At 44.0% G+C, this 72,089-nt stretch overlaps 1 protein-coding gene across 1 annotated transcript; it reads left to right on the forward strand.

The window, feature by feature from the left end:
• Positions 1 to 2,660: 2,660 nt before the first annotated feature.
• On the forward strand, positions 2,661 to 59,319 carry PROM2 (prominin 2; the record flags this gene model as incomplete). The annotated part of the gene is made up of 23 exons (XM_083368703.1): positions 2,661 to 2,889; positions 11,688 to 11,737; positions 12,726 to 12,928; positions 15,271 to 15,391; positions 18,229 to 18,292; positions 25,547 to 25,636; positions 27,685 to 27,884; positions 29,725 to 29,799; positions 29,896 to 29,959; positions 31,109 to 31,268; positions 33,165 to 33,317; positions 33,536 to 33,659; positions 37,901 to 37,992; positions 40,266 to 40,350; positions 41,719 to 41,865; positions 43,081 to 43,152; positions 43,272 to 43,364; positions 44,338 to 44,391; positions 49,378 to 49,458; positions 51,274 to 51,342; positions 52,898 to 52,987; positions 57,300 to 57,406; positions 58,945 to 59,319. The coding sequence occupies 23 exons, from the start codon at positions 2,661 to 2,663 to the stop codon at positions 59,006 to 59,008; spliced, it is 2,487 nt and encodes an 828-aa protein (XP_083224829.1). The 3' UTR covers positions 59,009 to 59,319.
• Positions 59,320 to 72,089: the final 12,770 nt, after the last annotated feature.

The raw sequence follows: 72,089 nt of genomic DNA on the forward strand, positions 1-72,089 counted from the left end.
CTCACCCACATTTCTTGTTTAGCTGCAGCAACATCTGGTTTCCGTTCCTAGGATGTGGTTGATGCATATTGCATAAGCGGAAGCTGAGATCGGAATCATGCAACCAGAGTATTCCCTGGGATAACCCACGGATGTTAAAGTTGGACTTTGAAGAAGCCCAAGAGGGAGAGTATTGACACCTTTGAACAGACTCCTGAGAAGATATCAGCATGGGGGACAGTCAAGAAAACAAATGGATGGATCATTGAATAAATCAACCCAGAGTTCTCCATCGAGGCCCAGATGGTCAGGCTCACATTATCCTACTTTGGATGCCTTGTGTGAAGACCCAGCTCTCTGGAGAAGGCTCTGATGCTGGGAAAGATGGAAGGAAAGAGAAGAAGAGGATGATGAGCAGCAAGGTAGATTATCTCAATTTCAGTGGCAATGAATGGAAGACCTAAAGGACCAGATGAGGGACAGATGTCTTCGAGAAGATCTATGTGATGATTGAGAGTCATGTGCTTCTTGATGAGAGATCATTAATTGCTTCAGCAACCAAAGAACATCCAACCTGGAGCCCTAATTTAGAAACAACAACATTCTAATTAAGATGTATTTTTAGGGTTACACTTCCAACAATGTGAGCATATGTTTTGGGTAAAATTGCCTGCCTGTTTTGATTTCACTCTTTAATGTATGACATTTAATTCTTTCAATATATGGAAATAGGGTTAAGAACAAAAGATTTTTTAGAAGAGTGTGAGCTTTTTACTGAGTGCTTGAGGTGAATAATGTATTTGATTTAGCCACTAATTTTTTAGGAGGAAAACTGTCAGGGCCCACTTCAAAAACTCATCCTAAGAAAGCAAAACTTGTGAAAGCAGTTTCTTCCAAAAGGAACTTTTATTAGGAGAAGCTGATAGCAGGCATAATAGACAGGATCTGAGGGTTTCCAGCTCAGATCAATAGGTTAAAAGTGTTCCAAGCAAACCCCACCCCAAAGTTCATCCAGTCAGTTCGAATGGGCCAATCCCCTGGTGTTAAGTCCGTTGTGGGAAAGAGCAGATAAGGCCAGACTGTCTCAGAGTGGCAGCAATGTTTTGCCGGCTCTTCACACCTTCCCTTCCAAAAGCAGAGATAAACCAGTTGCCAGAGGCGCATTCCTTTCTTCTCTCCCCCCCCCCCGCCCCCGCTTCTAGCTGACATCAAGGGGAAAGATAGTTCACAGAGGAAGTATGCAGAAACAGCAAGTGTAACAGTGCAGCGATAGAGGAAAACAGAGCAATAGCCTGCAGTGCTCCAGGAGCATGGGAGAACCCAGAAGTATAGAAAGAGTAGAGTTACAATTAAAGGTATAAAAGAGTCCCCTTAGAATATGGGTTCTGATATAAACACCATGATAGGTTCTGACAGATTTCCAGAAAAATGCTGTTATTAATTTATTCATGGAAATCCGTAAGTTATTCTATTTTTCGTTTCCAATCCTAAACCAATTTTACACTGAGTACAGGAGGAGTAGTGCCACCTTGAATCAGCTATTGTTAGTTAAACCTAGTCTGGAAACTCTTAAAACTGACTTTTTTAGTCTTAGCTCCAAGGGCTGCTGGCCCAGGGTCCCATGTGGCTCCTAAGTCTTCCTGGGGTGTAAAAACGGACAGAACCATAAAATTCCATTCCATCTTGAAGTAGAAAAGGTGAAAGCTGTAGAGGTGAATAAGTAGGCCTACAGATGTTAAAAAGTAGGGATGAGGGAGGGAGGGAGGAAGGAAGGAAGGAAGGATGGAGGGAGGGGAGGGAAGGAAGGAAGGAAGATCTATCTGTTTGGCAGTTTTCTTTAGACATGCCATTCCCTATTTCCTCCGTGTCCTCTTGGTACAGTTTGGGGAGAGAAATGAATTGTAGTGCACAACCAGAGAGTACCAATTTGGCATTTGGCGAGACGTATGGAAGCCCCGGAGACTGGGACCCCAACCCTTTTTCCTCCACGGCCCCAGCACTGCTGGGTGAGAGATGCGAGCCGGCTCAACTCATCTCTACCACCACAGGCCCGAACCAACATCTGGATGCCTCTCCTTTCTCCGTCTGACCAGCCTCTTTTCTTTTCCAACCCAGTCAGCTGCTGCTGTGGGAACCACCCCCCCTAAGAATAAAGCGCAGCAGAGGGGCAGAGAAACAAATTGGGGATAAGCCCTTGAAGGGCTCCTGGAGGAAAAACTCGGCTTCACGCTTTTCTCCCTTCCACCCAGTGCAGTGGCCCCACCCTGCCCCATCCCACGAGCTGGAAAGCAGCATGAAGGGCCTTGTCATCAGGAGGCATCAAACCTGTCCGGCTGGTTTTTGTGTCTTCCACCCCCCCCCACTCCCCACACACACACACACACCTTCCCCACACTTCTTTGGAAGTGGAAGTGGTTCGGCAAGAGGTAGACTTGCTTAGCTGAAGGTGGAGAAGCACCCATCAGAAGTGGTCCTAAGTGCTCTTCTTCTGGCTGTCTTCTCCTGGGCCAGCTGGACTTGGGACCTGGAAGAAGATCTACAGGGCTAGAAAAGGTGGCTCCTCTGGTTGGCAGGAAGGAAGGAAAGGCCTTGCGGTCCCCAGGGTCCTCTCTTGCTAGAGTATCTGGGGACAAGGCCCACTTGTGAAACAAAGCTAGTCTTGGACCCTGCTGGAGTCTGGAATGGGACATGTGGTCCTCATCCTCCTGGCCTTTGCCTTTGCCCACCGAGATTCGGTCCACTCCCAGCAGTGCTCTGCAGGAGGAAACCCTCTCTTGACCCTCCACTTTGCCAATGTGGGTGCTGATCAGCATATTCCTGCTCAACACCAAGCTCCAGGACCTCTGGATCCCCTCTATCACCTTGTCCACAATTACCTGGATGTGGTCCAACAGAACCCTTTCCCCACAGGTAAGTCACTCTTCTTCGTGTTGACAAGTCTGGTGCGAGTGCTCTGAATTGGGGGAAAAATGAACATGGTTGTGTGCTCTCAGGAGCAGTTTAACGAGCAGAATTGGGTCAGTGAAGCATTTCATGGCAGGAGAAAAGCATTTGCCACTTGCTAGAACTTGGGGATTGCAGATCTAAAAGGCACAAGTTCACTGTTCCTTCGCTGCTGGGGAGGTGACAGGGACCGGAGTGCAGAGAAGAGCAACCAAAGTGATCAGGGCTCTGCAGACCAAATCTTACGATGAGTGCTTAAGGGAACTAGGTATGTCCAGCCTATGGAAGAGAAGGACTAGGGGGGACTCGATGGCTGTCTTCCAGTACTTGAGGGGCTGCCACAGAGAAGAGGGGGTTGACTTATTCTCCAGAGCACCTGAGGGCAGGAGAAGAAGCAGTGGGTGGAAGCTCATTAAAGACAGCTCCCACCTGGAAGTAAGGAGAGATTTCCTGGCAGTGAGGACAATTAATCATTGGAACGGCTTCCTTCCAGAAATTGTGGGTGCTTCACCACTGGAGGTTTTCACGAAGAGATTGGACAGCAATTTGACTGGAATGGTAAAGGGTCTCCTGCCGTAGGTGGGGGTTGTTGGACTAGAAGACCTCCAAAGTCCCTTCCATGATTCTAATAATGTATCCGCAAAGCTTTTGAGAAGCAATTTCTGTGGGCACCTTTTTGATTAATTCCAGTTCATTAACCAATTCCTCCCATGCCTTGGAGAAGAGCATTCTAGACCTATCTCTTCTCCAACTGGTTTTTACATTGCATTATCTTGCTAACTTATAATTTACCAACTAAGCCACATATTCCTGAGTTCATCTGTTGTGCTGAGCTAAAATCTTATGCATCATATTAAGACTTGGTGCAATGTGTGAATTCAACCTGAGAATTCTTTATCGGGGTTGTTTCCAAGATTTCCCTCCAAACCCCCAAACTGATATTTGTATTCCCTCAAAATACAAGCATACTGTAGACTTTCATTAGGGGATTTCCCCCCCCAGGATTCAGTGGGAAGGCTTTAACTCATTTAAATGTAGTTAAACTGCCTTCGATCCTACTTCCTAGTGCTTATTAACCAACTTTCACTCCTTGGTTTTGAGACAGGACAGAGTTATGTGTGCAATTATATTCAAGTATATATTACAAATTAACATTGCAAGTACAGTATTTAATGATATATATTTTTTGTCATATGTAAGCTAGCCGTTTCTAATGATAGACTTGGCAAGATAGAAACATGTTATTTAATGAAACATTTTAGAATATTTAAAAATAACATTATGTTCCCAAACAATTTGGGAAATATGTTATACTTGCACATCTAAAAGTTTTGCAACATTTTGTTATGAGGACAGAGTATAAGTTGTTAAATGATTCAGTTTGATTTTTTTTTTAAGAATTGCGGGAAAGAAAAGTTGTACCTGTATTGTACATTAATATCCATATTATATAAAAACAAATTAGCTAATTACTGTATTTCATTCTCTTTCAATATACCCAACAATATGGGACTGAGGGACCTTGAAAATGGATAGCTTGGAAGCACCACCATAATAAATGATCTAAGGTATTCATTTAACAGGGGTTTTCACTGGCTTTTCAGGATAAAATAAAACCTAGCCAAAGATGCTTTTAAATGCAAATAATTGGCATATGAAAGCAATGAAGTGGGCATGGGTAATCTTTAGAAACTAGAAGGTGTGCCAATCACTGCAATGATGCCACATTGAGGGGTCAAGATTTCTGGGCTCTTCCTAAAGCAATGCTGGTCTCTTACCCCAAGTTTCCAGGGGTGCTGCTATGGTACCCCCCCTCCGCCGCATAACTTCTGGAAGGCTTTCTGCAGCCGGAGGAGACCCCAGAAGTGAACTGACCCTGGGATGAGCTGAAGGCAGTCCTTGCTCTCCCTCCACGAGGCAAACAGCATTGCCTCCACAGAGGAAACACCCCTGGAGGTGAAGGAGAGCAACCTATGAGTAAGGTCTCAGTTGGAGGGACCTCTGAGGTCCTCAAAGACGGTAATCTGAGGAGCTGGGCAAGCTGCTCAGGTTGCCCAGCTGTGATAAGTATCTTAGGTAATTAACTGGCAATAATTGCCTTCTGCCACTCCGTCTGATCCTGCTCATTTCCTTATTGCAGCTTTACTTAAGAGTAGAACTTGCACAAGGCCTCCAAACTCCATTGCCTCTTCCACTCACAGTTACAAGAGAAGAGGGTCCTCTCTTTGCTTTTAAAATAGTCTTGTCCCAAAAGAGGGAGCTATCAAGCTTGCTCTTGGGGACTTGCTCTTGGGGACTCCTCAGAGATCGCCCTCGCCTCGTCGGATGCTATTTTTGGGGGGATGGGAGGGCAGGGCTGCAAGGGACAGGAGAGTAAGGCAAAAGGGATGGGTTTGTATCCTAGATATGGACTGTGTTGTGTACTGGGCTTCTTGCAAGCAGGAGGCGAGACGAGAGAGTTCAAACAGGAACATTGCTTTATTGGATAACAGGAACTGAACTGAAAACCAAGGCTTCTACGCAGCTACTTATACAGCTGGCCACTAGGCGGCAGCCAATAGGTTTGAAGGAACCTATTCCCGCCCCAGAGCCAACCAATGGTCGTCCTGGAGACTGTATGTCTGGGCCACCTGTGACCGTTACACAGACTCCCTGACTAAGCAATCTCAAGCAGCATTCAAAGACACATGGAAACAGTTCAAGTAAAGAGGCCCAATACATTACAGACAGGACCCACTCACACTGGAGTAGAAAATATGAAGATGGCAGCCGCACCTATGCAACCAAAGCCCTGACCCTTCATTGTTGCAAACGCCATTGCTACAGAGCAGTAGTTCTCAATCTCAGCATCTTTAAGATGCGTTGGCTTCAATTCCCAGAATTCCCCAGCCAGAAAGCTGACTGAGGAATTTAGGGAGTTGATTTCCTTAGACCTGAAAGCTGCTGAAGTTTGAGAAAGGCTGCTGTAGAGTCATAGATATGAGATGGCAGCCAGGTGAATCATTTAATTAGAAAAAAAATGCTATAGTACAGTACATTCATTGTGATGCACATAAAAATGGGAGGGCTTCAGCTGCGTAGTGCAGATGTCACATTGGCTTGTTGTTCACCTCTCTGTCTATTGTGGATGCTTTGCCAATTGTTGTGGGGGGAGGACAATGTCATCACCTGCCCCTGTCCAGAGAACCTGAGATGTAATCTCAACAGGTGAAGCGGGCTTGCACGCAAACATAAAAATGGATAGGGCTTGTATACTGCTCAAAAAAATAAAGGGAACACTTAAACAACACAATGTACTGTATTTAATAGTAGGATGTCTTATCTTGTGTTCCCTTTATTTTTTTGAGCAGTATATTTCACGCTGTGGTCACCATCTTGATTTTGTTTGACCGCCTCTCTCCAGACACAAGCAGAGACTCTACCATTCAGCATGGAAATGAACCTCTAGGATCCTTTGCCACATGGAAGCTTTCTTTTTCATTGGATTTCTTTTCTTGTTTGAAAAGTTACTTGAAAAGAGAGCCAAATAAACACCAAAGAAGATCTCCAGAGGCGTGTCGGGACTGGTTGCTCACCCTTCCCTGCTCGTTCTTTCCTCTCCACCTGGAAACCTCTGCAAATATTTAATGCCATCTCTGGTGCCGAAAAGAGAGCATTACTGCACTAGGAGGCAGAGTTACATTCTGACTTTTGCGGCTCCTGGGCACTTCTGTGACCATGGGGCCTCCTTTCCTAAAAATAATAGCATTAAAAGTTATATTTGATAGGATTTTCAATGCAGTGTTTGTATTTTGCAAAGACAAGCAAAGAGGGAATAGGACAATAAACAGCAGATTATATGTACTATGCTGCAACAGTGATCAGTTGTGGCCAATTCCTTATGATTCCTGTAACATATCCTCAAAGTTACTACATTTTAGAATGTAGGCTGCACTTTACAGATTACAAATAAGATCACACGTTGGATGTTCAGATTTTGTATATTTCCTGCTTTTTTCCTGTAATAAAAAGGCATGGTAATAAAATGAAGACTTTTCAAAAGGCATGGAAATAAGGATTCCTTAAATCTATATACTACTACAAATCTGTTTGAGTCTGCTTGATTCAGTGACTGGTAAAATTGGCAGGTAAAATTGATTGAAAGAAGGCACTCAAATGGGCTAACTTTTTTTTATAAGTGTTTTATTCATTTTCTATTATTACAAGTCATAAGTGCTTAGTAAACAATGTGATGTCCGGGTCCATTTGTTATTCAATATTGCATCTTAACTTCTTCAATATAAATCTCTTCAATACTACACAATTCAGTGCTTTTTTCCTGATCCTCTCTTCTTCCCATAGTGTTTTCATTTTCCCAACACTAAGCAAATGCAGTTTTTATTACTATTAATACATACAAAATTAAATACACACATCCTCACCATATTTTTCTAGTGTTATACAAATAACAATAGTATCACTTTATAACCTCTTTTCTGACCAATTTATACTTCAGTTGTATTTTCAATTAAAGTCTCCTTATTAAATTAATATCCTGTTTTTCGAGCTCTTATTTAAATTCCCATCAGTATTCAACATATCTTTGTCAGCAATGATTTTCTCAAAATTGGTTACATTTGTGTAGCTAAAAATTTCATTTATACAAGCCATTCTAATATTTTCATATTTCCCATATCAAAAAAGAGGTGCTATCCTAATTATACATTGTATCGTTCTTATTGTAAAAATCTATTTATATCTAAGGGTTATCTATTCTTTTAACCATATTCAAACAGATATTTGATCATATAATGCCCCATCTGGTAAGCCAGATCTTCTGCTTTTTGAGTCTAACTCTAGCTTTCTTCCTTTGCCGAATAGCTTTCCAGGCCAAGGTAATTAAATTGCCAAAGAATTCTTCCTCTGTTTTTGTGGATATTGCTTGGAATGGGGAAAACAATTTAAGTAGGGTATTTTTGAGGGGGAATTCTGCCCATTTATATTCACTAAACAAGTCTCACTTTCCTTCTCCTTCAGCTTCTCTTTTCACTTTTTGTCTTCCAATTTCTGGCATTTCCCTTAACAGCTCTATAATCTGTTTTTTTAGAATCTTCCTTATCCTCAGGTATATTTTGAAGACCTAAGGGAGAGGGTGCCTTTTCCCTTTCCATTATTGTAACTAAGTCTTGCAGATTTTTATTTGTCTGTGCCAATTTATGTTTCCCTTCTTTTATGTCTTCATCTTTGGATCAATTTCCTCTGATTCATCTTCTTTTTGTTCATTCTTTGTGGTCATTTTCTGGGAACTTTCTAGTTGTAAGTTTAAATTAGAGATTTGCTCATTTATGTTATCTAAATTGTTTTTAATCTCATCATAGGTTCTTCTTGCATCTTCTTTAAATGAAATAATTGTCTCCTGAACTAATTGTAGCATAGAATACATTTCCTTCTGAAAAATATTTGCTTTTTCTTGAAGCGTCATTCCTGCAGATCCCTGATAAACCTGGCTAGGGGCTTCATATGGGAGTATTGGGTATGTTTTCCTACCACTTTTGGCTAGATATGAAGCATCCATCCCCCCACCAGATATTCTGTCAAAATTGTTGTGATCCCCAAGTATTAGTCTTGTCTAATACCACCAATTGTAATGTCAATAGAACAAAGTCTCATCTAGTTCTTCTGGTCTTTATATACAGCCTTTATAATCCAATAGGTTCCAGGATATAAGTCCACCACTAAAAGCAAAGTTTTATTAACAGTCCTTCTCCTCAGGCATCCAAAAGTTGTCAGTCAGCCAAAGTTTGCAATCCAAAATGTTCAAAGTGTTCAAAATATTCAACCACCCTAAGAACAATCCAAAAGACTTCCCTAGACAAACTTAGCCAGAAGTCAAATTTTTCTTTCTCTCCAAATAGTTCTTAAGATTAAAAGTTAGAGCTCAGTAGATGTTTATAGTCCAAGAAGGCCAGCAAGTTTCAAAACAATTATAGCTCTCATACTGTAGTACGTATGCCAAAGTATTTTTTTCTGTTGCCAGCTGTTCTCTGTTGAGCTAAGAGTCACCTAACAACAAAGAAGCTAGGTTGTTATGGCTTCTTGCCAAGTCTGCATCAGTCATTGCAGCTGTAGTGCTATACTCTAATCCACCACTAGATGTCAATCAATATCCATTTTCTGACTCTTAAAATAGAAGGTTGATTTCTTCTATTTTACCCCAATATTCTTTCAAAGAGAAAATCTTAACAATTTTCTCAGTTCTCAAATTTTTCAAAACTATAGCTTTATATTAATTTCATTTCAGTATTATATATTTCTGTCCCCCATAAAAAAATTAAAATGCCACTTCCATTCCTCTGGAAGGGTGGGGCTGCAATCCCCTTCCTTCTCACGTTCGAAGATTTTTAGCTTCTTGGGAGCCTCGTCCAGTTTCAAACACACTGTTTACGATCTGCTAATTAGTGCTTCTTTCTTCAGTTGTCAGTAGCTGGAGGCTGGCCACAGTGGTGCAGCCAGTCTTTCCCCTGCTAGTTTGGAGGGCTTTCCTCAGATCAAATGGAGCTACCACTCTCTCTCCGTGATCAACGAGGGGCCCCTCCTTCTTCATCGCCTCTCTGGGGCAACTTTAGGCCCAGCAGGGCGAGATTGGGCGCAGAAAGCAGAGCCCTGTCTTTCTGCGTCCGTATCACTATGACACCAAACTGGGCTAACTTAAAGAACTCCAGGACCCCTGACTTTAGGGTGAATGAAATATGGGAATATTTGTCTGCTTCAGGAACATCATGCCTTCAGATTACATTTCCCTGCAACCCACAATGCAAGGGAAGATGGGAAAGCCATATCCCCATCCTTTCCTGCCTCCCTTTGGCCCCAGCACCCAATCAGCTGGTAGCAAGGCCCACCACATGAATAGCGATTGGCTGCTTTGGAATCAAGACTGAAATTTGAAATTTCACAATGGTGGTGCACTGTGAGGGAAAGACAAGAGAGTGATTTGGATGTTGGCTTCCCACCATCAAACAGAACCATCTAGTAATTTATCTACAGCAATTGGGACAAGAATCTTGGTCATCTTGAGCTAAGTGGTCATTAAGCAAGACATCTATGGGACTGCTTTGCCCAGTGACCACAATCCTGGCACTCTCAGTTGCAGTCGTTAAGTGATTGCATGGGTCTTTAAGTGAGCAGAGGTGCAGGCCCAGAGAGGCAGAGAGAAAAAGATTTTAGCTCTGTGCAGAAAAGATTGCAAATGGTGCTCATCTGATCACAGGGCATTTAACAACCAGCCATAAGTGGGAACAGGCTGCCAAGCATTCAGATAATGATTACATGATGGCAGCTGTGTGTGTGTGTGGGGGGGAGTGTAGGTGTGTGTGGCAGCACATTGTTTTACAACATCAACAAGTGTGTTTTAAAAGCCGGAAAGCACCCTTTCCAAGGCCATAATAATTCTGAATGGATGTTGAATGATTGGTTGTAAGATGAGGACTATCTGTACTGCTCCATCTATTGTGACAATAGTGTTTTTAATTCTTGTGTTTAGAATCATAGAATGCTAGGGTTGGCAGGGACCTTGGAGGTCCTCTAGTCCAACCCCCTGTTCAAGGCAGGAATCCTTATACAATCCCAGGCAACTGTTTGTCCAGTCTGTTTTTGAAAACCTTCAGTTATGGAGCACCCACAACTCCAGGAGGCAAGCTGTTCTGCTAATTAATTGCTCTGCCAGAAAATTCCTTCTTAGTTCTTGGTTGGAAGTCTCTTTAATGATCTTCCACCAATACTTTTTTGTTCTGCCTTCAGGTGTTTTGGAGAATAGGTTGATGCCTCCTCTCTATGGCAGCCCCTTAAGTACTGGATGTCTGCTAATGAGTCCCCTGTATTCTTTCTCTTCGATCGGCTAAACCACGGGTCGGCAACTCTCGGCTCTGAAGCTGCATGTGGCTCTTTCAGCCTCCTCCTTCTCCCAGTTTGCAGAGAGAGAGAGAGACAGAGACAGAGAGAGGCACTTGCACTTCCCTTCTCTCTCTCTCTCTCTCTCTCTCTCTCTCTCTCTCTCTCTCTTTCTCTCTGTAACTCACGCTGTTCTCTGAGAAGCTAACAAGCTTATTGGGTGGGAGAGAACTCATGCACAGCAGCCTTTATTTCTTTTTAATTAAACTCTTCAATCAAGTTTCCCCCCCTTGTGTGTGCGCACATGCACACACATGTTTTGCGGCTCCCAGTGTTTTCTTTTCTCTGGGAAATGGGTCCAAGTCACTTTTTGAGTGTTTAAGGTTGCTGACCCCTGGGCTAGGCATACAGACCATCCTCAACCATTCATCAAATGATTTAGCCTCCCGAGCTTTTATCATCTTTGTTTCTCTTCACTGTGCACTTTCTAGTGTCTCAGGATCTTTTTTGGATCGTGGTGACTAGAAAATAAAAAAGATCCTGAGACCCTAGCAAGTGCACAGTGAAGAGAAACAAAGATGATAAGAACTATGGAGGCTAAATCATATGATAAAACTTAAGGAGGGACCCAGCTCCTGGCTGTCGGAATCATGGAATCCTAGGGCTGCAAGGGACCCTAGAGGTCTTCTAGTCAAACCCCCTGCTCAAGGCAGGAGTTCTTATACCATCCCATCAAAATCTTTGTCCAGTCTTTTCTTGAAGATCTCCATTGAAGGAACACCCACAACTCTGGGAGATAAGCTGTTTCATTGGTTAATTGCTCTCACTGTCAGGAAATTTCTCCATAGTTCTTTAATATTTCTGCAAAAAAATAAAAATAAAATTGTTTTATTCCACAGAGCTGTTGAAGGATGTCCTGAATGAGCCACCAACTGCTACAACTTCTCAGGTGAAAAAGTGAGCTGTTTCTTCAGGGCTCTGTGTTGGCTATCACAACTCAGCATCTACAACAATCCTCCCTCGTCTCTCAAAGTGCTGGGTTGCAATTCCCAAAATCCCTGGACAGATGTTTAGAAATTCTGCAAGATAAATGCTCAGCACATCTGGGAATCTCCCTATTTGACTGAGAATTTTATTTGTAGAATATGTCTTGTTCTTGAGTGCTAGGAAACATATGAATGGGAAATACCTGACAGTATTGATATTGGGTAAGGATTTCGCATTAGTAATGGGTGCACTGGGTAAGCGACAGCAAAAGATTTTGAGGAAAGCAGAATGATTTTTTCTTTAGATTTTTAGATTTATATTTAGTTTTTTTTAAGAATTTTTTTAATACAAGATAGTGAACATATCTAATACTTCTTTCTCCTCCTCTTTTTCCCAACTAACAACCCTGTGAGTTGGATTGAGCTGAGAACTTACCTAAAGTCATCCAGCTGACTTTAAGGCCTAAGGCAGGACTAGAACTCACGGTCTCCTGGTCATTGGCCCAAAGTCACCCAGCTGGCTTTCAAGCCCAAAGTGGGACTTGAACTCATGGTCTCCCAGTTTTCAATCTTAACTGCTTAACTTAACTACTACACCAAACTGGCTATTACATTTAAATTAGATAAAGAGATCTTCTGATCATAGTGGTGACTTTAGCCAAGGCTGCTTTTGTTCCTTGGAAGAAGTCATCAGAGGAGGTCTCCTTTCTTGGGCACCAAGGCCTGGAATCAACCCTCAATTCTATTTAATTCTATTTAATATGTTAACAAAATGCAAAGCATCCATGCCTCCTTTTTCTCTATTCAACCCCTTCACGATGGACTGTTTGCAATGAACAAAAGATGGGATGTGATTTTTAGATCCACAGTATTTAATGGGACAGAATGGGGAGAAGAGCAAGATAAATCAGTCTCTGAAGATGATTTGTTTTCATTTCCCTTGCTCCTTAGATTCTTCGATACCAGGCAGGATATGTTGTTTGTGTTGCAATTGCAATTCTCTACTTTGTGATGGTACCCCTGATCGGACTGGGCCTTTGCTGTTTCCAGAAAAACCGGCACTGCGGTGGACGGATCAAGGCCTATCGCCGCTCTCTGCTCTGCCAGCGGAATCTTCTCATGATCTGCCTGCTCCTCACCACTCTCCTCATCCTGTGAGTGAAGGGCTGAGCCAGATCCATGATGGCGTTTTGTTGTCCCCAAACAGATGCGGGGGCCGGGAAGGACAGGAAGGTGAACCAGTACATGAATCCGACAAAGATGCTGAAGCTGTGAATTCAATGCTAAGAAATGCTGTTCTGAATGCAGCGGAGCCAAGCAAAATAGCCATCATGGTCTCAAACCTGGCAACTTTCAGACATGTGGACTTCAGCTCCAAGAATTCCTTAGCCAGCATAAGTAACTCATGCCGGCAAACATACCTAGTACTCCTTTTTCTTCCTATTTTCCCCTCCCAATTTTATTTCTATTTTCCTACCTAGAATAGTCCCACATGGAGATAAATTTAACAAATAAATAAATAACAAATAAACAACAAATCTGTGGGCTGAGAGAGAGAGTAACCAATCCAGGCAATGTTCATGGCTAAGGCAGGACTAAAACTCACTGTCTCCTGCTTTCTAGACCAGCATCTCAATCTTATACTGAAGTTGTAGTCCACATGTCTAAAAGTCATCAAATTTGAGAAACCAGATCTGAGAGAGATCTAAAGGGCAGTGGTTAGAATGCAGTATTGCAGGCTCAATTCTGCCGACTGCCGGGAGTTTGATTCAGCCTTCCATCCTTCTGAGGTCAGTAAAATGAAGACCTAGATTGTTGGGGGCAAGAGGCTTACTCTGTAAGCTGCTTAGAGAGGGCTGTAAAGCACTGTGAAGCCGTATATAAGTCTAAGTGCTAGTGCTGTTGCTATCTAGGTGTCCTTAGTGGATAACCACTTAAGTATGAGCCTTTTTGTACCTGCCCAAAAAGCCAATGCAGCCCTAGGCTGCATCAACAGAGAGATAGAAACAAGATCATGTGATGTGTTAATCTGATAGTTAGGCCACATTTGCAAAACTCTGTTCAGTTTTGGTCTCCACAATAGAAAAAAAAATGCTGAGACCCTAGAAAGAGTGCAGAGAAGAGCAACAAAAATGATCAGGGGTCTGGAGGCTGAAACATATGAGGAATGGTTGCTGGAATTGGGCATGTCTAGTCTAATGAAGAGAAGGACGAGGGATGACATGATAGCAGTTCCAATATTTCAGGGGCTGCCACAAAGAAGAGGGGGACAACCTATTTTCCTGAAGGCAATGAATGGAAACTAATCAAGGAGAGAAGCAACCTAGAACTAAGGAGAAATTTCCTGACAGTTAGAACTGTTAATCAGTGGAACAGCTTGTCTTCCAGAGTTGTGGGTGAGCCATCACTGGAGGTTTTCAGAAATAGACAAGACCAATGGTCCTCAACCTATGGTCCACAGATCCCCGGGGGGGCCATGATGTTGTCACAGGGAGGTCTGTGAAGGCTTGAAGAAATATTATGATTTAAATCTTGATTTATGTCTTGTGGGTCCATGGCCACAAAAGTTATTTAAAGGGGTCTGTGGTGAAGAAAATGTTGAGAACTACTGGAGTAGACAACTATTTGTCCATGATGGAATGAGGTCTCCTGTCTTGGGCAGGAGCTTGGACTAGAAGACCTCCAAGGTCCCCTCCAGCCCTAGAATGCTTTGACTCTAAGCAATGGTGGATGTATTCAACCTAGTCATGGTCACAGGATCCCAACTTGGACTTATAGCTCCAGAGTCCTTAAGCTTCAACTTGGCAGCCTATCAGTTCTCACTCTTTGCAACTTTACAGCCCTCTCTAAGCAGCTTACAGAGTAAGCCTCTTGCCCCCAACAATCTGGGTCTTCATTTTACTGACCTCAGAAGGATGGAAGGCTGAATCAAACTCCCGGCAGTCGGCAGAATTTAGCCTGCAATACTGCATTCTAACCACTGCCCTTTAGATCTCTCTCAAATCTGGTTTCTCAAATTTGATGACTTTTAGACATGTCTTTAGGGGCTGCAGGTCAAAGACTGGAGCTACAGAGTTTCAAAGACTAAACCGGGTTTGGTCTGATCTGAATCGAAGTTCAGATTTTCCTTTTTTGGAACTTTCAGGTGTAGGTGTTATGGCCTTCTGAAGACCAAGAGTGCCATGTAAGCATGTGTCTATCACCTGCTTAGGAAACCAAGATGGTTTAAAAATACCCCCTACCCCAAAAGCAAAATATGTACATATGTTAAAAATACAGTATGGATAACGATGCCAATTGCGCACCCCTGTCCTAGAGCATCTCTGATAGATGGCCAACCGGCCTCTGTTTATAGACCTCTGACTCTGGGCCCGTGGTTTAATGGCTGCACCAGTTTCCAGGCAAGAGAATTTAGAGGAGTACCTAGTCTTGATTTTCTTCTCCTAAGTAAAACCAGTCCTCTATTTTCTGCAATGTCTGTGCCATTTTCCATCAGGGGGTGCGTTATCTGTGCTTTTGCTGCCAACCAGAAGGTAAAAGAGGAAGTGGACCCTGGTGCCCGCGATGCACTCAACACCCTGAGGACATTGAGGAACCATCTGAACGGGATTCCTCAAGTGAGTTGACTCTGAAAAAACCCAGAGGAGCAATCTGTACAAAGACATAGCACATCATTTCCACTTCGTTCTAAATATTTCGGCATGAGGCAATTCAGGGCTTTGAGGCTGTGTTCATTCCACGTGGTTGAGCAGGTGAAATTTGACTGGAAGGCATGAGGTTGGGGAAAGGGCCACGGAGTGAGGCCAGCAGGAACAATTTTTTTTAATCAGGAGTGAAAAAAAGGACACTATTTGGGAAGGAGAAACCATGGAAGCCCATGCTAATTGAGAGGATGTTTGAAAAGAATGTTTTTACCCATTACTAAATTGTAATGGAAGTATTAAATTTTAGTTGGGCTTTATAAAGTTATCTTAAGAATATGGATGGTCAACACCAGTTGTAAAAAAAAATCTGCAAGTGGTCATTAAAATTGTGCATTTCTAGTTTGGCTCCAATATTTAACCTGGAAACAGTGGCTTTGCCAGGAATTCAAGATGTCAGCTCTAGTGTGCAGCGCAATGTGACTCTGGGTTTGTAAAAAAGAGGTGCAGCTTCAGTTGTGTACAGGCAGTCCTTGACCTGCAACCACAACTGAGCCCCAAATTTCTGTTGCTTAAGAGAGACAGTTGTTGACTTTTGACCCATTTTATGACCTTTCTTGCAACAATTGTTAAGTGAATCACTGCAGTTGTTAACTTAGTAACACGGTTCTTGAGTGAATCTGACTTCCCCGTCAACTTTTTTTTTTTAATCCGATTTATATCCTGCCCTTCTCCGAAGACTCAGGGTGGCTTACAATCTAAGAAGCACATGTTCATAAGTGTGAAAAACAGTCATAAATCATATTTTTCAGTGCTGTTGTACCTTTGTAAAAAGGTAAAGGTAAAGGTTCCCCCGCACTTGTAGAGTAGTTGCATCTGACATTTTGACTTTTTTGACTCAGCCCCATATGCTTTGCTGATGACACCAATTGATTCAGGTTGGTTAAATTAGGAAAGAGTAAAAGTTATCTAAAATATTCTCTGGAATCAGGAGTCCGTACTAATTGAAGCAAGTTTTGCATGTAAAGTCAATAATTCTGATCCCATATAGAGGAAGTCTTTGAATTATGACCACAATTGAGCCCAAAAGTTCTGTTGCTAAGCAAGACAGTTATTAAATGAATTTTGCCCCATTTGACGAGCTTTCTTGCCACAGTGATTAAGTGAATCACTATAGTTGTTAATTTAGTAACCTGGTTGTTAAGTTGTTGACTTTGCTTGTCAGCAGGTCCCAAAAGACAATCACATGACCCGGGGACACTGCAGTTGCCAGTTGCCAAGCATCCAATTTTGATCAGGTGCCTGGGCGATGCTGCAACGGTTGTGTGAAAGCTGGGCCTAAGTCACTTTTTCAGTGCCGTTGTAACTTCAAATGGTCACTAAACGGATGGTTGTAAGTCGAGGTCTACCTGTATGCTCTATCTGATGGAAAACCATTAGGAATTGTGAAATTATTGACCAGGGGTGATGTCACTTTGCAAAAAGGAAGATCCAGGTTGCAGGTGACCAGGAAAGGACTCGGTGGCTATTCACATCAGGCAACTGCCAGCCCTCCAGGCAAACCATCCCAGGGCTGAAAGGATGGGGGTGGGGGTGGGGCAACTCCTGTGGCCAAAAAAAGTCAAGATGGTGGCTTTTCTCATCGCATAAAAAACTGGCAGAGCTTTGACAGCCACTGCAGATTTGATGGCCAGGCGTTTCTGATATCTTTGAGAAAACCCATTTCTCGATCATTCTAAGTTTGGGGACCCAGAAGGGAAGCTTTTTTGTGCTACAGAGCTTCAGTGCTGTGTCTGAGCATTTCCCTCGGCACTTATTCCCAGCGTCACACTGTCACCATGGCAACACCTTCGCTTGGCCCTGTTTTCCAGGCTGCAAACCCCTGGCAGCTGCAAAGCAGGGCGGGTGGGGGGGGGTCAGAACTGAGCCTCATTATGCCGACAGCCCTTTCATTTTCTGCTGCAAGAGTTTTTTTTGCACAAAGGGAGGCTTTGAGAGGGGGAGAATGGGGCGTTCTCTTCCTCAAAGTCAGGATATGCTGCCTCTGGGGGAGGAAACAGGGCCAACCTCACAGGCCCTACAGCTCCCATTCTATCTCCCAGTCCCCCATGTGAAAATAACTGGGGTGGCAAGACTGCAGAAGGGGGGGTGCATGTTTTTCAACCTTGGCAACTTCAAGATGTGTGGAGTTCAACTCCCAGAATTCTCCAGCCAGTACAGGGAGTCCTTGATTTACGACCACAATTGAGCCCAAAATTTCAGTCGTTAAGTGAGACATTTGTTAAGTGCATTTTGCCCCATTTTACAACCTTTCCTGCCACAGTTTTTCACTGAACCACTACGGGTATTAATTAAGTGAATCTGGCTTCCCCATTGACCTTGCTTGTCAGGCGGTTGAAAAAGATGATCACATGACCCCAGGGCACTGCAACCGTCATAAATAGGAATCAATTGCCAAACGGCTGAATTCTGATCGCGTGACCGTGCGGATGCTGCAATGGTCGCAAGTCCGAAAAATGGTCATAAGTCACTTTTTCCAGTCCTGTTGTAACTTTGGTTGCAAGTTGAGGACTACCTGTTATGTTTTTGAGACCAAGATCCAAAATTAGCTAACAGCCTTGCTGTAGGTGAAATATCCAAGTTTGAAATCTTTACACAAATCTCCCAGTTTTGGGGAACATCAGGCCAAGCTGTGTTTTGCAAAAAGCCAAAACAAAAAGCCTCAATGTTGAGTCACTGGGTTGGGGTCGATCCCAGCCCGTCTGCTTTTCCTTTGGCTCCTGACAATTGGTTTTCCTCTCCTTCTGCCACAGGGACTTCGGCTGACAGTGGAACAGTTTAGAGTCCCCCAAAGGCAAATTCTCGGTGACCTGAACAGTAAGTCCCCTTCTCTTCTGCTGCAGATTCTCCGTGAGAGATTTTGCACCAATTCAGCCTTTGTGCTTTTAGGTCAGTTGCATAAACATACAACATCTGCAGTGCAACCCCATCTGCTTTTGTCAACAAAAGTTCAGGTGCTTTCCAAGAGAGAACGGATTATTTTTGGCCTTGAGTGAATACTTCGGGGTTAAATGGAAAGGATGGTGGATGAGTGCGATGTGAATAACTGCAGTTCATCCCTTTCCAACTATCCAATTTTATTAAAAGGCAGAAGCTTTTGTGAGCTGCAGCTGATGCATCTCACTTTGTCATGAAGTGAAAAAGAAAACGGCCTAGTTAAAAAAAAAGTGAAAAAGCTCCTAGAAGGAATGCAGAATAGAGCAACAAAGAAGATTAGGGATCTGGAGACTAAATTGTACAATGAACAGTTAAGAGAACTAGGTATGTCTAGCTCAGGGGTAGGCAACCTTGGCTCTTTTATGACTCATGGACTTCAACTCCCAGAATTCCTCAGCCAGCATACGCTGGCTGAGGAATTCTGGGAGTTGAAGTCCATGAGTCATAAAAGAGCCAAGGTTGCCTACCCCTGGTCTAGCTTAACAAAGAGAAGGATTGTGTGTGGGGGGGGATATATGATTATTATCTTCTAATTGTACTTGAGGGACTGTGACAAAGAAGAGGGGATTAACCTATTCTCCAAAGTACTGGAAGGCAGGACAAAAAGCAATGGGTGGAAGCACGTCAGAGATCCAATCTGGAACTAAGGAGAAATATCATGACAATTAGAACGATGAATCGATTGAACGGCTTGCCTCCCAGAGTTGTGGCTGGTCCATCACTGAAGGTTTTGAAGTAAAGACTGGACATCCATTTGTCCAGGAGGGAATAAGGACTTTTGCCTTGGGCAGGAGGTTAAACTAGAAGACCTCCAAGATCTCTTCCAGCCCTGTGATTCTTCCATTCTAAGCTTCTGCCTTAAATGCTTTAGGTCATTGGAAAAGGTTCTAGCGTTTCTTTCTGATGTTTTGCTACCATAGCCAGCTAACATGGCTCTCCTCCTCCAATGTACATCATCGAAACTAGAATAGATGCCTTTTCTCAGAATATTTTTCCAGCTCTACTTGTATCTTGGTGGAGCAGTGGGCTAATGCCTCCTTCAGTAACACCATGGAACCAGCCTCGTGTCCCCTCCCGGGCCGCATAAGCTAGCCAGGAGGGGCACGGATCCAACAAACAGGTGGTGGTGCTCAGTCTCCCCATGATTCTGTCCACATCATCAGGGGAAACAGGGTCGAACTCAGTCCAGATAACATGCTCAAGACCGCCCGATTCCTCCACATCAGACTCTGCCCAGTCAGAGTCCAGACTGGTCCGGATCTGAGCGATTTTGTCCGCCAGATGATGATCCAAATCCCTTCTAGGCATGCAGAGCCTGTTGTGTATGTAAATAGTTATTAACAGGGCAAGCAAGAGATTGCAAACACATTGCAGCTTAGCAAGGTTCAGAGCGGGAAATTAAGGTGCATTCATTGGACGCCACAACCTAGGAGCGGGAAAAGAGACTCCATTGATTGGTTACAGTTCAAAGGCTTTCTCTATAAAAGGGTTGCAACATTTGACAGTTGACAGTTGACTTTGTGTATTCAATAAACTCGTTCATTGTTAAACCACTCTGAGTCCTCGTCAATTAGAACCAAACAACTGGCGACGAAGGTGGGATTGACAGAAGACCAGAGAACCGGCGGAATTGTCGCGAAAGGCGGCAAATTCAGAGCGAGTCACAGTCAACCGAGCGGCCGCGGCAGAATAAGAAAAAAATTCTCCGAATGGCGCAAATCGGGTCATTGAAGGAATTCGACCCAAACTTCCCTGAAGATTGGGAAGAATACATCGGTCAAGTCGAAGGGTTCCTGTTAGTGAACGGAATCACAGACGACCGTAAAAAAGCGGCGGCATTATTGACAATCTGTGGCACACCGGTCTACAGAGTCGCTGTCGGATTGTGTCAACCGCAACCAGTCTCTAGCGTGCCTTATGCCGACCTCCTCGCTAAATTAAAGGTCCACTTTACACCCCGAAGGTCCGAACTCTTTTGGCGGCGCATCTTCGAAAAGAGGAATCAGAGACCGGGAGAGTCCATACAAAAGTTTGTCGCTGCCGTCAGGGAAGCCGCAGTACGATGTAAATACGATAATTTAGAAATAAGAATTCGGGACAGAGTAGTACTGGGCTTGCGTGATGAACAACTACAAAACAGAATAATCGCCAAACCCACCGGCGATTTGCAGGAAGTGCTCGACGAACTTCTAACTTACGAGTCAACCGGGTATCGCGACCCCCCCCGCAGTAGCATGGCAGCAGCGCCCGAGATCAACCAAGCGGGCTATGTGGACTGCGGGGAGGTGGACCAGCAGTGGGAGGAAGAGATCGCCGAAGTCTCCAGGCGATTTGGAAAGATGGCACCTAGACAACCCAGAAGCGAGGGGCCCGAACCTGGCCGCCGTCAACAACCCGCAACTCCGCAAAGACAACCGACCGGAGCACAACGACCGTGGCGGGACACCGCAACCAGACCGCGCGACAACGACAGCCAGAACCGATGCGGCAGCTGCGGCGGCAACCATCCCCGCGCATCCTGCCGATTCCGTACCGCCAAGTGCAGGGCATGCGGCAAGACCGGCCACATCCAGGCCATCTGCAGAAACCGCGCTCGCGACAACCGTCTGAACGAAGTCGATGTGTGGCCTGAGGGTAAGGTAACCCCTATTGCTAGTGGCAAGGAGACCCCTAAAAACCGGGTTAAAATTCCAAATCTAGGGGAGGTGGCGCGAGTCAATAGGAGAAGGCTGGGAAGTGGTCACAATTTTCCGGATGGAAAATTAAAAATCACAGTCCTTCTGCAAGGGGTCCCTTGCAGAATGGAAATTGACTCAGGGGCTTCAGTGTCGATAATTTCCACTGAAACCCTTGAGAGAATTGAACAAAGAAGTGGAAAAAGAATTCCACTTAGTCCAACAAATATTCAATTAATGGACTTTCAAAAAAGTCCAATAAAAGTAAAAGGAAAGACCAGCCTTAGTGTAAAATTTAAGGGGTTTAAGGGGGTCTTAGAACTAATAGTTACAGAGGGGAATAGGACTAGCTTAATCGGACTTAATTGGTTCCCTGCCCTAGGAATTTGGATCGGGGGAATAAATTCAGTGATTAAAAATAAGACCCTCGAATCCGTCTGCAATGAATTTGCAGACGTATTCGATGGATCTCTGGGCATGTACAAAGGGCCCCCCATTAACTTCAACCTAGACCCCTCAGTAAAACCAATCAGGCTTAAGGCCCGAAGGGTGCCTTTTGCCTTAAAGGAAAAAATCGAGGCCGAGCTCGACCGGCTTGTAGGCCAAGGAGTATTAGAACCTGTTGAGGGCGGTTTGTGGGAAACGCCGATTGTCACACCCCTCAAACCCAATGGGGATGTGAGAATCTGCGCTGACTACAAAGCCACCCTCAACATTGGAATGAAAAAGCATGCTTACCCGGTCCCGACGGTGAAGCAGGTCCTCGCCACGATCCAGGACGCCGCCATCTTCGCCAAGTTAGACTTGGCGCATGCGTACTTACAGTTGACTGTTTCTAAAGAGGCTGCAGAGGCACAGACGATCGTTACCCACAAGGGGGCGTTCCGAGTCCACAGACTGCAATTTGGAATTGCAGCAGCTCCAGGCATCTTCCAAGAAGTGATGGAGAGGACCTTAAAGGGCATACCTGGAGTATGCCCTTACTTTGATGATGTCCTAATAGCTGGAAAGGATGAAGGAATATTAGTAGAGCGGCTGGAACAGGTACTGGGTAGGTTTAGGAAGGCTGGGTTGAAACTAAAGAAGGAAAAATGTAGCATAGGGGTTAAATCCACTGATTTTTTGGGGTTCAGGATTGACAGAAGTGGAATCCACCCTACCCCTGAAAAAATTAAAGCAATCAAAGGGGCCCCAGAACCAAGGAACAAGGCGGAACTACAGGCCTTCCTTGGCTTGGTAAATTTTTACCACACGTTTGTGCCACACAAGGCTGCCATTGCAGAACCCTTACACAGACTCTTAGATAAGAAGACCCCTTGGCAGTGGCAGAACAAGCACAAAGTAAGTTTCCAAATTTTAAAAGACATCCTTTCCAGTAATTCAACTGTAACCCACTTTATAGAAAACAAACCAATCTACCTGGCGTGCGATGCTTCGCCCTATGGCGTAGGGGCTGTGATCAGCCACTTAGACAACCAGGGAATACAAAGACCCATTGCATACTACTCCCGCACACTAACCAAGGCAGAGCGGAACTATGCGCAAATAGACAGGGAGGCATTAGCCATAGTGGCAGGAGTTAAAAAGTTCCACGACTACCTGTATGGTAGGAACTTTACTATACTGACGGACCACAAACCCTTGCTGGGACTGTTTACCACAGATAAACAGACTCCCCAAATTATGTCACCCAGGATGCTGAGGTGGTCCATTTTCCTCTCAGCATACTCATTTTCCCTCCAATACAGACCAGGCAAGGACATGGGTCATGCAGACGCTCTTAGCAGATTGCCCCTAAGCACAACAGAGGAGGACCCTGCCCCAGTGGGACAAATAATGTCCCTACAGGACATTCCTGATTTGCCCTTAACTGCAAAAGACATTGCTGAGGCAACCAATAAGGACCTCACCTTAAGGAGAGTAATGACCTGGGTCATGAGCGGTTGGCCTAACGCCAAACCGGATGAAATATACAGTCCATATTTCAGGAGGAAAGATGAACTGTCAGTTCATTTGGGTTGCTTACTCTGGGGAACTCGTGTAGTTATTCCAGGAATCCACAAATCAGCTATTCTACTTGAATTGCATGAGGGACATCCTGGAATAGTAAGGATGAAAGCATTGGCTAGGAGTCACTTGTGGTGGCCAGGACTGGACAACGACATTGAGGGATGTGTTGCCAATTGCCATCTGTGCCAACGTTCCAGGCCTGAACAACAACATATCCGCACACATAAATGGGAACAAGCTAGGAATCCTTGGTCCAGGATTCATATTGACTTTGCTGGACCCTTCCAAGGGTTAACGTTCCTAGTAGTGGTTGACAGCTACTCTAGATGGCTAGAGGTAGTACCGGTCAGCTCAGTAACTTCAGGCAGAACAATACAGGCATTAAGGGGCCTCTTTGCCACTCACGGGTTGCCGGATTTAATTGTGTCTGATAACGGGCCACAATTCACATCTATTGAATTTCAGGATTTCCTCAAGGCCAACTCGATTAAGCACAAGACTTCAGCACCCTTCCACCCCTCCACCAACGGATTGGCTGAAAGAAATGTGAGGACCACGAAGGACGCTTTAAAAAGAATTATTCGAGGTGATTGGCATCAGAGACTGGCAGAGTTCTTGTTGGCTCAGCACACGACCCCATGTTCTGCTACAGGGAAAAGTCCAGTTGAAATGAGGTGGGGCAGGAGACTATCCACAAAATTGGACAGATTGCACCCTGACAGACTGCAAACAAACATTGAATTTGACATTCCTAACAGAACATTTAAAGTGGGGGATTTGATCTGGGCCAGAAACTATGCCCAAGGGGACAAATGGATTCCAGGGGTGGTGACTGAAATCTTAGGTCCCCTGTCGTACACTATTGAGGGGGAAGGGAACAGGATCTGTAAAAGACACATAGACCAGCTGAGGAAAAGATCCAGTGGTTGTGTGCCAGTTGAGGGGGACCTAAGCATAGTAAGGGGAAACAGTACAGATAACAACAGGCCAGAGAGTGGCGTAGAGGAGGGGCAAAAGGACTCATCCCCTCGCACCCAACAACAACAATTCAGTCAAATTGAACGGGAAATACCCCTGCGAAGTAGGCCAGTGACCACTGAATTACAAACACAAACTAATACACAAGACAGCACATTTGAAGCCAGTAACCCAGAGCCCAGGCCCAGCAGTGACAAGCAGCCAAGCAGTCAACCAGGAAGAGGGGTCCCTAGCAGCCAAAGTAACAGATACCCTTCTAGAATACATAGGCCACCAAAATACCTAAAGGATTTCGTAAAGAAATAACATCAACGGGGGGGTAAGGGGTGTTGTGTATGTAAATAGTTATTAACAGGGCAAGCAAGAGATTGCAAACACATTGCAGCTTAGCAAGGTTCAGAGCGGGAAATTAAGGTGCATTCATTGGACGCCACAACCTAGGAGCGGGAAAAGAGACTCCATTGATTGGTTACAGTTCAAAGGCTTTCTCTATAAAAGGGTTGCAACATTTGACAGTTGACAGTTGACTTTGTGTATTCAATAAACTCGTTCATTGTTAAACCACTCTGAGTCCTCGTCAATTAGAACCAAACAGAGCCTTGGTGGAGCAGTGGGCTAATGCCTCCTTAAGTAACACCAGCTGCCTGCAATTAGTGCAGGTTCGAGTCCCACCAGGCTCAAGGTTGACTCAGCCTTCCATCCTTCTGAGGTAGGTAAAATGAGGACCCAGATTGTTGGGGGCAATTAAGCTGACTTTGTAATAATGCCGCTTGGGGTGTGTGTGAAAGCCCTAATAAGCAGGCATGTACATAGAATGAAGGCTACTGCTAACCTTGTAAGCCGCCCTGAGTCTTCGGAGAAGGGCGGGATATAAATGGAATAAAAATAAAATAAATAATAAAAAAATATCTGCCTAAAGGTGTCTTTAAAAATGAAAGACTGCTGAACTAAATGCACTATATCTGTCATCGCATACAACACACACACACACACACACACACACACACACATGCATTGGAATTGTTTAGATGGAATATCAAGCTTCTCTTGGTAGGACAGCTGATCAGATTCCCAGGCTTAAAAAATAAAGCAGGAGCTTATTACTTTCCCAGGACTGGCAGGATTTTATCTCTTTTATAAATGATCAAATTAATGTCCATCACAATGTAGGGAAATTTTAAAAGGCCTGCTCTAATAGCTTTGAAGTAATAGCTGTTGTATGCAATGTGAAGCAATAACAATGCCATGACAATAGACAGTTGCGTAATTTCAAGCAATATCTGTTAACGGCTAGAAATCTGTGTTTAAAACGATTCAAAATGATGTTCACTATGTAGTGTCTAATTCAGCAGCTGCATGATACAATTGGAGATGAGTTAGGGGTACGCAGCTCCTGTCCCAAAGGGGTGATGGGTGGGAGATGCATTTTCCACCCTGGGGATTTCACCGGAGCTGGTATTGTGCCTTGCAGATATTAGCTGGAACATCGGCAGCACCATCCACTTTCTGCTCAAGGAAATGGTGTATTCTGCTATGGCTGCCGTTAAGGGCAGAGTGCAAGGTAAGAAATCTTTCCTTCTGCTTTTGGGTTTTTTTCTTTTCTTTTTCTTAATGCATCACAGTCTTCTGTGATAACTATAATGGGCAGAAGAAATAACCTTGAGGAACAAGAAAGAGAATCACAACAGTAGATAAGGGAAATCTGAGTCCTGGATAGAAATGTAATTTGAGAAAGTAACTCAGAGTTTACTCCCCCTTGTTCTCACAAATAAGAAGTGAGGTAATTATGTTAATAATAATAATCAATAGAAGTGGAATTAATCTTCATGATTTTTAGCCTGGTCTCTCCTGGGGGGTTGATAGCAACATAGGTTAGTCACGCAAGGGTAGGCAATCTTGGCTCTTTTATGACTTGTGGACTTCAACTCCCAGAATTCCTGAGCCAGCACGGCTTAGCATGGAAACCTCTCCCTTTCCCCTCAGCATGGCTGGCTCAGGAATTCTGGGGGTTGAAGTCCACAAGTCATAAAGGAGCCCTAGTTCCCCCATGCTGGCTCAGGAATTGTGGGAGTTGAAGTCCACAAGTCATAAAAGGGCCAAGTTTAAATACCCCTGGTTTAGTGTATAGGCCAGGGGTAGGCAACCTTGGCTCTTTTATGACTCGTGGACTTCAACTCCCAGAATTCCTGAGCCAGCAAGGCTCAGCATGGAAACCTCTCGCTTTCCCCTCAGCATGGTTGGCTCAGGAATTCTGGGAGTTGAAGTCCACGAGTCATAAAAGAGCCAAGGTTGCCTACCCCTGCAATGCCTCTTACTGGAATGGGATGAACAGGTCCTTAGTGTGAAATTCTGGGAGTTGTAGTTCGACATACCTGGTGAGAATCAGACCAGGGAAAGCAGGTCTGGGTTGGCCACACCAGGGTTCACACGTGGCAGCTCTTCCTGCTACCCTATTTGATAGGGACACATCCCAATTTGCATGGTTAACAGTGGAATATTTTCAGGAGAGACAATTAAAGGGCCTGAGCAACCTCTAATGGGAAAATATTGCAACATCTTGGATACCTCCTGGAGTGAAGGTGGATAAAAGGAGACATTATGTAGATACATAAAATAGGCGCAGAGAGCACTTTCTCTTCTGTCTCATTTGCAACTTGGGGGCATTCATTAAAACTCTAAAGAGAGATTCCAGACAGATAAATGAAAGGACAGCTCAGTTAAGCTAGGGATTTTGCTACCCTCAGATGTGACGATAGCCTGGGGTGGCCTTGGCAGTAGCTATTAGTCTGGATCAGGGCTGCATATTACCTACTAAATCAAAGGACCGTGCAAGGCCTGCCAGCTGTCAGGAGGGCAAGATTTTGCCTTTCACCTGCTGTTCCCCGCTTGTCAGCTTCTTTTAACGCATTCTCTTGGGTGCCCTGGGCCAGAGAGATCCAAAAGGGAGCAAAAATGTCAAAGTGGCAGCTGTAGCCGTGCTTTAAAGCTCAGCCCTTCTTGAGTTCCTTTGATGCAGACACCATGAGCAGCGCCACTGTTTCTCCGTGCATTTCATAAACCTTGTTGTATAATGGCCATAATTCCAGCTCATGGTAGCAAATCCCACAGTGAGCTAAAAACAGCAGAGCTTTAAGAAGGAAAAACTAGTGCAGGTAGTCTTTGATTTACAGCAATTCATTTACTGACTGTTCGAAGTTACAATGGCACTGAAAGAAAGGCACTTATGACCGTTTTTCAAATGACCACTGCAGCATCCCCGGGGTCATGTGATGAAAATTCAGATGCTTGGCAACTGGCTACTATTTATGACGGCTGCAGTGTCCCAGGGTCTTGTGATGACCTTTTGCGACCTTCTGACAAGCAATGTCACCGGGGAAGCCAGATTTAATTAACAACTATGTTACTAATTTAACAACTTCAATGATTCACTTAACAACTGTGGCAAGAAAGGTCGTAAAATGGGGCGAAACCCGCTTAACAACTGTCTTGCTTAGAAGCAGAACATCTGGGCTCGCCTGTGGTTATAGTTAGTTTGCTAGCACGGAACGTGTTACGGCTTTGCACAAAAACATCAGGACCTCCCACCTACGGATGACCTTTCTCTTTAAGACCTAGAGAACTCCCTGCACCACTTACGCACGATCCACAGGATTGTCCAGGCCCTGATCCAGGCCCAGGATGAGCTGGCATCAGCGCTGAAGGACCAGAAAGACAGTCTGACTTCTCTCCTGGAAGAGCCACGTTGCACGTACTGCATGGGGGCCCTCAGCAGAGCTCAAAATTTGAAGTTGGGGGCTGACTTCCAAAATGTAAGCCAATCCAGATCCTGACTGCACCTGAGTGAAAACGCCGCATCAATCCAAATCTTCCTTGGAAAAATTAACTGGTTAAGAAACACGCTTCTGCTATGAAATGGGCCTTGTTGTACTGTACAACAAGGTATAAATCGGTTAGCATAAATCTTCGAGCTCATGCCTGCCAAATCTGTGGAAGCTCCAGGAAACTTTAAGGGGATGAGATTTTTATGTTTGAATTGCAAAGAGTGGTCTGATGCCATGCAAGTTGGCATCGGCACTCTCCATGCTGCTAGACCCAAATCCTGGACTCTTATTCCTTTTCCTTTGACTCCACTCTGCATCAAGCACAATGATTTCCTTATCGGTGTTCCCTTTTGAGCAGTACAATTTCTTCCTTCCCATTGTTTTCCACATAAAAAAGGATAGAAGACGTCTGATAGGGCTAACAGCAGCATATCTTCAATAAAGTCCATATTTCCATCCTTGATAGAGCCTCAGATAAGAGCTCCCCTCCTACAATTCTCAATTGTAGAACACATCTGGCAAAACTAAGAAACAAACAATTAAGACAAGGTGGTGGGTGATTTTTTTTTTAAAAAAATCTGGGTTAAGGAAAACACAGGTCTCCAGTTAAAACTAGGCAATGCATTGTGGATATAGATGAAAGTACATGGCTGTTAACCCCTTTCCATCTTTTGAAATCCATTTAGTATGTGTCTCCGTATGGATTAAATAACTGCTGGGTGTGGCTAAGTAGAGAATTACCATAGCTGAGCTGCAAACCTCCAGGTGACCACTAGATGACAGTAAAGAGAGTCAGAAAAACTGACTTATGAAAAGTACTGCACCTATGGCAACTCTAGGTTTAACAGCCTGATTTATGCAGCTACATTTATCATTTAAAAAGAAACTTGAACGCTTTCTTGCTAAGCTGTATCTCTACAACCATAGTTGTAATCATGAATGAAGTTCTGAATACAAAATAAAAGTGTTGGAAGGGAACTTAGAGGTCACCTAGTCCAACCCGCTGTTCAAGCAGGAAACCCTATAGCAGGGGTAGGCAACCTCGGCTCTTTTATGACTCATGGACTTCAACTCCCAGAATTCCTGAGCCAGCCAAGCTGGCTCAGGAATTCTGGGAGTTGAAGTCCATGAGTCATAAAAGAGCCGAGGTTGCCTACCCCCGCACTATAGCATTTTAGACAAGTGGCTGTCCAGTCTTTTCTTAAAAACCTCCAGTGAAGAAACACCCACAATTTCTAAAGTTCCACCGTTTAATTGTTCTCACTGTTAGAACACTTCTCCTTAGTTCTAGGTTGCTTCTCTCCTTGATTAGTTTCCATCCGTTGCTTCTTGTCCTGCCTTCTGGTGCTTTGGAGAATAGGTTGATCCCCCTTTTCTTTGTGGCAGCCCCTCAAATATTGGAATGCTCTTATCATGTCACCCCTAGTCCTTCTTTTCATTAAACTAAGCTTACCCAATTCCTGCAACCATTCTTCATAGGTTTTGGTCTTCAAGCGAAGTCTCATCTTAGTCGCTCTTCTCTGCACTCTTTCCAGAGTCTCAACATCTTTTTTATAACGTGGTGACCAAAACTGGATGCAGTATTTCAAGTGTGGTCTTACCAAGGCTTTATAAAGCGGTACAAATACTTCACGTGATTTTGATTTTATGCCTCAGTTTATACAACCAAGGATTGCATTGGCATTTTTGACTGCTGACGCATATTGCTGGCTCATATTTAAACCAGATTTAAGCTCTGATTGCGTTCCATGCCAATGCTGTTTAATATATTGTCACTTTGATCTTGGATTCCAAGGATTAATCTTTTACAAATCATTTCTTTCTTCAGGTGCCTTCTGTTGAAAATGTTTTGAAAAATTTGCATGGGCTGCCTCAGACAAATTTCTCTGAAATGATTCACAAAGTAAGTGAAAGAAGGATACTTGAAGGGATCTCCTTTTAGCAAAACACGTATTTGTCTCCAATTTCATTGTTAAAAATATGATTTTTATGTTTCTAGGCCAATAGCAGTTTCAATGCAATTCCACAGTTTACGGTAATGAAAATGGATAAAGTTGTTCAAGGTAAGTGAAGTTTTTCCAGGAAAACATGAGCTGGATTCACACGATGGCATCCAAAGGATATCAAAAAAGTCAAGTTGGTGGCCAGGAACACACAATTTGAATTATTATTATAACTATTTGTTAAATTTTGCTTCCTACCTTGCCTTGGGGCTACTCTAGGTGGCTTACAATAATAAAAAGGAAGAAAGTGAAAGGAGTGTAAACAGAACAGAAATAAATAATAAAACAATAAAATAAACAATGAGAATAATGCATCCGTATGAACCCCCTCCCTTTTCTTCCGTACATTGCACTGCATGTAAAAAAGGCAGGGTTGTTTTCTGTAGTTGTGTTTGTTCACCTGATATTTCTAATGTGAACAGAGGCAGCCAGGGAATCCTCATTTAGCAACCACAACTGGGACCAGCAATTCGATTGTTCAGCGATCGCGAACTAAAAGTGCAACTGTGCCAACGGTCTTCCTTTATTTTTCCCTTTGTTTTATAGACCTGCAAAGGTCATAAATGCAAAGATTGGTTGCAAAATTACTTTTCCATCACTGCCATAACTGTGAACAGTCACTAAACCAAGCAGTTGTTAAACAAGGATTACCTATTCTATTACATCTGGTGGAGTACTAATTTTACTAATCCAGGTGAAACGTTAATATACTGTATATTGCCAGTCCATGTATGATATGCCATACAATAAATAAATAATTATAATGGAGCACCATTTGGGCCAGACAATTAGATTAAGAACCAGGATTGGGACCAACATCTGATTTCTGTGCTGGAGCCCACACAAAGCCAGCATAGTGGGATAACCAGTGGAGGTCCATATCCCAGTCCACCCTCACCTACAAAAATCCACCTAGTGATGTGGGGCCAGGCTTAATTTTCCAGCCTAACAATCTCATGGGATTATGGTCTGGGATTCAAAACTGAAGGAACGGAGTCTTGAGCTTCTGGAGAAAGGATTGGAGAAATATCTAGCTCATAAGTAAATCAGATAGAAAGACTCAACAATGTTCCATCATAGCTGCAAGTGCTTGGTGGATACTCTGGCGATCATGATTTCACTGTGCAAATGATGTAAAATCTTCATTGGATATGTTTTGGCATGAGGACCATGAGGACACTTGCATGGTGGATGTCGCTTTCCTTGCAGAGCTGAAGAAGGACATGGAGAAAGCTGCCCAAAAGGTCCAGTTTGTTGCAGATGAATTCCCCATCTCTGATCAGACCCGTCCCATGGATGATGCCTTGGCGAAGGCAGAAAATATTAGCCGCCCTTTCCTGAAGGAGGTGAAGCATTTTGAGAGATACAGGTAAAACAAAGAGGTGGGCAGAGCAGATACTTGGCAAATATTTATCAGGTAGCCTGCTAAGAAACCCCCCACGCCTAACATTTGAGGGGACCGAGAACTCTACTGAATGGAGTGGTAATATAATATGGACAGAGCTACAGCACACATTTGACCAGCCTGGACAAAGAACTTCCTTTTCCTCTGGTATTGGAGGAAAGGAGGAGATTTTAGGAGGGATCATTGCTTTTAAGGCATACACTCTGCAAATCTAGACAGCACACTAAAAAGCAGAGACGTCACCCTGCCAGCCAAAGTGTGTATAGTCAAGGCCATGGTCTTCCCATTTTCAATGTATGGCTGTGAAAGCTGGACCATAAGAAAGGCTGAGCGCCAAAGAATTGAGGCCTTTGAACTATGGTGCTGGAGAAGACTCCTGCGAGTCCCTTGGACTGCAAGGCGATCAAACCAGTCAGTCCTAGAGGAGATCAATCCTGACTGCTCTTTAGAAGGCCAGATCCTGAAGCTAAAACTCAAATACTTTGGCCACCTAATGAGAAGGAAGGACTCACTGGAGAAGAGCCTAATGCTGGGAAAGATCGAGGGCAATAGAAGAAGGGGACGACAGAGAATGAGGTGGCTGGATGGAGTCACTGAAGCAGGAGACATGAGCATAAAGGGACTCCAGAAGATGGTGGAGGACAGGAAGGCCTGGAGGAACATTGTCCATAGGGTCGCGATGGGTCGGACATGACTTCGCAACTAATAATAATAACAAAGAATATTTAGAATAGAATAGAATAGAATAGAATAGAATAGAATAGAATAGAATAGAATAGAATAGAATAGAATAGAATAGAATAGAATAGAATAGAATAGAATAGAATAGAATAGAAGAGTCCCTTGGACTGCAAGGCGATCAAACCAGTCAGTCCTAGAGGAGATCAACCCTGACTGCTCATTAGAAGGCCAGATCCTGAAATTTAAACTCAAAAACTTTGGCCACCTAATGAGAAGGAAGGACTCACTGGAGAAGAGCCTAATGCTGGGAAAGATTGAGGGCAATAGAAGATGGGGATGACAGAGAATGAGGTGGCTGAATGGAATCACTGAAGCAGTAGGCATGAGCTTAAATGGACTCCAGAAGATGATAGAGGACAGGAAGGCCTGGAGGAACACTGTCCATGGGGTCGCGATGGGTCGGGCATGACTTCGCAGCTTAACAACAACAACAAATAAATAAATTATCGGACCAGGACTTTGGGCACTGCAAAAATGGTGTTGGAGTATCAGGCTGGTCATCCCTGACCTAGGAGGAGACCCAAGATTGAGAAAGTCATTGAAAGAACTTGTAGGAGGACCCACTGCTGATGCAGAGTTTGTCCATGAAAACTTTTCATTGGCTACAACAGTTCCAAATACTTTTATATATGCACAAATATTTTGATTGATTTATTATATGCCATCAAGTAGTTTTTGACTCCTAGCAACCCCATAGGCAGATTTTCTGTCCCTAACCTGACCTTTCAGGTCTTTCAACATTGTACCAATTGCCAATATTCACCGCCCTGAGTCCTTCGGGAGAAGGGCGGTATACAAATTAAATTAATAAATAAATAAATAAATATAACTGAGTACAAAGGTTAGCTTTGGGTAGCCAGAAGGAGGAGGGCAGGAGAGTCAAAAAGAGTGAAGATGGTGGCTTCAACTGTGGGCCACAGATGCCATCTAGAGTTTTTTTTTTACACAAACACAATGGATGCCATGTCTGTAAAACACCCCTTGCCCTTCTCCACCCAATTTAAACATTTCTAATTGAACTGAAATAGTATACCACATTTCTGGTGGATAAGTTAAGAACTGACTTAGAGCCTCAAGTTGTCTCCTTCTGATTCCCCACACCTTTTTTGTCTTTGCCAGGTGGGTTGCAGGTATAATAGCATGCACAATTATCCTACTGATTGTCTTCTGTAATGTTCTGGGCCTTTCCTTTGGCACTTATGGATTGGTTGTGCGAGATGATCCCAGTGACTATGAGAGCCGGGCTGAAGCTGGAGCCAAATTTCTCATCACGTAAGAACTCTTGGATGTCATCTCTATCGATAAAGGAGCAAAATAAGGAGGGCAGAATGTGGCTATTTCTGGGTACCTGCATCTAAGCAGAGATGTCAAATGCTTCCCTGTGGTCAACCTGGCTTCCAGGTTCTTTGCAAGGAGCAGCAATGTAGCTGGGAAAACAGGGTGGCGACTTTTGTCCCCTCCCTGACACGTGTTTGTCCATCTGATTACAGGGGTGTCATTTTCAGCTTCCTCTTCTCCTGGATTCTGATTCTCTTGGTCGCTGGCACCTTTCTGATTGGGGGAAACATCCAAACGTTGGTGTGCAAACCTTGGGCCAATGAAGACATTTACAGAGTGAGTTCATTTGCCTAAAAATGAGCAAGCGTGCTTAGGGGTTGTTGATGAAAAGGCCTTATTTTAATGGAGCCTTGCTGTTGTTCATGTTGTTCATTGATTTTGAGACTCTGGAAAGAGTGTAGAAAAGAACAACCAAGATGATTAGGGGCTGGAGGCTAAAACATACGAAGAATGGTTGCAGGAATTGGGTTTGTCTAGTAGTCTACAGAAAAGAAGGACTAAGGGTGACATGATAGCAGTGTTCCTATATTTGAGGGGCTGTCACAAAGAAGAGGGGGTCAACTTGTTTCCCAAAGCACTGGAAGGCAAGACAAGAAACTAATCAAGGAGAGAAGCATCCCAGAACCAAGGATAAATTTCCTAGCTGTGAGGACAATTAATCAGTGGAACGGCTTCCCTTCAGAAGTTGTGGGTGCTGCAACACAGGAGGCTTTTAAGAAGAGACTGGACTTCCATTTATCGGGAATAGTATAGGGCCATGGTGGCGAACCTATGGCACGCATGCCACAGGTGGCACGCAGAACCCTCTTTGTGGGTACACGCACCGTCCCCAGTCCTAGGCCTCCAGTTGGGTTATATAAAACTTTTTCAGTTTAGGCCTCCGCCGCCATGTGCAAAAAGAAAAAAGGTCGATCAATCAAATTTCAACTTCTCTCAGGGGAAAAAAAGGATCTCACAAAGTTGGAACTGATTGATTGAACTTTTTAGTCCCACCCAGTCTGCCGTTACCACCGCAGCCACACCCATCCAATGGGCCACACCCACCCAATGGGCCACGCCCACCTGGCACCCAACAATACATAAGTGGGTTTGGGGTTGCAGTTTGGGCACTCAGTCTCTAAAAGGTTCGCCATCACTGGTATAGGGTCTTCTGCTTGAGCAGGGGGTTGGACTAGAAGACCTCCAAAGTCCCTTCCTACTCTATTATTCTGTTCTGGGTAGAACAGAAACATCAGCTAATATCCAGGCTAAACTCTAAGACAGCCAATATGGTATAGTGGTTACAGTGTCCCTTCCAACTCAGATTCTATGGCTTGTCCTACAGTTCTGATTTATTGACCATGACTTCTCTGAGTCATGGAAAATTCCAGACTTCTTCTCATCTGAGAAGGCAACTCCACTCCTTCTACATTTCCACAAGGTGGGATGCATGTGAAGATTTGCCTGCTGATGGAAACATATGTCCCTTGTTTTAAACACACTCCTTTAGAGGTAGTCCTCAACTTACAACAGTTCGACAGGACCCAGATTGTGGGGAGCAAGATGCTGACTCTGTAAACTGCTTACGGAGGGCTGTAAAGCACTGTGAAGCCGGATATAAGTCTTAAGTGCTACTGCTATTTAGGGACTGCTCAAAATTACAATGGCAGTGAAAAAAGGAGCTTATGACCGTTTTTCACACTTATGACCATTGCAGCTTCCCCATGGTCACATGATCAAAATTCAGACACTTGGCAGGTAGTTCATATTTATGATGGTCACAGCGTCCTGGGGTCATGTGATCAGCTTTTCAAACCTGAGAAGCAAAGTCCATGGGGAAGCCAGATTCACTTAACAACGGTGTTACTAACTTAACAACTACAATGATTCACTTAGCAGCTGTGGAAAGAAAGGTCATAAAATGGGGCAAAACTCACTTAACAAATGTCTCATTAGCAACAGAAATTTTGGGCTAAATTGTGGTTATAAGTTGAGGACTGCCTGTATTTTAAAAAACCAAGATTGATTTCACTTTTCATCTTGGTTTTTGCTCTTGAATTTTCCTTTGTAAAGCAAAGTTATAAACAATTAAACTTGACAACTTTAAGATGTGTGGACTTCAACTCCCAGAATTTCCCAGTTAGCTAGAATCCACACATCTTAAAGTTGCCAAGTTTGAGGATGGCCAAATTATTAATTTTTTGTGTGTGAACCTCTTCCAGGTTTGCTTCTTTTTCAGCTTTGCCTTTAATTTATTTCTGAGGAAAATATAGTCGCTGTACTTTAGGAGCTGCTGGCTCTTTTCCTCCCTTCACTGTCAATAGATGAACCATGTTGGTGAATTAATTAAGCCTCTTTGGAGAACCATTAATGCTTGTTCTTCATTAAGATAGAAAGTCACCGTCACTGCACACTGCCTTGTCATCAGCTGCATTTAGAAACAGGCAGCTGCAGAGTGATGTAGGCAAGCTCAACTTATTCATTAAAAAACAAATTTCTTTGTTAGAATTTATTATTTATTAAATTTCTTTGCTGCTTATCGTTCACCCTTTTAAATGTAAAATAGTAAAATGGAAATACTCAAGATTAAGAAAAAAAACAGGTAACTTCCAGAACTGCCCAACCCATGAGGAAACAGTAACTTTATTTTTTTTAAAAAAGGAAATATAAAATTGGATTTAATACTGCACCTTTGGATTTAATGGAACTCTGATAAAGTCTGTAAACTGAGATTCATGAACACTATTCATGATATATAGTAATTTATACAGAGACATAAAGGGACCAGAGAGTAAAGATTTAATTAGTCCACACAAACAAGTCTTTTAGAATAATTTTAATGTTTTTTACTATGGAATAATTTTAAATGTTTGTTTTCTTTACAGTCTGTTTTTATTCCATGCTTCCACAGTCAAATTAGTAAGATGGGCGGCTATATACAGTAAATGTGATGAATGAATGAATGAATGAATGAATGAATGAATGAATGAATATGCAATACTTCCTCCTGCAGCTTTTTACACAACAACCTTGTGAGGTTGGCTGGGTTGAGAGAGCTGAAGTGGCTCAAAGTCCCCCAGAGAGTTTCCAAAACTGAGGAGGGCTTCAATCTGCCCCCACTCCTAATCCAGCATCTGCTTACGACAGATATTGGATTATATTGGATTATTCTTTCATCTTGTCCAGCTGTGATCCACACAAGTTCAAAACTTGGAAAAATTGGTGTCAAAATTGTTGTGCTTGGGAGAATCAGTCAACAAGTGTGTGCAGGCAACTCCCCCCTTTTCTGTGTCACACACCCTCTTGCACACAAACAGATATTGTGAACATGAATTTTGTCAGCTGCATGTGTTACCTTACTTTCTGGATGAATGCAGTGCTGAAAGCCTGCACCCTTCTTTTAAAGAAATTCCAGGGAAAGATAAAATAGAAAGAGTACAGATAGTCCTCAACTTATGGCCACAACTGAATCACAGTTAAGTTTGTAACACGGTTCTTAAGTGAATCGGGTTTCTGTCATTGATTTTGTTTATCAGAAGGCCACAAGATGTGATCACACAACTCCAGGACAGGGTATATACCAGTTGCCAAGTGTCCAGATTTTTGATCATGTGACTATGGGGATGCTGCAATGGTCATAGGTGTGAAAAACGGTCATAAGTCACTTTTTCAGTGCCATTGTAACTTTGGTCTCTTAACAAACTGTTGTAAGTTAAGAACTACCTGTACATATTTTGGAGGTGAGGTTAATTTTAAGAAGTGGGGTGACCAGGGTGTAGCCAACCAAGCCCTCTTGCAAGGAAGGCATCAGAGAGAGGTGGAGATGGGTCTTTTGTTAACAACAGTTGTTAGGTGTGGGTCTTATGTCGCAAGTGTCTCAGTATTGACAATTGACAGAGGAATCAATGCACTATTTCTGGACTTTCTTCATAAAAGAGAACAAATGAAATTTTGACATTGGGTTTTGACAATTAAGTGGATTATTGCTACAGGAATAATATTACTTGCTATTTGGTATAAGTAAAAAGTTGACACTATAACTTTATTAGGTACCTTACTGCATCAAAAAAGTAGGAAGTCACTACTTTTTCTGTCTTTCCCCCCCCTCTTCCCTCACTTTATTCTCTTTATCTCTTTTCCTTCTCTCTTTCCCCTTTGCCTTTATTTCTGTCTCTATTTTATATTAGAAAAAAGAAATTTAATAAAAAAGATAGAGGAGTCAATGCAATGACAAACAGTAGCAGTGATGGTTCCACTCCTGATATTAACCTCTCCCAATTTATCACCGCTGACCAGCAACTGTGTCTTCCACTGTGCCATTGATCTTCTTCTTCTTCATCTCTCTCCACAATGTGAAGTCACAGCTGCCAGTTCTTTAGGTATACCTCCATAGGTATTGAGTTCCTCCGAGAACATGCCATGTTGTAATGCATCGGCATAGTAGATATGTGGACGCATGCAGTGTGGCCTTTTGCAACTGAGAGATGGAAATGTTGTCAATGCACAGAAAATAATGCACAAATATTTCTATTGTTCAGTTCATCGACACCCCTGGCAACCTTCCGCCTTCCATGAATGTCTCTCAATACCTTGGCTTAAAGCAGAATCTCAACCTCACGTCTGCATATCAGTGAGTACCCCACCTTTTCTGAGGGCATCCTTTTGCTAGAGAGTTGGACTGGCTGGCTCCCTCCAGGCCATCACCTCAAGAGCATGGCCAACACCTTGAGCCAGCCATAGGATTACAGAGGGCACAAGAACAGAGTTGAAAGGGATCTTGGAGGTCTTCTCGTCCAACCCCTTGCCCAAGCAGGAAACCCTCCACCATTTCACGAAGTGGCTGTCCAGTCTGTTCTTAAAAGACTCCAGGGAAGGAGCACCCACAGCTTCTGGAGGCAAGCCATCGGTGAATTGTTCTCAGTGTTAACAAATTTCTCCTTAGTTCTAGGTTGCTTCTCCCTTTGGTTTGTTCCCATCTGTTGCTTCTTGTCCTGGGCTCGGGTGCTTTGGGGAATAGGTTGACCTCCTCTTCTCTGTGACAGCCCCTCAAGTATTGGAAGACTGCTTTCACGCCATCCCTAATCCTAGTACAAGGGTAGGCAACCTTGGCTCTTTTATGACTCGTGGACTTCAATTCCCAGAATTCCTGAGTCAGCATGGGGGAACTATGGCCCCCTCATGACTCGTGGACTTCAACTCCCAGAATTCCTGAGCCAGCATGGGGGAACTATGGCCCCCTCATGACTCGTGGACTTCAACTCCCAGAATTCCTGAGCCTGCATGCCTCAGCTTGGAAACCTCTCCCTTTTCCCTCAGCACGGCTGGCTCAGGAATTCTGGGAGTTGAAGTCCACGAGTCATAAAAGAACCAAGGTGGCCTACCCCTGGCCTAGTACAAGATAGCCAAACAGGCAAAGGAGGACAAGGACCGTTGGAAAGGAGGAGAAGGGAGGGAAAGAGGGAGGCAGGGTTTCACTTTATGGGCACCTGCGACAAAAATTACAGTGAAAAATGGCAAAAAAAAATGTACTTAGGGCTAAATGGATAGAAGTTACTTTTCCAAGCATCTGAAAAAGCTGGCTTTTTAATACAAGCTGGTTAGTAGGCAAAGACCTGCAGAATGGAACCCATTAAGATCGGGTCAGTTTCAGACAGCAGCTGAGGGTGATGATCAGCTAATCAAAATAACAGAGCAGAGCCTGTTAACTTGAAACTAGCCTGTTTTAGGGACACCCTGTAATGCAGAGAAAAGCCGCTCAGGAAGAGATACTAAAAGAAGTCAGTCAATATTTGACTTTTTTAAAAAAATATATATTTATTATGGCTCTATCCATTAAAGACAAAGGGAAGGAAGGAAGGAAGGAAGGAAGGAAGGAAGGAAGGAAGGAAGGAAGGAAGGAAGGAAGGACAAAAAATTTAAAAAACATATGACTGACTTTTGACTTTGTTTTCTTAAAAACTGGAGGTTTTTAAGAGACTAGACAGCTACTTGTCTAGAATGGTAATGGGTCGCCTTCTTGAGCAGTGGGTTGACTAGAACAGAGGTCCCCAACCTTCTGGGCACCAGGGACCGGTGCCATGGAGAAAGGTTTTTCCGCGGACTGGAAGGGGTGTGGTTTTGTGTGCTGCCTGCATCCTGAGGATGGTGCTTTGCTTGTTTGTGCAGCCCGCTTGTTGGCATGCTGCGGACCGGTGCCGGTCCACGGATTGGGGGTTGGGGACCCCTGGACTAGAAGACTTCCAAGGTCCCTTCCAACTCTGTTATTCTCTTCTATTTAATATACTACAGGTAGTCCTCACCTTATGACCATAATTGAGCCCAAAACTTATGTTGCTACGTGAGAAATTTGTTAAGTGAATTTTGTGATTTTTCTCGTCACATTTGCTAAATGAATCACTGTAGTTGTTAAATTAGTAACATCATCATTAAAAGAGTCTGGCTTCTTCCTTGACTCTGCTTGCCAGGAGGTCACAAAAGGAGATTACATGACCCTGGACACTGCAACTGTCATTACAGGCTAGTTGCCAAGCGTCCAAATGTAAATCACCTGACTGTGGGGATGCTGCAACAGCCACAAGTGTGAAAAATGGTTGTAAGTCACTTTTTTTCAGTGCTGTTGTAACTTCAAACAGTCACTCAACGAACTGCTATAAGTCGAGGACTATCCGTATTACAATCTTTTGTCCCAACAATACTTGGTTTTAAAGCTCTGCTGCCAAAGCCAAAAAGGAAGGCGGGTCCTTCGTTGCCCACGGTCTGGTAATCCTCACCTGGCGAAGCCAAAAGATAGGAAGGAAGGAGGCTTGGAGTTGTGAGTCAACACTATCTAGACATCTTGCATAAAGCAGGCAGTGGGAGATTGCAAGCTGGGGGTTGGCTTAATTTCTTTCCGTCTCCCTTCAGGCAGTGCAAGAATGGGGCAGGCCTCTGGGAAGTTTTGCAACTGAAGGAACAGTACAGCCTCAGCGAGCATCTCAGCGTTGCCAAGGTAACAAGCCTCTGGCGCATCCTTGCTTGCCCCCTTTTGCAACGCAAAGCTCGATTCCCCCGGGGAACCTTCAGGAGGATCCTAGGAGATCAAAGCTCACCATCAGGGTCAGCCCTACTTCAGCCCTTGGCTTCCAGAGGATCTCAAGATCTTCCTGTCAATGTGGGAAGAAAACGGCTGAATTCTGCCTCCTGGTCTCTCAAAACAGGCAATACATAGCTTCCTCCGTTGAGTCACCTGAAAATAGAGTCAGAGAATCTGTTTTGCAATATCGGCTGGGATGGAGCTTGAATTTAGGCAACATTTCTCCTCACAATATTTAAATATACTCAGTGGGGTGGGGAGAACATTGGCCTAACTACCTTTTCTTTGTAAACTCCAAAAGCTCACAACCTTATTTATGGGGACTTTTGCACTCTTAAAGAATGTTGGTCACATTTCCTTGGAGAAATCATTCAAACTTTATTATTGGAGAATTGCCCATGATTAATTTGCTCTCCCCACAAAAAAAGGGGGGAAAGGGAATTTAAATAGAACTTTTTCCTGTTCTGTGCACATGCTTTCAGGACCAGTGAGGCTCGTGTTCTGAATCACAGGTACATAGCATCAGATTATACATTGTTTTTCTTTATAAAACATAAACTTTTAAAAAACTTTGGCCCGAGACATAATTTTATGTGGCTGAAAGACCGTCTCTGGGACAAGGGTAGGCAACCTTGGCTCTTTTATGACTCATGGAATTCTGGGAGTTGAAGTCCATGAGTCATAAAAGAGCCAAGGTTGCCTACCCCTGGTCTGGGAGATGCAGTTCTACCCTTTCAAAGTTTGTTTTTGAGGCAGAATTGTCCACAGAAGGGGGTCAGAAAAGTCAAGATGGCAGCCACAACTGTGCAATCTAAGCCCTGCCCTTTTTCAATGGGCTTAAAATGGGATGGAGCCTTAATCCTTGATTGCGGTCACCATTTTGACTTTTTTGACCACTTTCCTAGAGACACTCCAGATTGGAGAAGATAAGAGGCATCTATTCCCTTTATTATTACTTTCCTCCCCAGAGAAAAAAATAAATTGAAAAAGCAGTAAAAACACATCAGAGTGCTATTTCAAGCAGGAAAATGCATGGAAGGAAATGATTTAATAGCCTGTCCGATCATTTTCCAGCCACATTTTCGGCCTATGGAAGCCTGAAGGCCAAGTGAGAATGGGTGTGTGTGTGTGTGTGTCCCAGCACTGACTGAAAATTGGGCAGCTAATAAATTCAGAAAAATGAATACATTCATTTAGTTAAAATAAATTAAACTTAATTAAAATTTAAATTAAATAATCACCCTAAAACTTGCCGTTGTAAAAGCGGTCTTTGTTTCCTCCCAGTACACCAGAGAGTTTCAGGAACGTCTCCGTGACATCAACCTCCACTTTGAAGATATTGTTTTCTTAAATGCAAAGGGAAGGCAGGACTTGGAGACCTTCAGAAAGAGCCAGGTGGACTTGATCAACTATGCTGACTTCGCAGCAGAGGTGAGTCTATAATTGGGGGAAAGAGAGAGATGTCCTGCACTATGCGCCTATGGAGATTCTCGATCATCCAGGCCATGGCTGTCCCAAAGGTGCTTTCCCCAAAAGGCAACTGGACTTCCTTGGTTAAAAAATTCCAGTTAGAAAGTCCAGTTGCCTTTTGGAAAAACATCTTTGGGATGTCCTGGACTCCCATTTCCGTCCACAACTACAGATGCAGAAGTCACTATCCTTTGAGGTAGTCCAGACAGGCCATGATTACTAACTCCACCTTTATTGTCAGCTTTCAGTAACAGCATATAAGCATGCAGGAAGGTAACAGCATTCCATGTTTTGCTGTATGCTCTGTGCTGGAGCATGCTGGCCACATGAATAAGCAGGCATATACATAGAATGAAGGCTATTGCTAAGCACATTGATTTGTGCTTTAAATTGTAAGCCGCCCTGAGTCTTCGGAGAAGGGCGGGATATAAATGGGATTAAAAAACAAAAAAAAAACATCTCAAGACAATGCTGGCTCTTTGACTTAAGGAACGGAAATGAGAACCACCTCCTAAAGTTGGTCACAATTAGCAGGATATAATCCGCAGGGACACCTTATAGCCGTAATGGCGAACCTATGGCACGCGTGCCACAGGTGACACGCAGAGCCCTCTCTGTGGGCATGCGTGCCGTCGCCCCAGTCCTAGGCCTTCAGCTGGGTTTTATTAAACTTTTTCACTTTAGGCCTTTGCCACCATGTGCAAAAAAAAAAGGTTCAATCAATCAATCAATATCAACTTCTCATGGGGAAAAAAAAAGATCTTGCAAAGTGGGAATTGATTGATTGAACTTTTTACTCCCACCCAGTCTGCCATTACCACCGCAGGCACACCCACCCAATTGGCCACACCCACCCAATTGGCCACATGCACCCAATGGGCCACGCCCACCCGGCACCCACCGATACATAAGTGGGTTTTGGTTTGCAGTTTGGGCACTTGGTCTCTAAAAGGTTCGCCATCACTGCCTAATAGTAACAGAAAGCTCCTCTCCCATCCCCCGCCTTTGCCTTCCAGAGAACTAGGGAGGGTCCCATCTGAGACACTTTCGACACCTCCATTCCTTCTGTGGACTGAGATTCCTTCTGTCTGACTGTTGTCTCAGCTACTGGTACTTATTTCCTCCTCCCAAGGATATTCTCACAGCCCATTAAATGGCTAATTATTTCTCTTGCAGATGCGCAACCCTGTAGTGAGGACCAATGTTGAAGGATTGGCAGTAGATCTTGAAAGGTTGAGTAACGTTCAGGTGGGGAAACCAGAAGAGATGGGTGGCCATGTATAGGGAGGGAAGCAAGTCACCAGAGTCTTTCTCAAATTCCCATCCTCGCTTCCCAGCCAACCCAGAGATGTTGATGTTTCCTGCAGAGCGACAGAACTCTGGCAGAACAATTGGTGGAGGAAGCCCTGAAGCTCAGAAGAATCCAGAACCAGATGGTCCTCCCAATAGAGACCCTTGTGGTAAGCCTTCAGAGAAGCACACCAAGGAAACCTCAATTTGCTTCCTAGCTTTTCATTATTCATGGAAATCTTTTGAACATGGTACAGGAACCTTCTCCAACATAATTCCCTCTAGATGGGGCCCATTCTGGTTAGGAATTCTGGAAGGTGCAGTCTGAACAGGGGGCTCAAGAAACATTCTTAACCAGCTCAGTTAAAGGCCTAGTGGCCTCATTCATATACTGTGCTAAGAACAAGTGTTTCTCAATTGCTTTCTCAGAACTGCCTTCCTTTGCTCACTATGCTTCACTAGATGCCAGTCTGCCACATGCCATGGGGGAGGGAGCTGTGGGGAGATGGGGGGAACCAAAAGGGATCTTCATGCCACCCAGAGGCATACCAAGGCCATGGATCTGGGAATGGGATGCAACACCTGTCCATCTATCCAACCACTGCAAGGACAGTTACCAAAACATCTTCAAATGTGAGTGGAGAATGGGGAGATAACGGGGGTGGGTGGGGTGTGAAAAGGAGAAGGGAAAGTTAATGAGGGAATCTTCGTGCACAAACTTTTAGATCTGGTTTTGCTCCTGTAACCACTTGACTGTTAGTAAAAGTAACCTTTTCACTACAAATGAAGTCGAGAGTGTTTCTTTCCTAAAAAGGGCCAAGTTGGGCCAGGACTGACAGGCTTTATATGGGGAGCAAAATACTTCCCTTTCATCATCAGAATGATAAGTTCATGACTATGGAAAGTGACTCTCAAAGCAAATTTTGTGGCATTTCATTGGCATCTATTGTGCAAACTCCTTTATCCAGAAGTGCCTCAACAGAAAGAGCAAGCAATCTATTCAGAGATTTTAAATTATGGCCTATAAATTTAATTTTAGGTAAAGTGAAGCTAGTGCTTCTAGTTCTATTTGAATGGAAGAGGAAGCATGTGATTAATATTTCATGAGACCAAATTATTTTTTTTATTTCATTTTATATATAGGCACAACTGAAAGAAAGTCTCCAGTTTTTAGCAACCATGTCACCGAGCTTTCAGGTATTGTTGTTATAGGTGAAATAATTTCAGGGGTGCAATTATCTATCTATCTATCTATCTATCTATCTATCTATCTATCTATCTATCTATCTATCTATCCATCCATCATCTGTCTCTCTGTCTCTCTGTCTCTCTCTCTCTGTCTCTCTGTCTCTCTCTCTCTCTCTCTCTCTCTCTCTCTCTCTCTCTCTCTATCCATCCAGCCATCCATCCATCCATCCCATCTTCCACTTTTCCTTAAATCACATCTGTACATTTGATGCTAGAACATTAGATGTGCTTGAGTTTTAAAATAATATATTGTCTTTCTTTTTTTACTTCTACACCGTTATTTTACCTGGGATTCTTATTGGTAGAAGAAAAATGGTGATACCTCCTTGGAGTTTGAATTTTAATTTTTGGATGTAGATTGGCAAGAAAATCCACTCTTAACTTTGTTGCCCACCACAATGGAGATTGTGTAGGGGAGAAAATGTGCCTCTGCTTCCACCGGGGATGACTGTCCTTCAGTTTGGCCTTTTCAGTGGTTGGGGGAGCTGAGATATTTCTAACTGATTCTTTTGATAAATTACTGATGGTAACCTCAAGATATTTACTCAGAAACCAAGAGGAATTGTTGGCCAAATTGTTAGCTTCCTAGGCACGTGCCTCAGCATGCATACTTTAAACCAGAGGTGTTCAAACGTGCCCCTTTTATGACTTGTGGACTTCAACTCCCAGAATTCCTCAGCCAAACACGCACCCCTGCTTTAAACTTTTATAAACTGTAGTTTCACTCTACAATTAAACTCTTGTTGAGAGTTTGATTGATCCAGCTTCTTAAAAGCTTTCTGAGATGGAACTCTCTACAACCAAGCTGTTGTTCAGATATGGCTATTAGAAATATATATATTTTTACCTTTAATGTGGCAATTTCTATTATTTCTAGCTCTGGTTCTCATTTCTGTATTCCTGGAAAACCATTCCTGAACATCTTTCCTAGGGCATCATTTTATGTGTCTAAATACTGGCCTCATTTCTCTCTTCCGTCTGCTGTTCTCTAGATTGAACCTGCCCAGTTCCTTCAACCTATCCTCTCATGGCAGGTCCTCAAGTCTCTTCCTCCTCTTTGTCACTCTTCTCTGGGCCTGCCTGGACCTGTCCTAAATGATGGCCAGCATTTCTGGTGTAATTTCATTGCCGTAGTTACAGGGGAAGGCAACCTTGGCTCTTTTATGACTCGTGGACTTCAACTCCCAGAATTCCTGAGCCAGCATGGCTCCACTTGGAAACCTCTCCCTTTTCCCTCAGCATGGCTGGCTCAGGAATTCTGGGAGTTGAAGTCCACCAGTCATAAAAGAGCCAAGGTTGCCTACCCCTGGCGTAGAAGGTTACACAAACCCATACTGGTAGTCCTGAACTTACAACAGTTCATTTAGTGACTTTGTGAAGTTATAATGGCACTGGAAAAAGTGACATGACTGTTTTTCACACTTTTGACCATTGCAGCATTCCCCCCAGGGCAGTGGCGGGATTCAAATATGTGAACCACCAGTTCTCTGTGTGGAGACGTCTGCTTCCGGAAGTCCATTCTGGGCCTGGGCAACAAAAAATTAGCTCCCGGTTCTGCCGAAATGGTGCAAACCGGTTTGAATCCCACCACTGGCCCAGAGTCACATGATCCAAATTCGGGTACTTGATAACTGGTTCATACTTATGACAGTTGCAGTGTCCCGGGTCATGTGATCCCCTTTTGCGACCTCCTGACAAGCAAAGTCAATGGGGAAGCCAGATTCACTTAAGAACCATATTACTAACAACTGCAGCGATTCACTTGGTGGCAAGAAAGGTCGTAAAATGGGGCAAAATTCAATTAACAGCAGTCTCACTTAACAACAGAAATTTTGGGCTCAATTGCAGTCGTAAGTCGAGGACTACCTGTACAGTGCTTCTGCACTAGCCCTTCTACAGCTATCTCATCTATGAAAATCCTGTTTTCTACATCAAACGTGGACCAGATGTCCTGTTTAGCCCAATGCAAAATCTGCATTTAAGAAGAGACGTTGCTTTCATTCTGCTCTGGAGACTGAACTAATCATGGAAGGATATTTCACCTCTCATCTATTACGGGGTAATGAATGCAGATTCCAGCAGAAACGTCTTGCACAATTAAAGATTAAGCAGATAGCTTTCTTTTGTGGGCTGGGGAAGGAACCAGCTGGGCCATAATTACAGACAAACGGAAAACACCTTGTTATCAAACAGAGGAACCGGTTACTCCTTTCCATAAATGTAAAACGCCTTATGCATTTTCTACACAGAACATTTCCATTTGAACAATGGAAGGCGACTGATTGTGCATGCAAAAAATAAATAAGCACACGCATTAATGTTCTGGTTGGCAACACACACTCGTGGGCACCTGGGCACACATAGCAAGCCCAGATGCTGTCTATGGTGTGCTACAATAGATTCTTATAATTTTGTGCTAAGTGCCTAAAATGCTGGTTTGGCTGCTGCGTCCTTCTGCAGATAACTGATTGTGACCATGGCACCAACTTGGGCAGTCATATTGATCAACACCAGCTTTTCCTCAGTGAGTTGAATTTCCATAAGGCCGTGATTTTGAGAGATGGTCCAACCTATCTGGAAGATCCCACCTCTGATGAATGAAGGCAGATATATGTGTTCCAGGAAAATGTTGCAGGATCCAGTCTGGGTCAGTCAACAGCCCATTCTCAGAGAACTTCTCTCTCACCAGAATGTGAGAGACATCCATGGAGAGAGAGAGAGGTTCCCCTGAGGATGGGCTCCAGCAAAGCTTGGAAGACTAAGCCTCTGTTCCCAGTGACTGACCCAGATTGGATCCCACCTCTGCCCCATCGTGCCCTCTTTCTCTAGAGGAAGCATTGGAGGACGATCAGCCAAAGGGTTCCTGGCAACTTGGCTTCTTATCTTTGCTGAGTTGAGTGTGGGGAAAGATTCAGCAGCATCACATCTGCCACTGGGAACTTGCGTTCACAATGTTTGTGTAGATATGTGTGAAACTTGCATATGCTGCAATTTGTTTTTCTCCAAGTCTACTTATGAGGTTTTGGGTCAGTGTCTAAGTTTCCTTGATTGATCTCAAAAGGAAAGGCTGAATAAGAGCTGGTTAGTCCAGGCAATCCTTGACTTATGATCACAATTGAGATAATACAGTACATGTATTGTGTTGTACTGAATAATTGTTTATTAGTAGATTTAATGTGAAAGATTGAGGGCAAGAGAAAAAGGGGACGACAGAGAATGAGGTGGCTTGATGGAGTCACTGAAGCAGGAGGCGTGAGCTTAAAGGGACTCCAGAAGATGGTAGAGGACAGGAAGGCTTGGAGGAACGTGGTCCATGGGATCACGATGGGTCAGACACGACTTCGCAACTAACAACAACAAGATTTAATGTAGTTCAATAGACAGCGAGCTGGGTCTAGTGGTTCAAAAGGCAGGTTAGAAACCAAGAGATTGTGAGTTGCGGTCCTGCCTAAGGCACAAAGCCAACGGGGTGACTTTGGGCCAGTCCCTCTCTCTCAGCCCCAGGAACAAGATGAAGGCAAATGCTCTTGCCAAGGAACTGCAGGGATTAGTCCACACAATCACTAGGAGTCAAGACTGATTCGAAAGCACAAAAAAATTAAGTAAATAAAAATAATAAAATATCTACAGTAATATACCGTAATTACTTCCTTGTACTTCCCTCCTTCCTTCCCCTTCTCAGAATAACAGAGTTGGAAAGAACCTTGGAGGTCATCTAGTCCAACCCTCTGCTCAAGTAGGAGACCCTACGTAGACTATTTCAGACAAGTAGCTGTCCAGTCTCTTCTTAAGATCTTCCAGTGATGGAGCAGCCACAACTTCTGGAGATAAACTGTTCCATTGATTAATTGTTCTCACTGTCAGGAAATTTCTCCTTAGTTCTAAGTTGGTTCTCTCCTTGACTACTTTCCATCCATTGCTTCTTGTCCTGCCTTCAGGTGCTTTGGAGAATAGGTTGACCCCCCTCTTCTTTGTTGCAGCCCCTCAAATATTGGAAAACTGCTATGTCACCCCTAGTCCTTTTCATTAAACTAGACATATCCAGTTCCTGCAACCGTTCTTCATATGTTTTAGTCCCATAATCATACTTGTTGCTCATTCTTTCTAGAATATCATCACCTTTTTATATGGTGGCAACCAAAACTGGATGCAGTAGTCCAACTGTGGGCCTATAAAGTGGTATTAACACTAAATGAGATCTTGATTCTATTCCTCTGTTAATGCAATCTAGGATTGTGTTGGTTTTTTGGCAGCTGCAGCACACGGCTGGCTCATAGTTAAGTGATTGTCCACTAGGGCTCCGAGATCCCTCTCACAGTTACTGCTGCTGAGTCAGGTACCACCTATTCTAGACCTGCGCATTTGGTTATTCTTGCCTAAATGTAGAACCTTGCTTTTTCACCAATGAATTTCATTTTGTTAGATAGTGCCCAATGTTCAAGTCTGTCAAGATCCTTCTGTATCTTAAGCCTGTCTTCTGGAGTGTTGGCTATTTCTGCCAGCTTGTAGTCGTCTGCAAATTTGATGAGTTTCTCATCTATTTTCTCATCCAAATCATTGTTGAAGATGTTCTAGAATACTGGGCCTAAAACAGAGCCACTGCATACTTCCCTCCATGTAGGTGCAGTTCCACTAAAGATTACATGTTGAGTGCGGTTAGTCAGCCTCCTCCTCCTCCTCCTCCTCCTCCTCCTCCTCCTCCTCCTCCTCCTCCTCCTCCTCCTCCTCCTACTCCTACTCCTACTCCTTCTGCTCCTCTTCCTCCTTTCTTAACCTTCTAGTGGTGTCTACCAGCCCTGCAGTAGATGGCAGAGTGGAGGAGTTCAGTGCAAACTTGCCATATTCAGAGGTCCTTATATCCTTTGATTGCAGCAGGAGCTCTCCTGGCTCCCCTCATGGGTAAATAACTTGCTTTTTCTTCCTGCCTCTCCCCAGGCTCAATTCAACAATACCGAGTCCCAGATCACCTTTGTGGAGGCCATTCTGCCCTTACAGACCCAGAAGATCCTCAGACAGGTGAGCTAGAAGAAAGCAGGTAAACTCAAAAGGTTGTTCCCAAGAGTGTGGCTATTTGAGGAGTAATGGCACAGCATCAGATTCCCCCTGTTGCTCTTGAAATACTCTACTAGACTTGTCTTCCTCTGTCATAATGCAGGAGGAGCCTTTCCCAAGCTGATGTCCTCCAGATACGCTAGGAGTGCAAATCCTACATATCCCAACACATCTGGAGGGCAGCAACTTGAAGTCATCTGTTTTAGAGAATACACACACACAGAAAAACTGGACCATGCATCTATAATTGCATATGTCAATTGACCAGATTATGCAAGATGCTGGATACATCGAGAGGTGCATATTAATAATAAAATAGAGGGAAAGCCTGTTCATGAACAATTTTGGGCCACCCGGCGGCCCATCGTGGCAAAGAGAATTATGGCTGAGCTAGGCATTATTTCTGATCCAACTTTGGGCTTCCTCTGTTGCCCTTCATCCCTTCCCACAAAACTCGTCCTCTGAAACAGGATATTCAAGGAAGGTGGGGCTGGGAAGAACAAAGCAGGGCGGAGATGCAAAGGGAAGGAGTGGCATTCATGAACACTCTGGGAAGGTGGCAGGTCAAAAGATCTATATTTCTTTTACTAAGTCAGTCTAGAAAAAGAAATGGCAAAGAATCAGAATCAACGGGCTGGAAGGGACTTTGGAGGTCTTCTAGTCCAACCCCCTGCTCAAGCAGGAGACCCCGTACCGTTCTGGACAAACAGTCATCCAATCTTTTCTTGAAGACCTCCAGCGATGGAACACACAACTCTGAGAAGCAAGCTGTTCCATTGATTAATCGTTCTCACGGCTTCCCCCAAGTTCCTATAGTTTCCATCCTTCAACCATTTCATCCCTATTGGTAAGAATTAAGTCCGCTATAGCTGTCCCTCTAGTTCCCACCTCCACCTTTTGTATGACAAAGTTGTCAGCTAGGCACATCCGGAAACTGCTTGATCTCCCACGTGCTGCAGAGTTTAGTATTACTGCATTTTAGCATTATTGTTTAGTATTGTTCAGTTTAGTATTATTGCACTTTTCTTTGCCCAAACTCTAACAAAGTTACTGTTATGCTGGTCACACAGTTGTGTAGCAAGATATGAACGGAGGGCAGTCTAACGGTAGACCTGCTGCAATCACTTTATTTCAAAGTGTTCAAATTCATATCTCTCACTCAACAATCACAAACAGGGGAATTCTGGGAACTGAAGTCCATACATCTTAAAATTGCTGGGGTTGAGAAAGTTTTTGTTATTTTGTTTTTATGGCACATTTTTCTGCTTTGTACTTTTTTTTATTATTGTCTTTTGTTTTTGTTTTCTTTCCTGGGAGTAAAGTAAAAGTTTTATTGAAGAAATAAGAATCTTTCTTGAAGTCCATCAGCTGCTCAGTAGAGGTTTCCTGTTGGAAAATGCAGGACGTTTTATGATCTGCCCACAGCTGTTCTAAATTCATGAACTGATTAACTGGATACTGATTAGAAGTTGGATCCCCCAGAACTAAAATTTGCTTGCTGGATCTTGATGCTTTTGTTGTCCACACCTTGAACTGGGCACTGTCGTCCTATAAAAGGAGACAGATGACCCAGATCTAAAATATGGCTATTCGTAGGACCATCGATAATAGACTGCTGCTAGTTGGTCTATCTGCAGAAAAAAACATTTGCATATTTTTGTTGATGGGAATTGTCCTTGGTTTAGAAAACGTTTTATCAAGGGGGGGGGGGAGAAATGGGCTTCTCTGACAAATTCTTTTACAAACTCTGCTTTCAACTCAATTTTCCTTTTGCTTCAGGAGTTGGACTGCTTTGTAAGGAAAGAGTTGGGATACATCTCCCAGTACCTGAACTGGATGAGGACTACGGTGAGGACTGGCTCCCCTCACAGTACTCAGGTGCCCCTGGGTCAGCAGATCCTGATGTCGCTCAGAGTGATGGTGACCTCTGGGTGGGCAGACCTGGCTGGCTGATGATGGCAGTTGATTACACACAAGTTTCCATGTTATTTGCTTGGACAAAGTATGTATGTGATTGGCCATTGTTTTCTTCTGAGAGGTTATTGGACTTCCCAGTGTAAATTCCCCTCCTGACTTCCTGCCTCTCATCCAGATACTAAATTGGTTCGGCCATGCTTCGGTTAGCCAGGGTAGCCTGGGTGATGCCTGCTTGCTGGGCATAATTTCATGCCATGTGGGACAAAATGTCATAGGCAGGTGAACATAAAGGAGAGTGAAGATCCTGGGATATTAGGCTTATAAGATGCTGGGAAGAAGCAAGGGTCAATGTTTGGATCATTCAGGCTGTGGGGGTTCTTGGAAGTTTGCAAACGGGAGTACCCATGGCAAGACTAAACCCAGGCATTCATCAGGGAATAGGGGAGAGGTGTTGGAGAAAGAACGAAAAGATCCATAGCTGACCCCATCCATCTTCTGAAACATGGAAACCAACTAAACCTCTTCTTTTTAAAATTCTTCCATGTACACCTATGGTGGCTCGCTCACCATGTTGCTCTCAGAAGGAAGCGGGGGCTTAAAAAAACATCAAAAGCGGATGCATTGTGCCTGAGGCAACTCACATGTACACTATAAAAGAGGCTCATGTGTACCTCAAGGCTCAGGGGAAAGCCAGCTGTTCAAGACCCTTCGGAAGGCCAGCAGAGTGTCAGGAAGCTGTTCCTTGGGAAGGTGCAGTGACAGAGAAGGCATGCCTCCAGCCCCTGTCGGAAGACCCTGCTTAAACTGATGGGTCTGGAAGATACCAACTTTGCCTGACCTTGTTGGGTGGGCAGAACTCATTGGGGGACCAATAATGGTCTAGCTCTAGCAAATATCCTATCCCAACTTCTTCATTAATGATGTGTAGCATCCCCAGAAACACCTGTCACTCCAGGCTTCATCTCCACCCTTGACAGTTGCCTTGTGACTATCATCATTAGGTTAGAAGCCCATCTGCATCTACAGCAACACTCACTAAGGGGAAGGGTGTGTTGTATGCCCCAGACTTGATTCCACCAAAGACAAAGCCCTTAGACTCCAAGTTGACAGAGCACAGCAATAAAACAAATACCTCAAGATTTATTTGAACAAAATACCAGCCAACCTATATTTCTCTTCCAAGATGGCAGCATTTTTTGCAATCAATTGATCAGCCATTGAATCATGTCAAGGGGCTAAGGCGGTGTTTCCAAAGCAATTTCCAAGTGTGTAGACTTCAAATCCCAGAACTGCACACCCAGCATGACTATTGATGAGAATTCTGGGGTTTGGAGTCCACACTCTTGGACGTTGCCAAAGTTCCTAAGTTGCTAAAGTGTTTGAGCCTTGCTGAAGAGACCTTGATGGAACATTGTGGCTCCAGACTCTGAGCAAAGTCGATGTGCATATCAGCAATTACAAAAAATATTCTGTTGTTTTGTTCCAGCTGACTGAGGATGTTGCTTCTTGCCAGCCTTTTTCCACCGCTCTGGACAATGGCTTGGTGATCTTGTGCAATCGCATCGTGGATCCTTGGGTAAATCTTTCTGCCATCTAGCGAAACCCTTCAACCTTCTTTCCTGGCCCGTTTAGTGACCATTAGAAGTCACAATGGCACTGAAATAAATGACCTTTTTCACACTTATGACCATTGCAGCATCCCCACAGTCATGTGATCAAAATTCGCACGCATGACAACTGCCTCGTATTTATGACGGTGTCCATAAGTCACACCATCACCACTTGTGACCTTCTGGCAAGCAAAGTCAATGGGGAAGCCATATTCATTTAACAACTGTGTTATAACTTAAAGCTGCAGTGATTCACTTAACAACTGTGGCAAGAAAAGGTCATAAAATGGGCCAAAACTCACTTAACAACTGTCTTGCTTAGCAACAGAAATTCTGAGCTCAATTGTGTTCATAAGTTGAGGATTACCAGTATATTCCCAGCCTGATTTTTAAGATATGTTTTTTTAAAAAATCTCAGCACTTCTTTAGACATCTCTGAGGAGTAAACACTATAAGAGGAGGAGAACCATTTTGGTTTGGGAGAGTCAAACTCTGAAACAGTCTGGTTGTGTTTTTTCAGACTTGCACCTTTTATTAAAAAGCTTCAGCTAAATCTGTGCCCTGCTTTCGATGAGTGGACTTTAGCTCACAAAACCTTGTGCCTTTTTATTAACTTTGCCAGCATGAGAACCTGCTACCAGACTTCTCAGCAGTGATGTCCACAGTAGGTCCAGATGGTCTAGCCCAGGGGTAGGCCACCTTGGCTCTTTTATGACTCGTGGACTTCAACTCCCAGAATTCCTGAGCCAGCATGGCTCACCTTGGAAACTCCCTTTTCCCTCAGTGTGGCTGGCTCAGGAATTCTGGGAGTTGAAGTCCACCAGTCATAAAAGAGCCAAGGTTGCCTCCTAGGCCGCTTTATGACTCATGGACTTCAACTCCCAGAATTTCTGAGCCAGCCATGCTGAGGGGAAAGGGAGAGGTTTCCAAACTGAGCCATGCTGGCTCAGGAATTCTGGGAGTTGAAGTTCACGAGTCATGAAGGGGCCATAGTTCCCTCATGCTGACTCAGGAATTCTGGGAGTTGAAGTCCAAGATTCCTAAAAGAGCCAAGGTTGCCTACCCCTGGTCTAGATGGTGGCATTCTCAAAACATTTTGGCGAGTTCCAATTGGCTGGTCACAGGGGGAGGGTCATGGGGGGGAGGGCTGGGATGAGGGGAAACCTTTGTGTATCTTTTGAGTGTGTGAAACCCAGAGCTCGCCTGATTTTACTGCAGGCAACATCCTTTTAGTAAAAGGACCTTTCGCTCCTATCAAATGAAATCAAGGGTCTTTCTTTCCCAATGGATCAGACTGGGGCAGGTCTGACAGCCACAACGGTGTGAACAAAGCTCCCCCTGTTTTAATGTGCATCACGATCCTCTCACTTCACATAAATCTCTTCTCAAAATCCAACTTGTCTGTTGGATTCACTTTTTCCCCCAAGAAAGGCTCATGTCTGCGTAGGTATAAGGCGAAAGATAGCGTCTTCCAGTCAAGGGCAATGCCTGGTGACTTCATGGATAGATCTGTGAAATTCTCCTGGCAAACCCATTAGAAAAGATCGCCACAACCTCCGTGTGAGGACCAGGCCGAGAAGGGTGGATGAACACATTTGCAACTTTTCCATTCAGGGAAAACAAGGTCATCCCCCTTTATCAAATTTAGAGACTTACTGAGGATTTTTACTTTATTTATTTATTTATTTATTTATTTATTTATTTATTTATTTATTTATTTATTTATTTATTTATTTATTTAATTTGTATACCACCCTTCTCCCGAAGGACTCAGGGCGGTGAACAGGGCAATACATATAAACAGTGCCCATAATAAATTAATACAGATTAACAGTTAAAATCCATTTATAAAATCCAACCCCGTCCCATCAGGCCAGGCCAGCTTGTTCAAAGAGATGGGTTTTAAGATTGCGCCGGAAGGAGCGGAGATCGGGCGCCATCCAGAGCTCGACCGGAAGATGGTTCCAAAGATCCGGTGCACCCACAGAGAACGCCCTCCCCCTTGGGGCCACCAGTCGGCATTCTTTGACCGGTGGCACCCTGAGGAGGCCCTCTCTGTGGGAGCGTACTGGGCGGAGGGAAGTTGACGCCAGCCGCAGGTGCTCCCCAAGGTATTCCAGACCCATGCCATGTAGGGCTTTGTAGGTCATTACTAACACCTTGAACCTCACCCGGAAAACAACTGGTAGCCAATGCAGCTTGCGGAACAAAGGTGTGACATGGGAGTGTCGGGAAACTCCCAACACAACTCTCGCGGCTGCATTCTGTACCAGTTGGAGCCTCCGAGTGGTCTTCAAGGGTAGCCCCATGTAGAGAGCGTTGCAGTAGTCAAGATGAGAGGTCACGAGCGCATGAGTGACCGTGCGTAAGGCATCCTGGTCTAGATAGGGCCGCAACTGGTGCACCAGGCGAACCTGGGCGAAGGCCCCCTAATCACAGCTACTATATGGTCTTCTAAGGAAAGCTGTGAATCTAGGAGGACTCCCAAGTTGCGAGCCCTATCTACAGGGGGTAATAACACCCCCCATAGTGAGGGGTGGGATATCCTGAGTATCCCGAGATGCCGGTACGCACAGCCACTCAGTCTTGTCAGGGTTGAGTCGAAGCCTGTTCCTCCCCATCCAGACCCGGACCGCCTCCAGGCATCGGGACATCACGTCGAGGGCATCACTTTGACCTATAGGTAGTCCTCAACTTACAACCATTTGTTTAGTGACCATTGAAAGTTACAAGGACACTGATAAAAGTGACTTATGACTATTTTTACACATACAACCATTGTAGCCTCCATATGGTAACATGATCAAAATTCAGGCACTTGGCAACTGGCCTGTATTAGTGACAGTTGTTGTTTCTGGTGTGTGTGTGTGTGTGTGTGTGTGTGTGTGTGTGTGTGTGTGTGTGTGTGATATGTGATCACTATTAGTAACCTTTCCAGCAGGCTTCCGATGAGCAAACTCAATGGGGAAGCTAGATTCGCTGAATGACCAATGATTCCTTTAACAACGGTAACGATTCAGGTAACTGTGCAAAAAAGCTCACAAACTGAGGCACAACTCACTTGCCTCGCTTAACCATAGAAAGTTTGGACTCAGTAATTGTCATAAGTCAAGGACTGCCTGTGCTAGGATGCTCCAAAACCCTGGACCAGTCAGTCAGAACTGACTGACTGGATGAGAAACCAAACATTTACAAATAAAAAACAACAACAAGAAGGAAGTCCAGTCGCCTTTTGGAAGAACCCCATTTGGGATAACCGTCAGCTGGATGATTGAGGCTCTCCACAGACATTTGGGTTCCCTTGTCTTCTTGGCATCAAGGGAAGGAGGACATGCAGCCTTGTGAGAACCAGGAATGCAGGTGCAGGATAGCTTGCAGATCTTCATGTCAGAGCAAGCCTCAGCTTGCCTGCCTTGCCGTCCACCCAGAGGAGGGGTGGGTGGGCCACTGGGTGGAAAAGCCTTGGGGAGGACCAAAAACCACCATCCTCCTCCTCCTCCATGTGGTCTCTTTCCACATTCTTCCTGGAGTGAACAAAGGAACCTCTTGCTTTGCAACAAGTCCACTTTCCCACACCTCAAACCAGACAACCCTGGGGGACAACCCCAAGCCAGATGAACCATATTAAGTTGGATAGAACAATCAATGCCTTGTATCCATGTACGCCTGGCCCTTGACTTATAACCATTCATTTAGGGAGCATCCGGAATTGTAACGGTACTGAAGTGTTAAGCGAGTTTTGCTCCATTTTATGACCTTCCTTGCCACAGTTGTTAAGTAAAACCACTGCAGTTGTTCAGTAACAGTAACTTCAGTGCCGTTGTAATTTCTAGTCGTCACTCAAACAAATGGTTGTAAGCCAAGGACTACCTTTCGGTTATTTAATCAATGAAAATTTGAAAACTTTAACCTAATTCAGGGGTCTTCAAACTTGGCCCTTTTATGACTTGTGGACTTCAACTCCCAGAATTCCTCAGCCAGCGTCATAAAAGGGCCAAGTTTGAAGACCCCTGACCTAATTCTATCTACTTTGCGCTTTATTTTTTCATTGTTTGACTCTTTCTTCCTTTCGTTTTCTTAAAAATGTTTAATCAAAACAGAGTTAAATGGGATAGGTGGGTGGACAGTGCTGCCATGGCCCCTACCTTGACTTTGGGGACCCCTGAAGTCCCCTTCGGACTATATATCAGAGATAGAGGATTGGCCCTCAATGCCAGGGGAAAGAAACCCCCCCCTTATACTTTTCCTTTGTTGATGTGTGCCTTTCCTTTCTTCCAGAATGCCTTTTGGTTCAGCCTGGGAGGGTGTGCCTTCTTCCTTCTTTTTGGTATGTTTTTCGCCCTCAAGATGATGAAGCATTTTCGACCAATTCGGCACAAATTAGTGTAAGTGGCATTACTGTAAAAGAGGGGATGCAGATGGTTCTTCACGTTATTGTCGTTGCTGTTATTATACTTTGTCTCACAGTCCAGACTGGATTTGGCCTTTTATTCACCTATCGAATCCTCCCCAAGGACCTGGGATAGGCAGACGTGGAGGTTGGATGGGGTTAAATGTACAGCATTGTTGCAGGATGGAAGCTGTTCTGCGTAAAGCTGCCTTCTGCAATTGACTGAGGGTGATTTTCGTCAATGCCGAGGGTGTTCAGGTGGTGCTCCAGTTCTTTGGGATTGCATACAAGGCACCTATCACTACTGATACTTCCTTTGTTTTCTTTTACCACGGTTGTTCTCATTCTATTTACAGGCCTCTGTATTTCGTGATTTTCTCCAGTTCTTTCCCTTCTATTCTGTTGTCTCCAGGTACTGCCACGTCCACTGTCCAAACAATTTTTTTTGTCTTTCTTATCAGCAGTTGTTAAATCTGCAGTGTTAGGTGCCTGCCTGTTTGAATTCTAAAGTCTCAGAGACTATAGCATTTTTATTTTCTATTACTTTGTCTATTTTGTGGTCCCACCAGTTCTTCTTGCTTGCAGGCAAATGCTATTTCTTGCAGGTATTATTATTATTATTACTAATATGGACTCTTTTTCTAGACTACCCTTCATTCCTAGATCAGCATCAACTTATCAGGGAAGAGCATACAATGGGGGGGGGGGGGAAACCACAAAAGCTGCAGCAATAAAAGCTGTATTTATTTTTATTTTTTAAAAAAACCAAGCCTAGCTCTGGCCAACATACAGTTATCTGAACAGCTTAGTGGGGCTTCATTGCTTTCAAAACGGCTGCCAAAATGCCTTAACTTTCTCTCTTGCAAAATTCTGCCCACTCAAAAAGATTGGGAAGACCAAGGACCTTTCTCTGTCATCTTTGGGGACCACCAAATTGAGTCTCCTCAGAGGTAGGAGCCCCCTTCCTAGGAACAGCTGACCTCCCATTATTAGGCTAAACTCCCACCCTGTTGAGCTTCAGGACTGGAGAAAACCTGGCATTGCCCATTTTTTAGCTATCAGGTTCCAGAGTCTGAAAAAAAAAATTGAGCCCCCCCACCCTCCCTAATACTCTGTATTAGTTTTGGGTAGTTCCTTTTTCATTCCTGTAAGCCACCCGGCGTCATGCAGTTGAGATGGGAGGTGATATAAATCAAGCTAATGAATAAAGAAGGCACCCAGACTCACCTTATCAAGGAGTTAGGGGGCATATCAGTTTAATAAATGAATTAAAAATAAGTACTCCAGTCATTCTTCTAGCCTTGAACGACTTCCCGCTCAGTGGGGTCGACAGGGCGCGGTCAAAAAAGCCAAGGGAACAGCCACAATGCTGTCACTGAAGCTTTGCTGACTTTTGATAGGCATGATAACATCCACGTGCCAGGCATGGTGGCACTGTTGTGGCTGCCATTTTGGCTTTTTCAATCACAGCGTGCAGACAGCCCTGTTTCCTAAGAAAATAATAGAATTTGCTTTCTCTTCTGCTGTGTTTAGTTCTACTGGATCAGACGAAACGTTTCCCTTCCACATCCCACGAGTCACGTCTCTGCGACTATAAGACCTCCGCCACCCCCATCCCCCGCCGCCCCAGGATGACCACCTGCTGAGGGGACTGATGGTTGCTACTCGCCGGAGGCGCTCTTTGCTCGGTCTTTCCAAAAATATCCTCCTCCCAGAACTGCAGAAGTGTAGAGGACTGTTTCCAAGAGAGCTTTGCCTACCTTCAACTCCTGATGGCCGTTGCTGAAATTGGAAAAAAAGTTTCTGGTTAACGATGCTCCAAATACATGTTGAGTTTGAAGTTTGAATGACCCCAAAATTTGTAAAAAAAACTCCTGGGTATTGGGACTTAAATGCTACTCATCTCCCAGCGCCATTATGTGTTTTTTAAAAATTGATATAGGCAGTCCTTGACTTACAACCGCATTTGAGCCCAAAATTTCTGTTGTTAAGTGAGACATTTGTTAAGTGAATTTTGCCCCATTTTATGACCTTTCTTGCTGCAGTTGTTAAGCGAATCACTGCAGCTGATAACTTACTAACCCAGTTATTAAGGGAATCTGGCTTCGCCCTTGACTTTGCTTGTCAGAAGGTCGCAAAAGGGGATCACACAATCCCGGGATGCTGCAACGGTCATAAGTATGAACCAGTTGCCAAGTGTCTGAATTTTGATCACATGACCATGGGGATGCTGCAATGGTCATAAGTGTGAAAAATAGTCATGTCACTTTTTCAGTGCTGTCGTAACTTTGAATGGTCGCTAAACGAACTGTTGTAAGTCAAGGACTACTTGTATTGTATTTCTGTCATTTTATGTGACTACAATTGCTCTGGTATTGGCTGTGTTTGTTTTGTCCACCCTTCAGGTAATCTCGAAGCGGTTTATACATTCATAAATAACAAGTAAATAAGTCCAGTCCTTAATTGGGAAAATGGAATTGAGAATTCAAGCCTAAGTACAAGTGAATGCAAACGATTAAAAAGGGGGGTATTAGTAGGTATCTAATCATAAGAATTAAAAACACCAAATCGATTAAAACATTATTGGAAAACCCCCAACCGTGGGATAACACATTGCACATCAAAACCTGGGGGCACTTTGGTTCGAGCTGTGGCTGCCAACGTGACTTTTTTGACCGTGCTTGGCAGACCCTCCTCCTTGGAGGGAATCCCGCATTTTCCCTCTCTGGTGTCCCGAATCGCAGGGACAAAGAGGATCCCAGCTTTTCTGCAGAGGTCCAGCATTGAGTTTCAACAGTTTCCAAGTGGGCTGGATCGTAGTGTCAAGAGGGTGCTCATAATCATGCCATCAAAATCTCATATGTACTGTGTACGCAAGACATGAAAAAAAGGGTGGGGCTTTGATTGCACGCCTGCGGCTACCATCTTAACCTTTTTGACCCAATTTGAGGACCCCCCCATCTTCCAGACAGAAGGAGTATTTGATGGGGAAGCCTGCTTCTCTTTTAGATCACGATTTATGTTCCAGAGACCCTCACATCAGTTGCTCAACACGGTTTCAACACCTCTTCTATCAAGAGGTGGCACAGGTGCTAGAATGCAACATTGCAGGCTGACTCTGCCAACTGCCGGGAGTTCAATTCTCACCAGCTCAGGGTTGACTTAGCCTTCCATTCTTCTGAGGTTGGGAAAATGAGGATGTAGATTGTTGGGGTCAATAGGCCAACTCTCTGAACTGCTTAGAGAAGGGTGTAAAGCACTGTGTATAAGTCTAAGTTCCATCATCTTGGGAAAAGCTTTGCATACAGTCAGGGCTCTCCTCCGTCATTACAGCCACTGCTCACTCTGCTGCTGATTTTGAATGTTTGTGTAAAGTTCCTGGAACCCCTTCACTCACAGGAGAGTGAGTAAAATTGTGGATGCTGACAATTTTGATCCAGTTCTTCCTGGTTTGGGTGCACTCCTGAGTAAATCCAGGTTTTATGTGGCAGGATTAGAAAGATCAACAGGACAGGGGAGGCATCTCAAATTACTAAAAGCTCTTTCTGCACCTAGCAGACATTTTCTTTTAAGGGGTGAAGTGTCCCCAAAGGTTTTCCAAGTTGTAATTGCCCAAATCAGGAAGAGTCATCAGTGACATCCAACTTGTTCTGTTCAGCTGAAAGCAGTTTGAGACTTTAGGGATGTGATTTATTTCTGAAACTCCGAGTGGAAGAACCAGAGCTAATCTTGTTATTGCAGGGAACAAGCTTTCTCTCTGCCATGACCTCACTCCTTGCAGGAGAGGAATTAGATAAATTTCCTCTAAGTGCAAGCACATAACCTATCATTCCCAGACTGGCACCCAAATTGAAAATAGAACAGTCATTTAAAATTTGCAGCCCTCCAAATATTGCAATGCGCTCTCTCAATAATATATTTTTAAAAGTGTATTGGGGAAAGTGTGTATATTCACAGTTCTGATGTGTTAAGGGTGATTGCAGTATGGAAAATAATTTGCAAAAACAATGTACGTTAAGCGGTCTTGCAGAGAAATAAACATATATTTGAAGAAATATATATATCAAACTGGAGAGAGGGTGGGGGCAAAAAGAACTGGATATGTTTGCAAAAATTAAAAAAACAGATAAAATGAGCTACTTGGACTGTGCTTAGAGGCCCCCCTAAGCCTCTAAATGGATGGAGAACACGGCGGGCGTCTCTTGCCAAGGACAGCCAGGCGTCCCTGCAGAAAACCATGGGCTACAGTTAGTCCTCGACTTACAACCATTCTTTTAGTGACCATTCAGAGTTTACAATGGCCCTGAAAAAAGTGACTTGCGGCCATTTTTCACATGATCGTTGAAGCCTCCGCATGGTCACATGATCAAAATTTGGACGCATGGCAACTGGTGTGTCTTTATGGCATCCTTGGGGTCTTGCGGTCACCATTTGTGACTTTTCCAGCCGGCTTTCCCCAAGCAAAGTCAACGGGGGAAGTCAAATTCTCTTAATGACCTCATGATTCACTTAACTGCAGTGATCCGCTTAACAGTTGTGGCAAAGGAGGTCATAAAACGGGGCAAAGCTCACTTAGCAGCTGCCTTGCTTAGCAACAAACATTTTCAGCACTGCAGGGTGCAGGGATGGGTGTGAGTAGAGGAGCTTAGGGAAATGGAGGTGGCAGGGGAAAGAGGAGACCCCCCCCCTCATTGGTCTCTGCTCATTTTCTTCCCAGGAAAAGTCAGGATGGCGATTAGAACTGACTCAAGTGGGGGAAGTAGCAGGAGGAAGCTGCAAACGGCAAGTTCCATGCATCATATTAAACCATGGCTTGATTTGACTATGGTTTGGGGCCTTGGTGGAGCAGTGGGCTAATGCCTCCTTACGTAACACCAGCTGCCTGCAATTAGTGCAGGTTTGCATCCCACCAGGCTCAAGGTTGACTCAGCCTTCCATCCTTCCGAGGTAGGTAAAATGAGGACCCAGATTGTTGGGGGCAATAAGCTGACTTTGTAAAAATGCCGCTTGGGGGGGGGGAAAGCCCTAATAAGCAGGCATATACATAGAATGAAGGCTACTGCTAAGCACATTGGTTTGTGCTTCTTAGATTGTAAGCCGCCCTGAGTCTTTGGAGAAGGGTGGGATATAAATGGGATTTTTTTAAAAATAATAAATCTCAAAATTCTTGCAGGGCCCCCAGGCCACAAGCTATAAACTAACATGTGGACATTATAATGGGAAGATCTTCCCCAAGAGCCAAAATCAAACCAGCCAGTTGGACATAGCTTAAGAGTTCAGTCACGTCACAGGCTTATGGCCACTTTTGCAAGGTAGAGTCTGGCAACAGGAAGAGCATCTTCTGGAACATGGTAGCCAACCCAAGGTGCCTGAATCTTTGGGCCAAAAGCAAGGACAGATCTCCCCCTTCAGGTTATCCCATCGGCAGCATGAGTCACCCATCCTTTTGAGAGGCCAAGAATACTTAATGTCCTCAATTCTTTCCAGGCCAACAGTGAAGAGAACCTTCACTTTTCCAGGGGGATATCAAAAGGGCTCTCCTACCTTCCACCCTCAAGTCATGCAGCAGCACTTCGGTTAGGAAGTTTCTCCTTAATTCCAGGTTGCTTCTCTCCTTGATTAGTTTCCATCCATTGTTTCTCGTCCTTCCCTCTGGTGCTCTGGTGAACAACCTGGCCCCCTCTGCCTTGTGGCAGCCCCTCAGATCCTGGAATACTGCTATCGTGTCTCCCTTATTTCTTCTTGTCTTTAGACTAGCCAAACCCAAGTCCTGCAGCCATTCTTCCTATGTTTTAGTCTCCAGGCTTTTGATCATCTTAGTTGTTCTTCTCTGAACTTTTTCCAAACTCTCAACATCTTTTTTTGTGATATGGTGACCAAAATTGGCTGTTTGAGTTTGTCAAGATCTTTTTGGATCCTGAGTTTGTCTTCTGGGGTGTTGGCTACTCCTGCCAGTTTGGTGTCATCTGCAGATTTGATGAGTTTCCCTTCAGTTCCCTCATCTATGTCATTTATGAAGATATTGAAGAGTACTGGGCCTAAGATGGAAACTTGTGGCACCCCACTGCTAACTTCTCTCCATGTGGATGTAGTGCCGCTGAGGACTACTCGTTGAGTTCGGTTGTCAGCCAGCTACTGATCCATCTGGTGGTGATGTTGTCTATTCTACCTTTTTCTAGCTTCCCAACTAGTAGGTTGTGGTCTACTTCGTCAAATGCCTTACTGAAATCTAAGTATACTACATCCACAGCATTTCTCTGGTCTACTGGTTTAGTAACTTTGTTTGCTTCTAGTTGTTCGCAGATCTGTTTTTTGATTATCTTTTCTAGGATCTTCCCAGGTATTGATGTTAAACTGATTGGTCTGTAGTTTCCTGGGTCTGTTTTTCCCCCTTTCTTGAAGATGGGGACCACATCAGCCCCTTTCCAGTCCTCAGGTATTTCCCCGATGTTCCAGGATTTTTTAAAGATATGGTGCAGCGGTTCTGAGATAACATCTGCCAGATCCTTCAGAACTCTGGGATGCAATCTGTCGGGTCCCGGTGATTTACACTCATCAAGCTTGGATAGGTGTTCTCTTACCATTTTCTTGCTTATTTCAATTTTTGTTTCTAGTTTGCCTTTTGCAGTGGTTTTTTGGTATGTTGGGCTATAGTTTCTTTTTGTGTGAAGACTGATGCAAAGCATGAGTTAAACAGCTCTGCTTTCTCCCGGTTGCTTGTAATTTCCTTGCCATCTTCTCTCTTGAGTGGGCCTACAGTTTCCTTGACTTTTTTCTTGTTGTTAATATGTTGGAAGATTTTTTTTTATTATCCTTGATTTCTGTTGCGAGTCTTTTTTTCTTTCTGAGCCTTTGCTTTCCTGACTTCATCTTTGCATGTTCTGGCTGTCTGCTGATAATTGGTCTTAATTATGTGCTCCTCTTTCCATTTCTTGTATTTGTCCTTTTTGTCTTTCAGTTTGTTAGAGAGATCTTTGTGCAGCCATGCTGGTTTCTTTTTGGATTTCTTGTTTTTCTTTCTCAGTAGTATTGTGCTGGTATGGGCTTTTATGACAGTGTTTTTCAGGGTTTCTCATGCTTCTTGGTTTGTTTTCCCCTTTAGGAGTTTCATCCATGGGATCTTTCCTAGGTTCTCTCTGAGTTTGTTAAAGTCGGCTCTTCTGAAGTTAAACACACTGGTTGGATTGTTTTCTATTGCTACTGTTTGCATTATATTAAATTCCAGTATGACATGGTCCCTTTCACCCAAGGTTCTGACAATTTCAATTCCCTCTATCACTTCTTCTCTATTAGTAAGGATTAAGTCCAGTATAGCTTTACTTTTAGTTCCCTCCTCCACCTTTTGGATGACAAAGTCATCGGCTAAGTTGATTAGGAATCTGTTTGATCTCCCGCTCATTGCAGAGTTTGTCTCCCAGCTTATATCTGGGTAGTTGAAGTCTTCCATTACTACTGTGGTATGCTTCCTACGTACATTTGTTAACTGGTTGGCAAAGAGTTCATCTATTTCTTCTGATTGTTTGGGTGGCCTGTAATATACACCTATGGCAACGTCACTTTTTTTCTCTTTTATATTGACCCATATACATTCTGGAGAGATTTTATCTTTGATCACGTGCATTTCTGTAGATATGTAGTGTTCTCTTACATATAGTGCAAGTTCCCTTCCTCTTTTTGTAGACCTGTTTCTTTTGAACAATTTGTATCCATCCATCAGTCCATTCCAGTCATGAGTTTCGTCCCACCAGGTTTCTGTAATGCCAATTACGTCATACCCTCCCACTTGTACTATTGCTTCTAGTTCGCCCTGTTTGTTCCCCAAGCTTTGAGCATTTGTATGTAAGCATTTAAGACCTTTATGCTTGTCTGTGGGTATGTTTCCTGCATCTCCTGATTGTTGTTTGAGCTTTTCTTTTTTCTCATCACTGCCTACCTCATCGTTTGATTTGTTTTCTTGGGATTTGTGATTGGTTTTGGGTTCTAGAGATGCTAGAGATTGGTCACTCTCCCCCCTCATTTTTAGTTTAAAGCCCTCTCAGAGTTAGGTGCCACCTATTCTAAAGTGGTGGATTTGCTTTTTTCTGCAGGACTTTACTTTTCTTACTATCCAAGCACATTTTGTTGGGTAGTGCCTAACATTTTCCCTACAGTTTTGTTTTTAACCTGTTTGATTCATCAGTTCTGTTTGGTCTTCTATTTACATCTTCATGTGCATCTTCAGGTTTGGTCATAAAACCTGCCCTTGCAGCAAATTCTTTTACTTTTCTCATTAATGTTTTAATTCCCTTTGAAGACTCTTCCAAAACCGTCAGCAAGTTATCTGCAAAAGCCCTTAACTTGTAAGTTTATTTTTAGATCTTTACTGCCACAATCTTTTCATCTTGTCTCACATCTCAGAATTTCAAGAACCGAAATAAACAGGAGAGGAGACAGTGGCATCCTTATCTTATTTCTTTTTATGTCTCATGGAAATTTTTTCTCAGATCAATTATTTGTGTTTTCTGTGAAGTGTAAATCGATCTCACCCTTTTTTTTATAAATATCTTCCAAATTAATATCTTCCAAAATCTTGAACAGGAAAGCTCAGTTTGATTGTCAAGGGCTTCTCTGCATCTAAGAGAATCAGTGTGGCTTGTTTTTCATTATGCTGCTCTAAATATTCCAAAATGTCCAATCATTTCTAACACTGTCTTTTAACTGGCTTTTAGGTAAAAATCTACATTAATCCTCATGAATAAATTCTAACCAAATTATGTTCAGTCTATCAGCTGGTACCATGGTGAAAAATTTGTCCCTCTTTAGGTGTTAATGGCTATATTGGTGTCTTTCCAGCGTCTTTCCTCCCCGTGGGGTAGAGTTTCTCATGTTTTATAAAGATTATAAAAAGTTCATCCTCAAAACATTTATAATGGGAACCCGGTACAGGTAGTCCTCTACTAACAAGCGTTCATTTAACAACCACTCGGAATTACAAGAGCACTGCACACAGTGTCTTATGACAGGTCCTCACACTGACAACTGTTGTAGCATCCCCAAGGTCACACGATCAAAATGTGGGCGCTTGGCAACCAGTGTCTTCACGACGATTGTAGTGTTCCCAGCCAACGGGAGAAGCTGGATTCCACTAACGACTGTGTGATTCAGTTCACAACCGTAGTGATTCTTTAACAGTTGTGGCAAAAAAAGATTGTGAAATCAGGCAGGACCCCTCTAACTCTCTGCTTAGCAACAGAAATTCTGGTCCCAATTGCGAGCATCTGTTGAGGCCACCTGTCATCCATCTGGTCCAGGTAACACGCAGAGTCCCAAGAAATTCAACCTAACCAAGCTTTGTAGCTTCTGCAAACGCTGGCAGGAGGGCTACCTTTGATCTGGCTGTGCTGTGTGAATGGGGCCAACGTGTGAAGCATCTGTGAGAGCACACCCCTGCATTTGGTTTGGGGACAGCTTCTCATTCTCTCTCCCTCTCTCTCTCCCTCTCCCTCTCCATCTCCCTCTCCCTTTCTCTTCTCTCTCTCTTTCTCTCTCTCCTTCCCTCGCCCTCTCTCTCTGCTACACAGAAGTGCAGGCTGAAGTGTCTATTTTTAGCAATGGCTCTTTTCATGCAGCCACAGCCTTCCAGATGTGGCACTTCTCTCACAGTATAGGTGCTCTTCAAACCCTTGCCGTTATGCATCCTGACCTCTTTGAAAACATTGGCCATAACCTGGCGGAAATGGCAAAGATCTCAGCGTATTTGAAAGACCATTCGCAACAGAGATATATTGTGGAGTGGAAAAAATGGATTGATTACATCCAGAATAAATATGGGACTAAAAAGTTTCATTTAGCATTTGAATAAGTATTGATGTGATATTTATATTGCTTGTAGTCATTTTATAAGAGTTAAAGTGCGATAGACTTAATAGCTTATTGTTGTTTGCATATGGTAGATTATGATTGTTGTTACTTTTATACCTTGTATTTAGCCCTGGGAAGTCGGGGAGGGGGGAGGGGGAGGGAGGGAGGTGTTTGGGAGGGTTGGGAAGAGGGGAGGGGGTTGGGAGGGGTTTTGTTTTGTTAAAGATAAAATGTACTGAAAAACTTTTCAATAAAAAAAGAAAAGAAAACATTGGCCATAGATAAATTAGGGCATTTTTAAAACCAAAAATTGGCAGCAAGAATTTCAGTTGGAGGTCTTGTTCCCGAGAGCATCTGGCAACGGAAAGGTAAGAGATGGCTGGAGAAAAATACAGGTAAAGAGCATCGATTTGTTAATGAGGAGTTTGATCAGTTTACTTTTAAAAAGAAAAGGACTTTAATTACTGCACGTTTTCCCGCTGTTGTTTTGCTAGCAAGGGACCATCCAGCTGCATCCACGCTAAGACGTCTTTTGAAAAAGCTTCTGGTTTTTAAGCTGCAGCAGCACAACGAAGCCGTCTCCGCCCAGAACCAGGTTGTAAATGTCTTCCAGCTTTTGAACACGCTATTTGCAAACGATGCCGAAGAACAAAGATCCCTTCTGTGCTCCCGACTGCTTCCGTTTCTGCTCAGTGGCCTGTAATGAATTGTGGCTGACTGTGCCGAAGTTAGCAGTGGGCGAAGTACAGGTAGTCCTTGAGTTACAACTACAATTGAACCCAAAGCTTTCTGCTGCTAAGTGAGACAGTTGTGAAGTGAGCTTCATCTCATTTTATGACTTTCCTTGCCAGTTTGTTAAGTGAATCTGGCTTCCCCATTTGACTTTGCTTGTCAGAAGGTCGCAAAAGGCAATCACGTGACCCCGGGACACTGCGACCGTCACAAATATGAGTCAGTTGCCGAGCGTCTGGATTCTGACCAGGTGACCCTGGGGATGCTGCAATGGTCGTAAGTATGAAAAACGGTCCTGAGTCACTTTCTTCCATGCAGTTGTAACTTTGAATGGTCACTAAATGAAGGGCTGTAAGTCAAGGACTGCCTGTAAAGCCCTTCCTGAGATCCACCATTTATCCTGCTCTGAGGTTCAAAACAGACAAGAGGAAAATCACCACGAGGTGGTTAAAGCCCCGTCCTTTCAATGTGAGCGTGCGAAAAGGGGGTGGGGCTCTGGTTGTGCGGCTGTGGCTGCCATCTTGACTGTTCTGAACACCCCTTTGCACGAACCCCTGACCCGGCTTTCAGCTACGTATCTTCATCTGCGCTCTGCAAAGAATATTATACATGCTGCCTTGAGTTGCAAAACATAAAGCTTGTACGTTTTTATTTATTTCTATTGATATATCAAATTTGGAGACTGCCCATCTCACTCTCCGAGCAATTCATTGCTTATAATCCAAAGTGGCCAAACCGCACAACGAATGGTTAAGGGAACTCGGCCTGCGCAGCCCGTCAAAGACAAGGACCTGGGGTGGCGTGACGGTTCTCTTCCTGGACTTGAGGGGCTGCCTCAGAGAAGAGCAGGGGGGGGTCGACCTCTTCTCCAAAGCACCTGAAGGCAGGACAAGAAGCAACAGGTCCAAACTGATCAAAGAGAGAAGTAATCTGGAACTAAAGAGAAAGTTTCTGACAGTGGGAACAATTAATCAGTGGAGCAACCTGCCTCCGGAAGTTGTGAATGCTCCAACACTGGAAGTTTTCAAAAATAGATAGACAACCTTTTGACTGGGATAGCATAAAACTCCTCCCTTCAGCAGGAGGCTATATTAGAAGACCTCCAAGGTCCCCTTCAGCCTATGATTCTATGTTTTATATTCATTCCTAAACAAGGCAATTGTTAAGTGCGTCACACTTAATTTTGTGACCTGTTTGCCACAGTTGTTAAGAGAATCGTGTGGATGTTAAGCGAACATGGCCTCATGCTCCGTTGTAGTTGCTTGTCAGAAGTCACTTTTTTTCAGTGCCATTGTAACCTCAAATGGTTGCTAAACCCATGATTGTAAGTCAGGGACTACTGCACTGCCGGGGTTCCCACGGCCCCAAGAAAGGGAGCTTAAATCTTCGTTGCTTGGCCCGCCTTTCTGCCTGAGAGCAACCCAGCCAGGCCCTCTTTGCAAGGAGTGAGGGAGAGAATAAAGGTTGATGAATTGTTCTGTGATTTGAGAAAAAAGGCATCTCAGGAAGATGTTGAGCAGTACGGCAGGAGATGCAGCCAAGCAACGGAGGCCTCGCCAAATGCTCATACAGGGGGAAAACTGACCATGGTTGGGGCATTTATAGAAACCAGAGTGGGCTTCTTCTCAGACTGTGATAAATTGCACACACAACATCCACACAAGAAGACAATGCTTACATGCACCTTGGCAACTGCCATGCTCCCTGCTGGGGGTCTGTAAGGGGGTCAAAGTCACATTGCACATCATGTGGTGTCATTGCAACATCAATCAAATCCCCCAATTATGCCTCTCTTTTTTTTAAAAAAAAAAGAGATACTTTTCATTAAAAAGGAAGGAAACCGTAGCTTGTACTAAGCCAGGGATGTCAAACTCAATTTCATTGAGGGCCGCATCAGCATTGCAGTTGCCCTCAAGGGGCCGAGTGGCTGTGGCCTGGGTGGGCGTGGCCTACTGGGTGGGTGTGGCTAGAGTGCGTATGGCCTACTGGGTGGGCGTGGCCAGCTCTACAACGTTGGCATCAAGGGTGCCTATGGGGGCCTGGGCAGGAGTGGGACGGATCTGAGGGTCTCTGGCAGGAGGAGGGTCTCTGGGCCAAGGCCAAGGCAGTGGGGGCCGTTCCCTCACTTTTTCCAGGATGGCTTCGCGGGCCGCATGAAACCACTTCGCGGGCCTGATCCGCCCCCCGGGCCTTGTGTTTGACATGTCTGTATTAAGCTAAACACCAGCCTTGGGCACCACCTATATTTGCACCCACCCTGAGGACACTGTTAGAAAATAAAATCTGACAGTTTATTCTCCAGGGCCATGTGTGCTTCTCCTATTTGAACATTTGGAGGCTGGTGGCCTCATCTTGGCAGCTGTGTTAGTCAGAATGCCAACAACATCTTCTCAGATTCTAAATTCCACAGCGCACCCAGTTGCACCCCAAAAATGGTGGGATGCTGTTTCCTGCTTAGAAATAGATTTATACTAAATAGCAGAGGGGACCTTGGGGGTCTTCTGGTCGGACCCCCTGTTGGAGCGGGAGACCCTATATCATTTCAGACAGATGGCTGTCCAATCTTTTCTTTAAAAACTTCAGTGATGCAGTACCCGCAACTTTCAGAGGCAGAAAAGAAGATTAGAAAATCCAGCTGCTTTTGGAGAGAAAAAAAAGGTTGCTTCTTCTCTCAGAGGAAAGCTTTGAAAATCCAAAAGTAAAAGATTTGTTATAGAAAGGGCAAGGCAGAAGGAAGCCTCTTCTTCTGATGGCAAAAGAAAGAGGTTGTGCATTGTCTCTCAAAGGACAAAGCTTGCCTTGTTTGTGACAGTGGTGCTTTTGATATCAGCAAAAACAGCACAACAAAAGATCAGCTCAAGCTTTGCAGAATCCATCCTTTCCAGGCGCTCAGATCTGCCTCTCCTGTTTCATGCCTTTGCCTGGCACTCGGCATGGATGATTTTATTAGGTTAACTTGGCATGCCCGCCTGCCAGCTTGAAGAAGACCAAAGGAACAGAATAACAGAATGACAGAGTTGGGAAGGGACCTTGAAGATCTTCTAGTCCAGCCCCCTGCTCAAGCAGAAGACCCTATACTCCACCCGACAAATAGCTATCAAATCTCTTCTTAAAAAGCTCCAGTGATGGAGCACCCACAACTTTCACTGGTTAATTGTCCTCACTGTTAGGAAAGTTCTTCTTAATTCTAGGTTGCTTCTCTGCTTGGTTACTTTCTACCCCTTGTTTCTCACTGTGCCTTCTGGCGCTCTGGAAAATTGGTTGACTCCCTCTTCCTTGTGGCAGCCCCTCAAATACATGAACACTGCTATCATTCACCCCAGGCCTTCTTTTCACGAGACTAGACTAGACATACCCAATTCCTTCCACCGTTCTTCATATATTTGGTCTCCAGACCCCTAATCATCTTCGTTGCTCTTCTCTGCACTCTTTCCAGAGTCTCAGCTCCAGGGAATTCTGAGGGTTGAAGTCCACACATCCTAAAAATTTCCCACCCTTCTGGCCTTGCTAAAGGTGTGTGAATTTCCCCTTGCTGCATAGGTTCTCTTTTAACCCAAGAAGAGAAATTAATGATGATTTGGCCAAAGGTGGTCCCGTCTTGTCAGCACCATCTGCTTTGGGACTTCTTGATAAGGCTGATCTGAAATTGAGTACCTGGCATCAAGAGATCCAAAATGACAGAACCCAAGACTTTTGTAGCCCACTAGCACCTCCTATCTGGATTGTCTCTGGATATTTATTTAATATCTTGTGTGTTCCACATACGTGGGACACTCTTTAAAGGTTAAAGGTAAAGTTTCCCCCGCACATGCGTGCTAGTCGTTTCCGACTCTAGGGGCCGGTGCTCATCTCCGTTTCAAAGCCGAAGAGCCAGCGCTTGTCCGAGGACGTCTCCGTGGTCACGTGGCCGGCATGACTAGAGGGACACTCTTTACTTTGGCCCAAATAGGGTTAAAACATTAAGGCGACAACCAGCAACAACCGGTGGGTCTATAAAGGTCCCGCAGAAAGCTAAACTTGCTTCTGTTCACACAGGCAGGTCTTGACCTACAACCATTAGTTTAGTGTCCATTCAAAGATACAACGGCACTGCCTGTTTTTCACAT

Source organism: Vipera ursinii (genome assembly GCF_947247035.1).
Source record: "Vipera ursinii genome assembly, chromosome: 8".
Lineage (NCBI taxonomy): Eukaryota > Metazoa > Chordata > Lepidosauria > Squamata > Viperidae > Vipera > Vipera ursinii.